This window comes from Ascaphus truei, chromosome 20, assembly GCF_040206685.1.
Source record: "Ascaphus truei isolate aAscTru1 chromosome 20, aAscTru1.hap1, whole genome shotgun sequence".
In the NCBI taxonomy this organism is placed as follows: domain Eukaryota; kingdom Metazoa; phylum Chordata; class Amphibia; order Anura; family Ascaphidae; genus Ascaphus; species Ascaphus truei.
The window spans coordinates 2752144-2824232 of NC_134502.1; the positions used below are offsets into that span (position 1 = coordinate 2752144).

Sequence of the window (72089 nt, forward strand, 5' to 3'; positions counted from 1 at the left end):
TTTTCATGACGTCACTTATTGGACGCTCAATCACATTGCATGTTTACATTGTAACCGTTGCATTACAAGCACTTCAACCTAACTTATACACACATGTACAGTAATTCATCATTGGGACACCTTGTAAACTCATTCTATACCAACTATCCTCCTTACACAAATGCATGCATATGCACACGACTATTCATTGTTGCCAACATGTCACAATAACATGGATAATTACACATGTTACACAAAACTTTTCCCACGTCAATCTCAGCCTTTTTGTCTCATTACATGACTGACTCTTGCGTTCACAAGTGTTACATGCATTGCACATGCAACTATTTATTTGCAAGCAATCTTTGTACAAAGCTTCACGTCACATCATTGCCAAATATCATCATTCCCTGCAGAATACACACAACAAATACTTAGAACAACAAGTGCACACAGCTTGCCACAGAAGTACTTTATTATGTTAATGTAACACCTTGCATTTTACTATGTCACCTGACATCATCACATACCTATTTAAAGGACGCACATTACCTGCTCATTCACAGCTACTCATTTCAAAATGTTGCGAATGTTTAGGAGACGCAGGAACATTCTTTTCTATGACATGCTTGCTGATCAAGAGAATGATATAGGGCAAGGTAGGGACACACCGAGGGACAGTGACAGTGACGCGGATACGACAGGGACAGGGAGAGGGACAGGTAGAGGGACAGGAGATCAGAGGAGAAGACAGAGGAGACAACTTGTGCCTCGTCCGCGTCTGTACAGGGAGAGAACCCTGTTAGATGGGATGAGTGAGGAGGAGATTGTAAGTCGCTATCGTTTGAGTTCAGCAGCAATCTTAGCTCTTTATGAGGAGATAAGGGGGGATTTAGATTTTTTCACAGCCAGAGGTCGTGCAGTCCCTGGGCTTGTTAAAATGCTGTGCTCATTACATTATCTTGCTTCCGCGTCATACCAGACAACTGTGGGCATAGTGGGCGGGGTCTCGCAATCTACATTCTCGCGGGCCTTGACCCAGTTTCTCTATGCACTCAATAGACGCGCTAGGAATTATATTCATTTTCCTACAGAGGCGACAGAGTGGCTGGAAGTCAGGACTGGCTTTTATAATATAGCAGGGATACCATGTGTGCTGGGTGCAATCGATTGCACACATGTTGCTTTGATTGCACCTAGTCAGAGTGAGCATGTGTACCGCAATCGGAAGCACTACCATTCACTCAATGTACAGGTGGTATGTGATGCCACGATGAGGATAATGCATGTGGTACCCAAGTTCCCTGGTTCCAGTCACGATTCCTCTATCCTGAGGAACTCTTCAGTCTTCCATGCGTTCGAAGAGGGACATTTTGAACCTGGTTGGCTGCTGGGTGAGTACATATTTACATGTTCTAACACAAAACACATGTTGATTTAGGAATGTTGGCATTGTACAATTTGATCACTAATGTCAGCTTATGTGTGCTCCATTCATTATAGGTGACTCAGGATACGGAATTAGGCCGTGGCTCTTGACTCCGGTGCTAAACCCTCAAACTGAAGCAGAGGACAGGTACAATGCAGCCCATATATCTACAAGATCTGTTATAGAGAGGACATTTGGCCTACTCAAGACCAGGTTTAGGTGTCTGGACAGAACTGGTGGGGCTCTTCTATACAAGCCTCAAAAAGTGTCTGATATTATCCTTGCCTGTTGCATTTTGCACAATGTTGCACTCAGGCACAATGTACAGTCAGACCTAGCTGAGGCTTTGGTAGACGAGCATCCCACCCATGTAGCTGCTGAAAATGAACAAACAGCCAGTGGTGGCCAGACACGACAGAATCTCATCAATTCATTTTTTTCTTGTAAGTACAAACTCATATGTTCCTAGTACTACTTTTATAGTTTAATTATGTTATATTAACAATAATGTTTCTTTATATAACCTTCTGTTAGGACACAGATGAATATGGGTTGCACACCTTTCTTTTCTCTGCTGTGTGCACAAAGGGATGTGGCACCGGTATGTTATTGTTGCACAGGTTATATAATCCCTCTTCAATTGTACTTTAGTTGTGTGTATGTGAATACAACTTGGGTAACAAAGCAATAATATTTTAGCATTGTGTTATTCCTTATGCTAAGACAAAACACATATTATGCCCATAATCATTCATGCTTCTAGTATGCTTACATACAATGTTATTGGTGCAGTGTAACATGTACATCCATATGATGTGTACACCAGGCTGATTTACATTTTGAATGTCATGAAATATACATGGTGTTGTACATTTAACACCAAATACACACTTTGCTGTGTTGTTTACGGTACTGAAGATGGCATGTCAATGTTTGCAATTTATATATTGTTCCTTTGCATTATAGGTATATCTCCAGTATGACTGATCATGGTATGTATATTTGCTGACATCTCTCATAAGATGTGGCTACCTCAATCTTCCTATAATTATTGGAACTAAAAACCCAACATATTGGTTTAAACACAAATGTTACATATATGTACTTTCTGTATCATGTATATGCATTTAGCTACTCTTGAGCTTTCATGTGCATTGTATTACAAAATGATTACTCACATTTCATCACATTTTATGTATGTTTCCTTATAATTTCCATTAATGTAATATAGAGGTGGTTGGAGAAAAGGGGATAACTGTACTTATTTGTTTACTTACGGGAGCACATTCATCACTAGCATAGACACACTTTTTAAGACAACTGTTTGTGTCTCTATCAATTGGTGTAGGATCCATGTATAACACCGACAAATGATAACACCAGCTTTATTATGGTAGCTTATATCATCATATTGACTATACTATGTATTTCTAAACGATTAATAAACACAGTAAACTATAGTTAGTTAGGTTAATGAAATATACACAGAAACGTACTTCATAACATGATGGTGATGTCATATTCAGAACATCATGCATTGGAGGGGACCATAACATCTGGCCACTAACATTATTTGCTACAGTCCCAAACCATTTTATCTACATACCCATGTAACAAGAGATTTTAAAAATAAATGGCTACTTGGTTGTAAGTGTCCTTTACATTGGGAGAAGGAGTGGCTCACTGAGTAAAGACACACACTGGCACTGATAGTTTGAAGCAGGGGAGTCTGGTTCAATTCCCGGTGTGGGCTCCTTGTGACCTTGGCCAAGTCACTTTATCTCCCTGTGCCTCATGCGGCAAAAAAACATTTGTACGTTCCACGGGCCAGGGACCTCAGGCTGAAACATGTGTCTGTAAATCGCTGCGTACAACTAGCAGCCCTATACATGAACATGCTCATATTATTATTATTATTGTTACATAGTTTCGACAGTCATACGTTCCATTACATATTAGAATACACAAATGTGTTAGCAGAGTGGGAATGGTTGTTATATATAAAACACACCATGTCATAAAATGTTAGTAGTCATTAAAGAACACTCAATAAAAATTCATGAGGCACTCTTTTGCATCATTATGTTAATTAAGTGCTTATGCAATATAGGCATAAGGGTATCACATTTTTAATTGTTTGTTAATAAGCGCTGCAAGCAATATAAAATTAGTTCCATATGTAGTATAGTAGTCGGTGGCTCCTCCTCACAATCATCTCATATAAAGGTAGACTCTTCTGAAATCATACATTGATCCGATTGTATCTTCCCCGACATCTCTGAAATACAGCAAACACATGATGGTCAAAGATGGCACCTTACTAGATATGCATCCGTGACAACGCGTTACGCAGCTCTATATGATTGTGTAGATACACACGTCACTCACTTATATGTTAGAAGTAAAACTGTTCATCAGTATGTAATGTTTCTTTAAATTTGTAGCAGGCATAACTATGTATAAGAAGTGAACGTTGCCTGTATACTGAAAGATGTGCGCGCACATCTTTGTGTGCGCACGCACTTCACGCTTGGCTCCACTAACTGTTAGCGCATGCGCAAAACAAAGCGTACGTTGTGCGTTCAATACATGTTGAAAATACCAGTAAACATAACATCTTTATTTCAAATACAATGAAGACGAAACTACATTCGTTCTAAACGAGTACATCTGTATTCTTTTTAAACAGACGTGTTTGAACAGAAAGCACGGCCGATAACACAATGCGCAAATGCAATACGTGTGACGTCATGTTAAGCCAGCGTGAAACGCACGCTAACACTCCTCCCACTCAATTAACATTCGGCTAACGCCCAGGGTACGCCTACAAACACTGAGCCGCACGCATCACACACTGCAGTTACCGTTACTATAACAAAACATGACAGCCAATAGGCTTTGAGGCGCGCACGTCGCTTGGGGGCGGGACTTACATCACTAATCCTTTTTAAGGACGCCTTGGCCCATGACAAGGGTCCCACGTCATACGTGGTGGACCCGGTTTTCAATGTTGTAGATGTTGCATGATAACAAAACAGGTATGTGTTAGAGTAATGGTAAAATGTTGCTAATATGTTTAAAGGGATAGGAAAGTACGTATATTTATTCCGTCAGCAATGTGTACTACTCTTTCAGGTCCTACTATATTGTATTAGGAAACAATTTGTTTGTGATCGCTACATGTTATGCAGTCTGCAATGTTACGCTGTATCCACGCATTGAAAGTGAAAATGGTGGTTACAAAAAAAAAAAAAATTTAAACGCAGAGTCAACGCATAACGATTGTTATATTTACCATTCTTCTAGAATTAACTCTTCGCCTGGCTGCAACTGGTCGCTCCAGAAATGCAAGCCATTTTCATCCACGCTTAACCCAACCGCTGAATCCAGTATGGCACATATCTCCTCCAGGATGCGCTCATAGGAATCGCCACTGCTTTCTTCAAATAATTGGTCGGGAGGTAGGTTCATTTCTTCCGGTTCCCATTCCAATGCAATTTCAGCTGAAAGGCTTGGTACATAATCATAGTACTTTTGTTCTTGTACAATGTGGGTTTCAGGAATGGAGGCTGCAGATATTGCAGCACGTATCGATTCAAACGGATCAGTAGTAGCGGATACATTGCTATTGCCATTAGGAATAAATATGCCTTTCACGACAATATAAGTGCCGTCTTTCAGGATAAATTGTTTTTCCGGGGCAATCTTCCAGAAACCATAGGTGTGTTGTAGCTTATCCTGGTCACGTTCAAAAAAGTCATTACTTGATAAAGTGAATCTTATTGAGGAATTAAAATTCCGTGCATGCTTACGGTCTTGGTAATAAGGATATTTTGCTCGAATGAAATCATCGATTTGGCGTGTGCTTGCTTTCTGTCCGCGACTGTTCAAGATGGCTTCACAGATCATGTACTTATACCCTAAAAGGGGATTAATATTGTTAACGAATTCATCAGCCATGTCTGAGTAGCACAAAAGCTGTGTGCAGGTCTGTGTTATTTGCTCATCAAAATGAATGTGCTGAATGGCTAACAAACTCCTGTTTTTCCTTGTCAAGGTCAACAAAAGTAACTACTTTGACTCCTTATTTCAAACGCCAATTGGATTTGTTTGTCTAATTGGGTTAACAGTTGTGGTTCGTGATATGGGACTGTGGGAGAAACATTTCTCCTTCTTTTATCTCGTTTGTGAAAAACATCCCTAGACTGTGAATGCGTTCACATAGTGTTTTTTTGAAAACTAACAAAGACCAGTGTGTGAAAATATTTCTTAGCCAGGCATATCAGTAAAAACACACCTGCAAAAAGAAATGTTTTTTCCCCGCTTACATTTCTGTGTGTATGTGAAAGTCTGGTTAACTCCCTGTCTGCATGAGTTTAAATACGTGTGTATATATATATATATATATATATATATATATATATATATATATATAAATATATCTCTTATAAAAATATATATATATTTATATATAATATTTTTTTTTTTTTTATATTGCAGGAGTACACACAACATTGATGGCATTAAGTATACCTTGTATGAAACCTATTTAAATGGTGAGAAACATGATTGAATTAAGTAATAAACATTTGTTTAAGCACAATACTGTTAGAGTCTCATACTTAGGATATTTCTCAAACATTAGGCCTGTATTATTAAAATAGTGTGCTTTCACAAGGAAGCATGAAGTGTATTAGTTTGTGTATACCAGTTTATATAGTACTATATATATATATATATATATATATATATATATATATATATATATATATATATATATATATATATATATATATATATACACACACACATATATACATATATATATATATATATATATATATATATACACACACATATATACATATATATATATATATATATATATATATATATATATACACATATATACATATATATATACACATATATACATATATATATACACATATATACATATATATATACACATATATACATATATATATACACATATATACATATATATATATATATACACACACTCACACTCACACTCACTCAGTGTGTGTGTGTGTGTGTGTGTATATATATTATTATACATTCTGAGATGTTATAGAAACGAACACACAACTGATTAAAGGACAAAATTACAATGGCCAAGCAAGGCAAAGGTAAGTAATAATTTACACATAATCCTGCTGTACACGTACAAGAAAGATGTTTGCACTTACTTAGGTGTTTTAATAATTGCATGTGACTAATATGCATATGCAATTCTTACATCAATTAACACACCCAAATGCAATGTTTTGCTGCAAAGTCAATGGCAGCTTCTCTAAACTTAGCAACTGGCTCCTGGTGGACCATTACTGAACAGACGATTACAACATAAATATTTATAACACAATTAATTATGAGTGTTAACATTTCCAAAACTTCACGTGTACAAGAACATAGTTGAAAGTTTGGAAACAACACAGTCTTCAGCATACATACAATAGTAATTAGATAATGTGAAGTCAACAAAACAAGGCCAAAGACATATTTTCTGAATTATAACATTTATTTTTTTTGTTCCTTTTGCGAGCGAGTAACAGGCCTGCTTGTTGTCTCTTGAATTTTCCTTTTTCTTTTGCCACCAACTTTAGGCACAACAGAGCCACTTTGAGTGGCCTCTGGCACTTCACGGGCAGGGCTTGTGGCCAGTGACTGTTCACCTACGGGGCTTGTGGCCAGTGACTCACCTACAGGGCTTGTGGCCAGTGACTCACCTACAGGGCTTTTGGGCAGTGATTCACCTACAGGGCTTTTGGGCAGTGATTCACCTACAGGGCTTTTGGGCAGCGATTCACCTACAGGGCTTTTGGGCAGCGACTCACCTACAGGGCTTTTGGGCAGCGATTCACCTACAGGGCTTTTGGGTAGTGACTGTTCACGGACAGGGCTTGTGCCCAGTGACACATGTGAGCAAGTTGGTAGACACTGCACAAGTGATGGTTGGTCTGTTTCATGTGTGTCTTGTTTTGTTTTTGTCGCCTCCTTTGTAGGTGTCTGCTGCTGAATTTGTACAGATGGCAGCGGTAGGATGTCATCAGGAACCTGCACAGCAATGTCTGCTACTTGACCGGTAACATTTGGGCCTGGTGAATGAATATCAGATGAATGTGGTGAAAACTGACCTGCATGAACAGATCCTGGCTGGGAGGTGTTGAATTGTGGTACATTAGTCATTCTCCAGTAATTAGCTTGTGTTTGCTGAACAACTAATGCTTCGAATGAGGTGTTGATTTTTTGCAACTGTTTAGGCACTTCAATGAAGACTCTGTGGAGATGTGCCAATTGTGATACTGTTTCTTCCTGCAGTCCAATCATCCTTTCCAGCACTGTCATCATGTCTGAATGGCGACGATTTTCTGCGTCCACTATTTTTCCCTCTGAAGCTACAATTGCATCGTATGTGGAAGTTGATGGACGATTTGGCGGTACAACAGTTTCTATTGGCACCTCTTCATGGTCACATGATTGTATTTCAGTCTCTTCTGTGGCGTCATCCTCATCATACTCATCATCCTCATCACCATGATGTTCTAAAAAGAAATGTACACATTATTAAATGGCATGTTAATGTATGCTGTGTTACTATGTAATTGTACTATGTCCTAAGTAACACCTAACATGTTAGCATACGTTTTATAACCTCATTAAAAACTACCTTGACTTACGAATAATGTTTGGACTCAGTATGAAATATGAATGAATGAAAAGTTGCTCTAAACTCAGAAGTCCTACATGATAATTAACATCACTAACACAATACATGTTGCCTTACACTTAATTTTCACTGACACTAAGTAATCCTATTTAAAGAAGATGTGCAAAACAAATAATGCACATGACAACATAACATATAGAAGAGCACATATTATATGGCCAGCAAATGATACACTCACCTTCTAGTAGTGTTGAGCTGGCTGACCCAGGTGAAGACACTTGTTCCATCTCAGGTGACACATGTCCTCCAGGGGCAACTATATATAACAATAACATAAGTTTTACATTTACATGTGTAAATATTGAACAAACACTTATTGTATGTTCTGTATTTATGATTAACTAACAACATCAGTTCCTTAACCGAAAATGTGTGTGAAAGTGAACATAAATAGTTGTAATAACACTGTACATGCCTGTGTACTTAGAATTTTTGAGTTCCCTAACATACAACATACTATGTTTCTGCAGTAATGCGTGAGGATAAATAGATTAAATGAGTACATAAAAATCATATGTTGTGTAGTGATATCAGTATCATAATGTACATAACTATCATGAGATGACCATTCACAATGGTTATCATGAAGGTGGTCATATTGCAAAAAGTGTTGTTTTTGGTAGAGGATATGTGTGGTACATTAATCGAAGATGTGGCACACCTGAATGTGGCTGTGACTCAACAAGACAACACATGCAGTGTGTGATAATGTGTCTTTCATAGTAGTTCAACTATAGATATGAGTGAACTAATGTGTGACGTACGCTTTGATAAGTAATGAGTTGTTGGGGCATTTAGTAGCTAGAGTTAAGCTTTCAAATGAGTGTGATTAACTTCAGTTGTGCTATTCAGGTTGTAAGAAAGGTATTCCCTTCCCCAAAAAGCCTAATCAGCCACACCTTTCAATGACTTGAAACAGGTGCAAATGGTGTGAACTAAGTTGACCGTGAAATGAGGCTGTAATTAGTGTGTGTGCTGAACCCCACCCCCTCTGTTGAAGTGTATGCTGTGATGAGATATTAATTGCAGCTGCTTTAACACAATGGTAGATGAGCTAAGTAGTCATCTGCAGTGTTTAAGTTATGAAAACAATGACATAACATATGCTACGTGTGCCTCATTATGCTGTCTGTATATGACATAAAGCAAAAATGGACCTTTTCATAAGCAACTATAGATGTGTTAGTGCCAGTGATGTTTGTAGGCCGTTACATGCAATTTCTTTGATGCATGCTTAAAATAGGCAGTAATGTCATGTTTGTCGGAGTAAAATCAATAAAATACACAATAACATGATACATATTTCTGTTCTGTACCTGTAGCTACTAATAATTTCTCATGAACATGTGTTACACGTGTACTACCCTGTTGTTCCCCATCTTCGCCCACCATCAATTGCTTCCACTGCAGCTATGCATTTTGGGAATTCACATGTAAATGAGCACGCAATGGCACGTGCTATATTAGTTACTGCTTTTAGTAGGACTACTACATATATGTCTATTTTGAGATATATATATACAGAATCAGACATATACATATATAGATGCAGGTATGCTTATATTGTGAAGACAGTATAAAAAGCAGTGTAACTATGCAAAATAACTGTAAGCAACGACACGCCTAGTACAGTAATATTTATCACCTGCTGGAAATTGTGACGGATAAATTCCAATGTCACGGTCACCAGCCAAGCCTTCCACGACGACGGTAAGTAATTTTGGCCGAAGCAGCTCCTCCAATGGAGTCAATATGAGACGTTGTGGTGTGGGCCCACCTCCAGTGCCAGTAGCATGCACGCGTTGGTCTTGTATTTTCTTTTTCAATTTGGACCTAATATCATCAAATCTTTTCCGACAATGATACTTGTCCCTGACACTATTCCCACAGGCATTGACACCAATGACTATTGTGTCCCACATTTCTTTTTTGCTTGCTGCACTTGTCCGCCCTTGAAAAACATATAAAAGATATGAGGTAAATGAATAATAATATAAGCACCAGTTTCCTACACTGCTAGCTGTTCCAAGTGATAGCAAACATGCTGTTTTATGTGTAATATGTGCAGCACATGAGCATTCACTACTAAACCTATACATGTAAGCAAGGTTGCATTCATATTGTATGCAGTTCTGGCAAATTGACCGCCTGTGTTTATTTGTCCTTGTAAGGCATGATAAAAAGCTGTGTTTCCACACTAATGAACATAGAAAGATATTGTGTACCCATATTTGCATATGAACAAAACTCAGATGACCTAGGATCACATGTATTTGAATAATAAATGTAAAGTTACACTTACCTACTAAATGTCCATATATACTGTCATAGTGCTCCAGAATGCCAGTGACAAGAGCCCTATTTTCCTGGTCATTGAAGCGAGGATTACGTGGCTTCTCCACACGTTTTTTCCGAGCAGGTTTAGGGTCAGAGCTTGGCTGGTGCTGACTGGACTCTCCTTCTTCCAATGGAAGAGCCTCCAAAAGCTGGCCACCAGCAAGCACGCCACCACCAGACACCCCATCAGCAACTGCGCCACCAGCAGCACTCCCAGCACCAGCACTCCCACTCCTAGCACCAGCACTCCCACTCCTAGCACCAGCACTCCCACTCCTAGCACCAGCACTCACACTCCTAGCACCAGCACTCCCAGCACCAGCACTCCCACTCACAGCAACAGCACTCCCACTCCCAGCACCAGCACTCCCACTCACAGCAACAGCACTCCCACTCCCAACAACAGCACTCCCACTCCCAACAACAGCACTCCCACTCCCAGCAACACCACTCGCAGCACCAGCACTCCCACTCCCAACAACAGCACTCCCACTCCCAGCAACACCACTCGGTGCACCAGCAACATCACTCCCCTGAACAGAACGTTCACTCCGACGCGTACTCGCACGAGTAGCACTCCCACTCCCACCAGCATCACTCTTCCCACGCTTTGCGGGCATACTTCCAGCACTCACAAAAAACAGACAAGAAATGTACAGGCAATCACACGACCCACTTCCACATATAAAACAAGACAAAGATGTAAACAAAACAACAAAGGACAAAGCTCACCCAATACACAACAAGTCTCTCAGTCAATATGCAAATCTTCAATCGTCCAGCTCTGTGCGTCTCTCTCTCTCTCACTCCCAACAACACAGAGAATGATTAGCAGTACACGTTGCCTTTAAATATGGCGCGCAATCAAAAACATGCTTGTTTCGCCTGATTCAGCAAGATTTGTGATTGTGCAACCTAACAGCACCCCGCCACGCACGCCGATACACCTGTGTGTGATCGGCTCATCATCGTGAGAGTGGGCGGATTTGTTTTCTGGTTGATTTTGAATGTATTCGGCACTTACTGCATACGGAGAGGGAAAAACGCCAATAACATGACTAATCGATAAGCTTGCCGATTTCACATAATCGTCGCTTACTGCATGAGGCCCTTAGTGAAAAACCGTGATTTAATTTACAGCTGAGTTTTTTGTATTAAAATAGGAAACGGTTTAAGGTGTATTTGTGTAACTCCGGTTCTGAAGGTCGTAGCAAGTCGCAAATTGGACCAGAGGGTGTCCCAGTTCCGGCATTGAGAACTGGGAAGTTTGGACCCGGAGGAAATTCCTTTGGCCTGTTCAAAGGAGTTTATCACCTCCACTGTTTACATGAGGGCAGAGATTACTCAAACCAGAGCAGTTTTTTAGTGTTCCATTTAACACCTTACAACAAAGAATATCCTGCCAGAACTCCAAATGGGTAGACTAGCTGGCATTCCTGATGCAGATGAAGGGCTAAAGAAATGAGACCCCAGAGTCCTACTGCGCATGTACCAGCTAGCAGGGGGGCATGTGTCAAAATTTGTTCCCACGTTAATGAGTGGCTAGAGGTAATTGAAGACCAATCACCTGTATTAATGTTAAGGATAGGGTCACAAAAGGTTTATAAACTGTTGTCCACCCTTTATCCTTTGTCTTCTACATCTAAATTGTTACCTGATTGCGAGAGAATTGCTATGCAGAATACTTCTCATCCCCCATCCCCAAAGTAAGTGTACTCCTTGTCTGTTACTGCACTATATCGTGTGTTCACCTATCCAAAGGAATAAATACAATTTATTATATCTAAGCCTCGTTCAGTTCAAACCCAGTTATTTTGTGTAATCTTAATACCTGTGACAGGCTATCGTCACTCCACCCCACTCCACACCCCTCCCCCCCCTCCAAACCCCTTCCCCCCCACTCCACACCCCTCCACCCCTTTCCCCTCATTTCCCCCCCTCCACACCCCTCCACCCCTTTCCCCCTTACACACCCCTCCACCCCTTTCCCCCCCTCCACACCCCTCCACCCCTTTCCCCCCCTCCACACACCTCCAGCCCTTTCCCCCTCCACATCAATCCACCTTTTTTCCCCCTACACTCCCCTTTCCCCTCCTCCACACCCCTCCACCCCTATCCCCCCCTCCACACCCCTCCACCCCCTCCACACCCCTCCACCCATTTCCCCCCTACACACCCCTCCACCCATTTCCCCCCTACACACCCCTCCACCCCTTTCCCCCCGCCAAACCCCTCCACCCCTTTCCCCCCCTCCACACCCCTCCAGTGACTGGATACTACACCATCTGCACTGTTTGCAGCAGACTTCCCAGGAAGCTTTCACGCCCTGCAACTGTTATCTTCGATCTTTGATGAACTATCAGGCCTGGAAGACGAACGAAATGAAACGTAACGCATGCCAGGTTTCAAATCCTTTGTCTCAATTTATTACTCATAGGGTAATGACTTTTATACAGAAAAAAGAAGATATTGGTGAGAGGCGTAACATAGGTGTAACATAGGCGTATCCTAGGTGTAACATAGGCGTATCTTAGGTGTGTCTTGGGCGTAGCTTTGATTAGAGGCGTGATCTAGGGGCAGGACATATTAGTGGCGTGACTTTTGTGACGTGTCTTTTACAATACAAGCAATTGTCTGAATACATAGCTTATTCATTGTCTGTTATCAAAAGAGACCTTGAGTCTTTAGCAACTATATTACACTATTTTGTTTCTTGCAGAGAACCATTCTATTATATTCTAACTAAAACATCAGGAAATTGACAACACAAAAGTATCTTAGCAATATCCTTAGCAGGAAGAAAATAAATATAATTTAGCAGAAACTGAGTGCGTTAGGAATTATATTTCAGCAAAAGGCTGACTACAGAATCTTAACTACTGTAATTATGACGAGACAAAATGGAAGCTTAACATGTGTGCAGATTCTGGCCTGACATACTGGTCCTAACACACCCCTCCACCCCTCCCCCCCTCCACACCCCTCCACCCCTTTTCCCCCCTCCACACCCCTCCACCCCAATCACCCCCACCACACCCCTCCACCCCTTTCCCCCCCACTTCCCTTTCCCCCCCTCCACCCCCCTCCACTCCCCTTTCCCCCTTCCACCCCCCTCCACTCCCCTTTCCCCCCTCCACACCCCTCCACTCCTTTCCCCTCCTCCACACCCCGCCACCCCTTCCCCCCTCCACATCAGTCCACAACCCTCCGCCCCTTTCCCCCCTCCACACCCCTCCACTCCCCTTTCCCCCCCTCCACTCCCCTTTCCCCCTCCACTCCCCTTCCCCCCCCTCCACTCCCCTTCCCCCCCCTCCACTCCCCTTTCCCCCCTCCACTCCCCTTCCCCCCTCCACTCCCCTTCCCCCCACTCCCCTTTCTCCCCTCCACTCCCCTTTCTCCCCCTCCACTCCCCCTCCACTCCCCTTCCCCCACCACTCCCCTTTCCCCCCTCCACTCCCCTTTCCTGCCCCCTTCACTCCCCTTTCCCCCCTCCACTCCTCTTCCCCCCCTCCACTCCCCTTTCCCTCCCCCCTCCACTCCCCTTTCCCGCCCCTCTCCACTCCCCTTTCACTCTCCACTCCCCTTTTCACTCCCTCTCCACTCCCCTTTCCCCCCTCCACTCCCCTTCCCCCCTCCACTCCCCTTCCCCCCTCCACTCCCCTTTCCCCCACTTACCACCTCTTCCACCCCTCCCCCCCTTGACTCCCCCCATCATTCCCCCATTATTCCCCCCTTCCCCCCCTCCACCCCTCCATCATTCAACCTCCCCCCCTCCACCCCCTGCATCATTCAACATTCCCCCCTCCACCCCTTCCCCCCCTCTCCCCCTCCACCCCTTCCCCCCCTCTCCCCCTCCACCCCTTCCCCCCTTTCCCCCCCTCCACTCCCCTTTCCCCCCCTCCACACCCCTCCATTCCACTTTCCCCCCCTCCACACCCCTCCACTCCACTTTCCCCCCTCCACTCCCCTCCACTCCCTTTCCCCCCTCCACACCCCTCCACCCCTTTACCCCCCTCCACACCCCGCCACCCCTTCCCCCCCTCCACTCCCCTTCCCCCCTCCACTCCCTCTCCACTTCTCTTTCCCCCCATCCACTCGCATTTCCTGCCCCCCTTCACTCCCCTTTCCCTCTTCACTCCCCTTTCCACTCCCCCTCCACTCCCCTTTCCCTGCCTCCACTCCCCTACCCCCCTCCACTCCCCTTCCCCCCCTTCACTCCCCTTTCCCCCGCCTACCCCCTCTTCCACCCCTCCCCCCCTTGACTCCCCCACATCATTCCCCCCATCATTCCCCCCTTCCCCCCCTCCACCCCCTCCATTATTCAACCTTCCCCCCCTCTACCCCCTGCATCATTCAACCTTCCCCCCTCTCCACCCCTTCCCCCCCTCTGCCCCTCCACCCCCCTCCACCCCCTCCACCCCTTCCCCCCTCCACCCCTTCCCATCCCTCCCCTTCCCGCCGCCTTTCGCCTTCCTGGCCGCCTTCCCGCCTCTTTGCGCCCACCCGCTTCTGCCTTTCACCTGCCCTTACTGCGGCCGCCTCTGCCATTCACCCACCGCCTCACAGCCGCTGCACTCACTCAACAGACACCCGCCACACTCAACACATACCTGCTGCCACATTCACATGCTGCCTCCCGCCCCTACGCACCGACATCACTGACCCACTGCCTCACACCCTAGCAGGACCCCCACTCACAGACAGCACTCACAACCCACATGCCACCCGCCGCCTCACACCCTAGCAGGACACACGCCTCACATTTTTACATCTGTTATGTCACCAAAATATACATTGTACTGTGGTGTGTTTACAATAAACCATTTTTAAACAACAACATCGTATTACATTTTATTCCATCTTTCTTTTCAACATTATTATCCAACCTTTACACCAAATAGTCACCTATTGTTCCATGATATATAAATAATACTACCTATTATGCATTTACATCCCGGGCAACGCCGCGTATATCAGCTAGTATATATATATATATATATATATATATATATATATATATATATATATATATATATATATATATATATATATATATATATATATATATATATATATATATATATATATATATATATATATATATTTATATATATATATATATATATATATATATATATATATATATATATGTGTGTGTGTGTGTGTGTATATATATATATAGTTGCATGATGAAGCCACTGTACAAATTAATGGGTGAAGAGTGGGTATCGGGCCAGGGTGGCTTAACCCCTTAATTACCTTTGCGGTTATTATACGATAATGTGATTAAGGGGTTAATTGATATCTGAATGTAATTGCAATGTATTGGCTATGTAGTTTGTTGGCAACGGAGGACAAGGATTTTGCTGGTGAGGGGGCTTCTTATTGATGAGGTGAGCAGAACTTTAGTTATTTTATTATGCTAGTTAATGTGTTTAATAATGGGCAAATAATCTATTATCCCTATATGGATAATAGTTATGTTGCACATTATTGTACTGTATGTGTTGGGGGGGGGGAGATTGATGTGTTTAATGTATAGGTCAGGTTTAATTTTTTTACATACAGGGTTGGTTCCTTTTGTTCTGCGAGAGACCTCTGGAGACCACCTGAGGTATCCTCGGGCTTCTCACGGGTACCAGGCTGCCAGGTCCACAGGGGAAGAACCGGTGGCCCCACATCTGTGGGGGCACCGCAGACCAGTAGGGACCACCCATGGGTCCCCAGACCCCTGTGGGAACCACCCGAGGCCCCTCATACACCTGTGGGTCATGCCCGGGGCCCCCCAGACATCTTCGGGCCTAATGTGGAGACCCCATTGTGGCCCACGGTGACCCTCCGAGACCACCTGGTGGACCATGGCGCCAGGCGGGAACCACCAACAGGCCTCCAGACATTGTGTGAAACATGGTGCTGGGCACCTGTAGGTCTGTGAGGTGACCCATCAGGCCCACCGGGGACTCACGTGGGCCTGGGGTATTAACCCTGTATGTAAAAGAATAAATCATGTATTTATGGGGGGGGGCACAGGGGGTGGGTTATGCATTTAATAAATATTATGATGTTTATTGTGGGGCAGTGTATTGTTTTTATTGTGGGTACTGTGGGTGGGGGAAGGGGGTATTGGCCCCAATGGTATGTGGGAAGGCCTCCCGGCTGGTTATTTGTATTGGGTGGTTAGGCCTTATGGGTGGGGGGGTAGTGGGGGAGGGTATGTAGGCCTCCTGAGTGGTGGGTGAGGGTGGGTTAACCCTTTAATGACTGTAGCGGTTAATAACTGCTATGGTGATTAAGGGGACATTATATTGGCTGTTTTTATTCATGTTCATGTTTTTGCAGTATTGGAGGGGGCATGGACGGTGATGAAGATGAGGATGGCCTTCATCGTGGCAGCCGGACAAGGGTGAGTGCAATATGTATTTATAGTATTTATTGTTCTATATGTATTTAATTTAGGAAAATTCACTATTACTGTATCCATATGTGGATAATAGTAATTTTGCCCATTGCTGTATTGTATGTTTTAGGGGGGGGTGTATTTATTGTAAAATATTTGTGTTGTTGTATTTTTTTGGGGGGCACAGAATCGGAGGACAATGTCACCGCCATCTTTATAGCATCCAAGATGCTATATGGGCTCTATAAAGATGGCGGCGACACTGGCACCTGATGCCCCAAACCGGGGCCTGTAACTCGGGAAGCCACAAATCAATGCGGTTCAGATCAGGGGACCCCCTGCTTCCGCACACTATTAATAAAAATACATTAACGCTGCTTCATTACCATAGCGGATAGCAGCAAAGCAAGGAATGATTCTTTTTTTATATGTGTGTTATTCATAGTTTAGATGTGCAGAGGGTCTCCGGAGCTAAACCGCACTGGTTTTAGGTCCGGGGACCCCCTGCTTCCTGAGATACAGGCCCCTTTAGGGGGTGCCGGTATCCCTCTGCTTTGTTTACATTCCGCGGTCACGTGATCAGGACATTTAAATGCAGAGGGATACCGGCACCTCATAACGGGGCCTGTATCTCGGGAAGCAGGGGGTCCCCGGACCTGAAACCAAAGCGGTTAAGCTCTGGAGACCCCCTGCACATGTACACTATGAATAAAAATGTTTATAAATATTTTTAATGTGCAGATGTTTGCGCAGAGAGAGTGGCGTATCTCTCTCTGCTGCAAACACATATCGACAGAAACGGCCTGTCGCCAGGTAATCGGTAGACATTCTGTTTCGCCACCGGCTCATCGGCGTTTTGCTTTCGCAGTGATTCGCCAGAGATTCGGCCCTTATTGAATACTGTGAAGGCAAATCGCCAAAATGATGCAGATAGTGAACACTTGGCGAGAACACTTTTTCGGCGCTTACTGCATAGAGCCCAAAGTCTCTTATTAGGAGTGACTCTCTCAATGTAAAGTTCTTCCCAGCACTGTCTCACTGTCTCAGAAATAGTTTACACCCCAAGGGGGAGGACGAGGAACAGAAAGTAACCACTCACCCCAGAGGCTCCTGGACAATGTAATTCTAAAGGGCATTGAAGTTCAATGGGTCACAGGTATACAGTACACCTCCAAAAGATGGTGCAATTCTATTACAGAGATGAGCTTACGATAGATCAGGGATCTGCAGCCTTATAAGGAAGAGGGGCCATGTCATACAAAATGTCTTTGTCCAAAATATTCCGAGCCACAATACCTATGCATCGGCCGTTATACGAACATGTCTCATGTTGAATCATGCACAATAACGCGAGATGGTCCGCTGCAGACATAATGGCCCATCAGAGTAACACAGCAGTAGGGGCCCCTGCTGTGTGAGTCCTACCGGGGTCTGCCTGTCTGCAATAGACACGCACTAAGAGATAGGCTGAATCAGTCACTCTAACTGCACGCCTCTCACAGGCGATCGCTGGGGGTTTTATTAAAATTCTAACACCACAGTATTGTAGCAGGGGGTCTCCGGAGCTGAACCGCATTGGTTTCAGGTCCGGGGACCCCCTACCTCCTGAGATACAGGCCCCTTCACGGGGTGCCGGTATCCCCGCCATGTTAAAATCCTGTGGGTCACGTGACCGTGGGATCTAAACAAAGCAGAGGGGATACCAGCACCCCATAACGGGGGCCTGTATCTCGAGAAGCAGGGGGTCCCCGAAGCTGAAATCAACTTTGTTCAGCTCAGGAGACGCCCTTATCCCGCACACTAGTATCAACCCCCCCCCCAAAAAAAAAAAAAAAGTCATTACCTTAGCAGATAGCTGCAAACGTAATGAAGGTGTTTACTGTACATTGTATTTTTATTTATAGTGTGCGTGAATACTACACTAGACTAGCTCACTGGGTTTTTTGGCCTTTTTATTTTTCAGGAAAAGCAATGTTGTTTTTATTTTTTGCAGTTTCCTCATTGCCTGGCATAGTAGCAGCTCATGCCCACAGGGCATGGGTGTGCAACCATGCCAGTCAATTTTTATTTTATTGCGCTGTTGATGCCCACAGAGGACCAGCACCGTTATGAGGGTGAGGACAGCATTCATCCTGGCAGGAGTAAGAAACAGTTTAATTTACTTTATGCTGCTGATTTATGATTATTTTAAATGGGCAAATTCACTATTCAAAAGGGATGTGTGTGGTGCTCTCAAGACAATACTTAAAGCCAAAAATGGGTATATGAAATGGAAAACAACCCTTGAATAAATATATGAAGTGTCTCTAGGATGCAGCCCGGTAATGATAATCCCACAAACCAGGTAGTAAGGAAAATATCAGTAACACCAGCTGGTGACCGGTAGATGAAACATCCTATAAATGACACAATGATATGGGCAAAAAAGGAACGAACTCACTTGGGAATCTTCATCCACTATAGACAGCAAGTCCAATCAATTCCAATGTCCCAGGGTTGAGTGTGCATCCGTAAAGGGTACTCTTGATGAAAAACAAATGGAGAAAAAACGAAGCACCGAATCCAGCTGTAAATTCAGCAATAACACCAAAAGGGATACGTACCAAAAAATAATGTGACTGACTGAAGATGCTAACATATAGATTAAGTAATATTGTCAGACTTAGGCATGTACATAAGGAATATCTATTATGGAGACATAAAAATTAGTTACATTACAAGTAGACAAAGGTCTTTTTTCATTATCTCTTTGGGCAGTGAAGCTATCAATTTATGTATGATTATACTTACTTGTTATATTAATATGCTTTCACTATACCCTTACAACATTATGCAACTAACTATGAGGATCTTGATAATCTGATATCTTAGGTTACCTTCAATTGTTTTTAAAATTATTTTTTAACTGGTTTTATCAGCTTTATGTTTTTCCTCATTACGAGTGTTTTTATTTTTTATTGTTCATGTTAATAAAGATGTATTTGTTTTGTAGTATGTACACCACGTTACGCATTAGGCCTGGTTGCCTAGTTACGCTTAGCATGTTGACCTTTTTGGTCACATGTCAGTCAACGGAGTGACGTCACGCGCTATTTCTTTATCGAGTGGGAGGCACTAGCTACGGGTGCGTTTTTGTATACGCGCGAGCAGTGTTTCTCCCACCCCTTTTGCGCATGACGCGACCCCAGGTTACTGACTATGCAGCGTGACTACGCGACTGTGCGTCACAGGTTAGGGGTCACCCACCCGACACACGTGACGTACGCGGACGTGCTCCGCTACTGGCCTACACGCTCATGTGGTGAGTATAAATTGCACTCCATGGGTTATTGTTGTATTCACCTTGATAAAGGACTGTAGAGGTCCGAAACGCGTAGGTGTGTTTGTTACCTTGTTCTGATCCAATTAAACAGCTTATTTTTTGGTACATATCCCTTTTGGTGTTATTGCTGTATTTACAGCTGGATTCGGTGCTTCGTTTTTTCTCCATTTGTTTTTCAGCAAATTCACTATTATCCATATATGGATAATAGTAATTTTGCCCATTACTGTACTGTATGGTTTGGGGGGCGGGGTGGCTGTATTTATTTGAATGTATTGCATTTTTTTATAGACAGGATTGATACCGCAGGCCAGCGGGGACCCCAGGACAACCACAGGGACCACCTGGTGTCCCCCGGCCACCCATGGGGACCACCCAAGGACACCCAGACATCCACGGGAACCACCCGAGGAACCCCAGACATCCGCGGGGACCACCCGCGGCAGGGTCTCCAGCAGATATCATGGGGCCTAGGACAAATGAAAGGAGAAGGCCCCACCTGAACGCATAGCGCACCTACCTCGGAAAAATATTTTTAAGCCCGCAACTTTTACTTAACTGTTTTTTTATTGTGATACAGAAAAAAAACATTACAATGCAACCTGTTTATTTTTATATTTTCAACAAAAGCGTTACTGCCTGCCTGGGTGGCTGGGTGGGTGGGTGGGTGTCAGTGACTGGGTGGGTGGATGACAGTGACTGGGGGGATGACTGGGTGGGTGACAGTGACTGGGTGGGTGAATGGGTGGGTTTGGTGGGTGAGTGACTGGGTGGGTGGGTGACTGAGTGGGTGACTGGGTGGGTGGGTTAGTGACTTGGTGGGTGAGTTAGTGACTGGGTGGGTGGGTTAGTGACTTTAGTGACTGGGTGGGTGGGTTTGTGACTGGGTGGGTGAGTGACTGGGTGGGTGAGTGACTGGGTGACTTGGGTGACTGACTGGGTGGGTGGGTAACTGGGTGGGTGACAGTCACTGAGTGACAGTGACTGAGTGACAGTGGCTGGGTGAGTGACTAGGTGGGTGGGTTAATGAGTGGGTGAGTTAGTGACTGAATTTAGTGACTGACATTTAGTGACTGGGTGGGTGATAGTGACTGGTTGTGTAACAGTGACTGGGTGACAGTGACTGGGTGGGTGACAGTGACTGGGTGGGGTGGGTGACTGGGTGGGTTGAGTGACTGGGTGGGGTGGGTGACTGGGTGGGTGAGTGACTGGATGGGGTGGGTGACTGGGTGGGTGAGTGACTGGATGGGGTGGGTGACTGGGTGGGTGAGTGACTGGATGGGGTGGGTGACTTACCTTGATTGCTTCCTGCTTCATTGCTGGCAGACGCTTCCCTCCTCCCACCCCCGATATCCCCGCAGCAGCTGCCCGGGGCGGGAGGTGGACTTTGTGGAGGGGGGCATGGGAGGTGGGCTCGGGGGGCGCACGGGAGGTGGGCATAGAGGGCGCACGGGCACACACACTACTACTCCCCCCCAAATACACACACACACTACTACCCCCTAAACACACACTATTACCCCCAAAAAACACACACAAACAAACTACCCTCCCCAAATACACACACTACCCTCCCCAAATACACACACTACCCTCCCCAAATACACACACACACACACACACACACTAATACCCCCCCCAAATTGACACATATACACTAATAGCAAAAGACAGGTAAACTTTCCGCGCTCAAGGCTGGGGTAGAACCTCGTATCTCCCGCTGTGAGGGGATCTCCGACGCTGCTGCAGTCCGGACCTTTGGCGTCAGTGAGCGGTACCAGCTTGTGCTGTTCTGGGTAAGTGCCCCCCCGCCCCCCCTCAGCTTGTGCTGTTCTGGGTAAGTGCCCCCCCGCCACCCCTCAGCTTGTGCTGTTCTGGGTAAGTGCCCTCCCGCCCCCCCTCAGATTGTGCTGTTCTGGGTAAGTGCCCCCCCGCCCCCCCTCAGCTTGTGCTGTTCTGGATAAGTGCCCCCCTCCCCCCCTCAGCTTGTGCTGTTCTGGGTAAGTGCCCGCCCTCCCCCCCTCAGCTTGTGCTGTTCTGGGTAAGTGCCCCCCCCGCCCCCCCTCAGCTTGTGCTGTTCTGGGTAAGTGCCCCCCCGCCCCCCCTCAGCTTGTGCTGTTCTGGATAAGTGCCCCCCTCAGCTTGTGCTGTTCTGGGTAAGTGCCCCCCCGCCCCCCCTCAGCTTGTGCTGTTCTGGATAAGTGCCCGCCCTCCCCCCCTCAGCTTGTGCTGTTCTGGGTAAGTGCCCCCCCGCCACCCCTCAGCTTGTGCTGTTCTGGGTAAGTGCCCCCCCGCCCCCCCTCAGCTTGTGCTGTTCTGGGTAAGTGCTCCCCCGCCCCCCCTCAGCTTGTGCTGTTCTGGGTAAGTGCCCGCCCTCCCCCCTCAGCTTGTGCTGTTCTGGGTAAGTGCCCCCCCACCACCCCTCAGCTTTTGCTGTTCTGGATAAGTGCCCCCCTTCCCCCCTCAGCTTGTGCTGTTCTGGGTAAGTGCCCCCCTGCCCCCCCTCAGATTGTGCTGTTCTGGGTAAGTGCCCGCCCTCCCCCCCTCAGCTTGTGCTGTTCTGGGTAAGTGCCCGCCCTCCCCCCCTCAGATTGTGCTGTTCTGGGTAAGTGCCCACCCTCCCCCCCTCAGATTGTGTTGTTCTGGGTAAGTGAAGCTTGTGCAGTTCTGGGTAAGTGCCCCCCCTCCCCCCCTCAGCTTCTGCTGTTCTGGGTAAGTGCCCGCCCACCCCCCCTCAGCTTGTGCTGTTCTGGGTAAGTGCCCCCCGTCCCCCTCAGCTTGTGCTGTTCTGGGTAAGTAAAGCTTGTGCTGTTCTGGGTAAGTGCCTGCCCTCCCCACTCAGTTTGTGCTGTTCTGGGTAAGTGCCCCCCGCCCCCCCTCAGCTTGTGCTGTTCTGGGTAAGTGCCCGCCCTCCACCCCTCAGCTTGTGCTGTTCTGGGTAAGTGCCCCCCTCCACTCCTCAGCTTGTGCTGTTCTGGGTAAGTGCCCCCCGCCCCCCCTCAGCTTGTACTGTTCTGGGTAAATGCCCTCCCTCCCCCCCCTCAGCTTGTGCTGTTCTGGGTAAGTGCCCGCCCTCCCCCCTCAGCTTGTGCTGTTCTGGGTAAGTGCCCCCTGCCCCCCCTCAGCTTGTGCTGTTCTGGGTAAGTGCCCGCCATCCCCCCCTCAGCTTGTGCTGTTCTGGGTAAGTGCCCGCCCTCCCCCCCTCAGCTTGTGCTGTTCTGGGTAAGTGCCCGCCCTCCCCCCTCAGCTTGTGCTGTTCTGGGTAAGTGCCCGAACTCCCCCCCTCAGCTTGTGCTGTTCTGGGTAAGTGCCCGCCCTCCCCCCTCAGCTTGTGCTGTTCTGGGTAAGTGCCCGCCCTCCCCCCTCAGCTTGTGCTGTTCTGGGTAAGTGCCCGCCCTCCCCCCCTCAGCTTGTGCTGTTCTGGGTAAGTGCCCGCCCTCCCCCCCTCAACTTGTGCTGTTCTGGGTAAGTGCCTTCCCTCCCCCCCTCAGCTTGTGCTGTTCTGGGTAAGTGCCCGCACTCCCCCCTCAGCTTGTGCTGTTCTGGGTAAGTGCCCCCTGCCCCCCCTCAGCTTGTGCTGTTCTGGGTAAGTGCCCGCCCTCCCCCCCTCAGCTTGTGCGGTTCTGGGTAAGTACCCCCCGCTCCCCCTCAGCTTGTGCTGTTCTGGGTAAGTGCCCCCCCGCCCCCCCTCAGCTTGTGCTGTTCTGGGTAAGTGCCCGCCCTCCCCCCCTCAGCTTGTGCTGTTCTGGGTAAGTGCCCCCCGCTCCCCCTCAGCTTGTGCTGTTCTGGGTAAGTGCCCCCCGCTCCCCCTCAGCTTGTGCCTGGTTGCAAGTCAAATTCAACTATTCTGTTGTACCATAGGGCTTACTGTTCGTGACCATAGGGTCTCTTTCTATGTGTGTCTTTTTTGGCACTGTTTTCCTGGCCTTTCAGTAGAGGTTCAGGTACCGCCTGCTTTGTGTGTGTTGCGGTTCCTTATGGACACAATTTTACATTTTTAATATTATGCTATAAACACTGTGTTTATTAAATGTGTATGTGTATACCTAGTAGATGCTGTGTGTTTGCTGGCACCTTTACATTCTTTTTAGCACTGTTTCGTTCTTGGTTCTTTGCACTTGCATATTAACACCTGTTTACCATTGCTATCCCAGTACAGCTTGGTATTTGGTTTTTAACCCCCCCGGCGCACTCTGTGTGCACTTTGTTCTCATGCACTAATTGCCCCTAAATACACACGCACACACCCCCCCCCAAATACACACACACTAATACGCCCAAAATACACACACACAGACTAATACCCTCCAAATACATACAAACACTACTACCCCCCAAATACATACACACACACATGCACACTACCCTCCCCAAATAAACACACACTACACTCCCCCCCAAATACGCACACTACTACTGCCCCCCAAATACACCCCCTGTCCTCAGATACAGAACCATACATACATACACACACCCTTACATTAGGCCTGCCTCTCTCCTCATTGTCCTGGGTTGCCACTTCCCAGAGCTGCCTCTCGCCCTCACTGGGCTGCTCTTGGCTACAGGGGGGGGGGGATGCATTATAAGGAACCCCAACCCTCTCTAATAGCGCGTCCGAGACCAGATTCATTGTAAGGAACCTTAACACTCTCTAATAGCGTTTCTGAGATCATATGCATTATAAGGAACCCCAACCCTCTCTAATAGCGCGTCTGTGATCAGATGCATTGTAAGGAACCTCAACCCTCTCTAATAGCGTTTCTGAAATCAGATGCATTGTAAGGAACCCCAACCCTCTCTAATAGCGCATCTGAGATCAGATGCATTGTAAGGAACCCCAACCCTCTCTAATAGTGCGTCTGAGATCAGATGCATTGTAAGGAACCCCAACCCTCTCTAATAGCGCGTCTGAGATCAGATGCATTGTAAGGAACCCCAACCCTCTCTAATAGCACGTCTGGGATCGGAACCTCAACCCTCTCTAATAGCGCGTCTGAGATCAGATGCATTGTAAATTTTCTATGTATGGTACAATTTTCAAATGACCTACAAATTGCAGGGAACCATTTAGGGATGCCCGGGGGAACCCAAGAGTTCCTATGAACCCTTATTGAAAAACACTGTGAAAGAGCGATGATAGATACAGTAGGATTGTTTTTATTTCTATCATATTACTGTGCCATTCTGACAGATTTTCTTTATTGATCTAGAGCCTGGTACCTCTAGGGCAGGCACAGTGCTGGGGATCCTGACACCTCTAGGACTGCCACAGGCGAAACAGAGCCTGGCTCCTCTGGGACTTGTGTAAACATGCCCAACTAATGACCAAATAACAACGTTCAGGCAATATATACTGTATATATTATATATATATAAAAGCATACCCCGCTTTAAGGACACTCACTTTAAGTACACTCGCGAGTAAGTACATGTCGCCCAATAGGCAAACGGCAGTTCACGCATGCGCCTGTCAGCACGTCCTGAACAGCAATACCGGCTCCCTACCTGTACCGAAGCTGTGCGCAAGCGGGGAGACTATAGAGCCTGTTACAAATGCCTTATTTACATCAGTTATGCACGTATATGACGATTGCAGTACAGTACATGCATCGATAAGTGGGGAAAAGTAGTGCTTCACTTTAAGTACATTTTCGCTTTACATACATGCTCCGGTCCCATTGCGTACGTTAATGCGGGTATGCCTGTAATATATATATATATATTTTTTAAGGAGTTTTATTAAGAGCAACAATTTCCAATGGAAATAAATACGATTCAGGTTTAAAAGCAAAGGACTCTGGGTAATGGGATAGCATCAATGTTTCATGGCTCAAAGATACAGGACCTGGCACCTCTAGGGCTTCACACTGATTCCCAAGTATGTCAACATATACAGTGTACATTTATGAAATACTGTAGAAACATGGTGGTATATAGGACCAGTTATAGATGTGGAGGTATATAGGGGACGGGGGGAGGGATTCTTCATCAGCGGGCAATAAACCCAATACCCGCTCTTCCTTCCTCTTTATCGTCTACGGCAAAACTGGATAAAAAAAAAATAGAAAACAAGTACAATTAATTGAACTGAATTCTGAAAAGGAAACATGAATTTGCCATAGTATACAAATAATAGTGTGTGTCACCTTAATGGTCATTTCATCTTTTTTTTTTAAATACCTGTATGTCAGTCACCCTTGAAATTAAACTAAGTGGCCCAGATAGATCAGTTATGCATGCAAGTTGACCAAATACATTTCAACCCCGCTATAACGTGATCCGTTACAACGCAGATCCGCTTATAACGTGGTGTACGCGTGGCTCCCAATTTTCGTATTGACGAACACTTTACAACACGATTATTGGTGCCTTAAATACTTTAGTATACAATGCATACAATTGTACATTATTTCTAACGCTCTCCGCTTATAGCGCAATGTGATTCTTTGGACCCTAAGCACAGCTTTAAGCTGTATGTACTAATTTTTGGGAGATAACACCTCCAGTTTCTCTTACCACTGCTTGGTGTATCTGATTTATTAATTATGTATTATTATTTATTAATAATTGATTAATATTTTTTTTTTATTAATTACAGTATTTACAGGAGGTTTTGTTTTTGTCCTTACGGTTGGAACGACCGATTTCAATAGTCTGAAATGCTGCAGTAGAGTGTTCACACAGCACCCTCTGCCGTTTATACTCTCTTACTCCACTTCATCGGGAAGCACAGAGCTGTTTCCCATGCAAACTTCATCCAGGCCGTCTTCATTGTAATAATTATGTCCATGATTAAAAATGGACCCAATTCATTTAGGTTTTTCATTGTGGGTTCACTTTTTTTTTTAGTAATAATAAAAACATTGAAATGAAAAACCCAATGAGATGGGAACACAGTATATGTATTAAACCATTTACCTCATGGTATAGTGTGGGAAGAGAATATTTAAGAAATGCAGAATAAAAATGCGAGGAACTGCACCATCGTGGGGTAACAAAGGGATCAAATAAGTGCCATGTGGTGTAGGTTAATTGGAAGTAAAAGGCTCACTGCGGTGTGTGAGAAACCAAGTGCATAAGGTCTGATGGTGGTATACTTTACATCCATAAAGGTACCAAGGATTTAGTAAGAATTACTATCCCCAATCTTCAAAGCTCACTAACAGAGTGTTAATAAGTCCTCTCTTTGCCACCCTCTCTCTCTCTCTCTCCAGCATAAACCCCTATATTTCAGGGTCGAGATGGTGCTAACGGCACCTTTAGGTAAGACAGGGGTACCTCTAATGCAAGTCACTGCTAACTTAACATGACATTGAGCCTATGTGCATGAGATAACTAATGCCCTTTGTTTTTACATATAATTGGCTAAGTGTAATGGTGTTAACCTCATAACGTCTGTTACTGATTTTGATAACATGACGTTCAGAGCATCGACAACTGAGCTTTGTGTATCTGGACCCCAGATGTTCATTCAGTACAAGGTCCTCAACAGCAGCCACCACGATGCGTAAGAAGTAAGGTGTGTAACTGTGCAAGAGTGAGCTTCAATACTGATAGAGGCATTCTGTACCGTTGAGTGAGTTATACTGGCTGTTTACTTACAAAAAAGCAAGTTATGCACATCAGCAAGCATAAAATCAGAACTACAATGACAAGAAGGGCGATTCCATATCCGGGGACTCCAGTGGGTACCTCTGCAGTAAGGATCACAAAAAGATTTTGAAAATGAGCAAATACATAACAGTTGGATACAGATGTAGCAAACGTAATTGCGCCTGTAAACGTGATGTGCTCACGCTAGCGCAATATTTAACACAGATTATTTTAGTCGCATGTGTTATCTCCTTAAGGCAAGCATTATCTTTGGTGTTGTTTGTCCTTAACATACACAGTAATGAGTGCAATAATGTCTGCTACATCGACAGACAGACTAAAAGACAGACAGACCAAAAGACAGACAGACCAAAAGACAGACAGACCAAAAGACAGACAGGCAGATAGACAGACAGACAGATAGACAGACAGATACACAGATAGATACACAGATAGATACACAGATAGATAGATAGATAGATAGATAGATAGACAGACAGACAGACAGACAGACAGACAGACAGACAGACAGACAGACAGACAGACAGACAGACAGACAGACAGACAGACAGACAGACAGACAGACAGACAGACAGACAGACAGACAGACAGACAGACAGACAGACAGACAGACAGACAGACAGATAGATAGATAGATAGATAGATAGATAGATAGATAGATAGATAGATAGATAGATAGATAGATAGATAGATAGATAGATAGACTGGTAGATGTATAAGGGATTTGCTACATAATCCCAAGTAATCTTGTTCTCTAATACTGTATATTTAATTCTGAACTCATAGTATAAGATATTTAAGATAGTGACTACATTATCAAGTCCAGACCTCAAATCCTAACAAACACAGGTGACGTTTGCAGCAGCGGATTTGAAACGCTCCGGGCACTTAGCGGTTGCAGCCGCCTCTTTCCTGCTGCCCTCTTCCTCCTTCTGAACCACAGCGTCACATAAAGTAGTGGACGTCACCAACGTGACGTTGCACGCCGTCGCGTTGCCACGGTGACGCTGCGGTTCAGAAGGAGAAGGTGGGTGGTAGGTAAGGAGGCGGCCCCAACAACTAAGTGAGCGCGGCAAAGTATATGCCGCCCCCAAATTTTTCTGCCCTAAACCCGGGCCTAGTGGGAAATTCGCCACTGGACGTTTGGGATTAGGGCAGAAAAAGTAAAGGGGCAGTAACAGGGATTTCTAGCGATGGCGAATAAAGGGGAATTGTAATGTGGAACAATAAAGGGGATTTCTAATAGGAGAAAGTAAAAGGGGATTTGAATTGTAGAATATTACAGGGGACAGTAAAGGACATTTATAATATTTTGGTACATACTTGCGGCTGTAGTTTTGGGTGCTGCTGTAGTTGTGGTCGTAGTTGTGGGCGTTGCTGTAGTTGTGGGCGCAGCTGTAGTTGTGGTTGTGGGCGCAGCTGTAGTAGTCGTAGTTGTGGGCGCAGCTGTAGTTGTGGTTGTGGGCGCAGCTGTAGTTGTGGTTGTGGGCGCAGCTGTAGTGGTCGTAGTTGTGGGGGCTGCTGTAGTGGTCGTAGTTGTGGGCACAGCTGTAGTTGTGGTTGTGGGCGCAGCTGTAGTGGTCGTAGTTGTGGGCGCAGCTGTAGTTGTGGTTGTGGGCGCAGCTGTAGTTGTCGTAGTTGTGGGCGCAGCTGTAGTTGTGGTTGTGGGCGCAGCTGTAGTTGTGGTTGTGGGCGCAGCTGTAGTTGTCGTAGTTGTGGGCGCAGCTGTAGTTGTGGTTGTGGGCGCAGCTGTAGTTGTCGTAGTTGTGGGCGCAGCTGTAGTTGTGGTTGTGGGCGCAGCTGTAGTAGTCGTAGTTGTGGGCGCAGCTGTAGTTGTGGTTGTGGGCGCAGCTGTAGTTGTGGTTGTGGGCGCAGCTGTAGTGGTCGTAGTTGTGGGCGCAGCTGTAGTTGTGGTTGTGGGCGCAGCTGTAGTTGTGGTTGTGGGCGCAGCTGTAGTTGTGGTTGTGGGCGCAGCAGTAGTGGTCGTAGTTGTGGGGGCTGCTGTAGTTGTGGGCACAATTGTGGTCGAATCTATAAGGATAAAACATGGAGACATGTAAAGAATTTGTACCAAATAACTTAGGTTGGGATTTGCTAAGTGAGCTGCCCTAGTGTCAGACCCTAATCCTACTTAAATTTAATGACCCTTAGTAAATCTCCCTATTAGATTTATAGGACCGTATTTACCAAGCAGTCATCTACCACAAGACACCACCCAGTGCTAGAAGACGATTTATAGCCCATTGACTGGAATGGTCCATATCGACGGTGTCTTCTTCCACCACCGGAAGGTCTCTTATGGCAGAAGACGCCTTAGCAAACCTGGCAGCTAATATATTGCCCCATGATTAAGCCCCCCTATCCCACTAACAGTAACATAATATGGGGTGTCTAATAATGAAATAATGTAACACCTGTTATTGTATAACGGTGTCTCTCTCTTCCCCCTCACTACAGTATTTCACCCCCCTCTCTCTTTTATTTAATTTCTTCTCTTTATCTCTTTTCTTGATTTACTCTCTCTCTCACTGTCTTTATTCTGTATATATGCTTCCTAACCTCTTTCTCTCTTTTCATCTCTCTCCCTACCTCTCTAACTCTCTCTCTCTTTCTCACTCTAACTCTCTCTTTCTATCTCTCTATTTTTATCTCTCTCTTTCTATCTCTCTCTTTCTATCTCTCTCTTTCTATCTCTCTCTTTCTATCTCTCTATTTTTATCTCTCTTTTTATCTATCTCACTCTAACTCTTGCATTCTATCGCTCTCACTCTAACTCTCGCATTCTATCTCTCTCACTCTAACTCTCGCTTTCTCTCTCTCTCTCTCACTCTAACTCTCTCTTTCTATCTCTCTCACTCTAACTCTCTCTAATTCTCTCTCTAACTCTCTCTCTAACTCTCTTTCTAACTCTCTCTCTAACTCTCTCTCTAACTCTCTCTCACTCTCTCTTTAATTCTCTCTCTAACTCTCTCTAACTCTCTCTCTTTCAATCTCTCTCTAACTCTCTCTCTATCAATCTCTCTCAATCTCTCTCAATCTCTTTCACTCTCTCTATCACTCTCTAAATCTCTGACTCTATGATTTATCTATGTTTCTCACCCGTACTCTCTTTTTTCACATCTCTCTATTATTTTTCTATATTTCTCCCCCTCTCTTGATCTCTTTCTCTCTACCCCCTTTTCTCTGTCTCTCTGTGTTTCTCTATCTACCCCTTATTCTTTGGGAGTAGAAAAACTTACTTTGACAGTTGACAAACACTGTAAGAAATAAAAAAGATAAGAGAAAGTTAGTATTTGCACGTTCCAATAGGTAATAATAATGGAATCAAATGGGACATTTCTATCATCCAATACACATTATAAAGGTTTTAGCTTTGGAGTTTATTTTGAAGGCCTGTGAATCCAAAGCTAAATTCAAAATGGCTGCCCTCAGGCTGCACAAACCACTATTGCTGTCTTCTTATATTTACACCGGCGTATTAGAGAATTCTTGTACTCAACTACTGTGTATTTAACCAGAATTAAAATAATCCTCTCTCCCAACCCAAACTCTTTCAGCCAACAAACTCCCTCTAGCTCAAGATGAATGCAAAATGGCCGCCACGTAGGCCATGGCTCCCCTTGTGAGTGGAAGAAAATATAAGGCGTGAGATAATTTAATGACCCGAAAATCCCTTGTCTTTATTACACATCAGCCTACAAATGGACCAAGACATCAAAATGTTACATTAAGAAAGGGGTTCAGTTTCCCAAATATATTCTACTACTCTCACGCTATAAAACTTAAGAGACATTAATTGACCCTATAGACTTCGATAGAGATCAATTATCCAATATATTCTTATAGGGTTTCACTATAAAATGTAGGACTGCCCACTTACTCACAGCATCGGCCCCTATAGAATTTGAAAGGATTAACCTCTTATGCATGGCAGTTAAACCCCCAAAATATAATAGGGTCACCCACTTACAAACATCTGTTGCCCACAAGACATCCAATCACCCTGTTCAATCAGACGCCTTATAGACTTTAATAGCATTGCCATATAAAAGTCACAACCCCCCTGTTACACACATCAGTTGTCCCGTTGAATGTAATAGGGTCTAACATTCAGAATCAGCCTCTAACATACCAGCTATACTCTTACATTTTAATATTATCGTTCTCTTAGACACACCAGTTGCCCCTATTGATTATAATACAGTAGGATCACCCTATAAAACTCAGGGTCACCCCCTTACACACATATTTCTCACGCTGTGCATACCACAAACAAGGCGGGACCCTGAATCATGAGGGTGCGTCTGGAGTGTAGGTTGGTCGAGGAAGCCGGGTCTCGTTGTCATTGTCCGAGTGCCGAGGTCAAGGTAGGAGAGAAGTGGATGGTCAGGAGTAGCCGAGATCAGGAGTATGGAGGTGCAAAGTCCAAAGAACAGGCCGGGTCAGTACACAAATAAGGTTCAGGAAGATAAGGCAAGACTGTGGTGGCAGAGTAGTGGTAAACAGCAACGTACTGCACCGACACACTTTATTCGAGCAAATACCCGGTATGTACCTGGCAGATACCTGGAATGCGCCGCTCCTCACCTCTGACAAGCCCCGTTGCATTTGCCTTCCCAGCCTGGGTTCATGCCTGGCTGATGGGCGGCTGATCTGTTAAATGAGGATGATTAGGATTTAATAGGCTGCAATGCTTCGCGTGTCTACCAGATGGCATAAATTCATGAATTGTAATGCAGTGTATATATATATACTGTGCAGTATTGCAGCCAGCGGGAATAAAATGCTTCAATCCCTGCCTGAAAAATAACTCAATGTACTCGGGCAGAAAACAGTCACAAACCTCAATACACCCGGGTATACCCGAATTCGTGGGACTAGCCAAGCTCGAATAAAGTGTGTCGCCAGTGTAACAAGAACTATGCTCAGCGGATGTGCCAGTGGCACAGCTGAGCATATAAGGAAATGCGTCCTCAGCGGGAGCAGGGATAGGTAGAGATGCAGGAGACAGGTGTAGGCTATGGGAAGATGATCATACCAGTTGACAGAGAGCTTGTGTACATTGCGCATGCGTCACATGCGTGTGCTGCTGGCGCGTGAGCCCAAACTGGAGGCAGGGCCTTCCGCCAGTGTCCCTGGCAGGCATCCGGGTGTGCGCCCGCGTCTAGCTCTGCGGAGAGGAAGCGCGGGACCCAAGGATGTGCCGTCAGGAGCAGGGAGCGCGGAAGACGGAGGAGGTAAGGCGACAGCGAGCCGAGGGTGGCGTGACTCCTGGTTCCTTACACTAATCTGTCCCCATAGATTTAATAGGATAACCCCTAACACACCTCATCTGTCCCCATAGACTTAATAGGATCACTCCTTACACAACTCATCTTTCCCATACACTTCATAGGAAAAACCCTTACACTCCTCTTATCTCTCCATAGACTTACTGTAATAGGATAACCCCTTAGACACCTCATCTTCCCCATAGACTTAATAACACCTCACTGTCAACTTTAAACTTCAGAGGATTTATCCTTTTAAAAGTTAAAATCACTTTTTACATAGATCAAAATCCCCACAGACTTTGTAGTAAGGATCACCCTTTAACACACATCCGTTCCCACCAAACAATTGAATAAGCTCACCACCTTACATACATCAATTGCTCCTACGAACTTTGATAGAATGAACCTATTCAATGTCAAGTCCATCCTTTTGCCCACTAGACTTTCATAGCATTCATCTTTAAAAAGTCAGAACAATCCCATGAAGAGTAAGTGGAAGCCTCACCCATATGGAAACCCTAAATCCACTGGCTGTACAAATCTACATTTTAGTCTCTAATAGCAAGACCCCAAGAGGCTCCCAAACTCACCTTTTGAGTGTAAGGAGAGGAACATCAGGAGCACCAGCCCTCGAGACACAATTTTACCAACCATCTTGATCCTTCAACTGATTTTAAGCCACAATACTTGACATTGAGTTGGAATAAGGAGAGTGGAAAATGTAGGGTTCTTATACTCGATGATAGGAGGAGGATCCCATTAACCAAACACACAGTACGTTTTTGTTCACCTCCGCCACCCATTTTTTCAAATGTTTAGATGTTTATTCATTCCGTCCACTCCTGTGCTATAAATAATTTGTAATTATGAATTATTGGCAGGGACATCACGGGGACGATGATAATCCTATAAACAATGCCCTGTATTTCACGTGGGTTTCTGTGTACAAGAGGAATGGGATAGCTTATATATATATATATATATATATATATATATATAAATATATATATATATATATATATTTATATATATCATATATAATATATATTACAATATATGCAAAAATAGTTTGAGGTAAGTGCACTCAGAAATGAAACTCCTAAGTAAATAGCAGAATGCTTAATTTATGGGAGGGTTTAGGTTCATTTTACCAGACCAAAAATATACAAACAGGTGCAAGATCTCTCTCTCTCTCTCTCTCTCTCTCTCTCTCTCTCTCTCTCTCTCTCTCTCTCTCTCTCTCTCTCTCTCTCTCTCAAACTCTAACTCTCTCTTTCTATCTCCCTCACTCTAACTCTCTCTTTCTATCTCTCTCACTCTAAATCTCGCTCTAACTCTCTCTCTCTAACTCTCTCTCTCTAACTCTCTCTCTCTAACTCTCTCTCTCTAACTCTCTTTCTCTAACTCTTTCTCTTACTCTCTCTTTAATTCTCTCTCTAACTCTCTCTCTTTCAATCTCTCTCAATCTCTTTCACTCTTTCTCTCATTCTCTCTCACTCTCTCTATCACTCTCTCCATCTCTGTCTCTATTATTTATCTATGTTTCTCACCCGTACTCTCTTTTCACATCTCTCTAGTATTTTTCTATATTTCTCACCCTTTTTTGATCTCTTTCTATCTATCTATCTATCTATCTATCTATCTATCTATCTATCTATCTATCTATCTATCTATCTATCTATCTATCTATCTATCTATCTATCTATCTATCTATCTATCTATCTATCTATCTATCTATCTATCTATCTATCCACACAAACACATATTATATATATTACGTATACACACATTACACATAAACACACACATATTTATATCTATATGCATATAGATAGATATAATTACACTGCATGATGTAATCCAAAAAGAATTGTATTGAAATAAAAAGGGCACTGCAAAAAAAAATATTTTTGGATTACATCAATCATTGTGCTGTCTCTCATTACAGGACGCCCATCTGGTAATTATATCTACCTTATGCATATGGGATAAGCATCTGTTTCTGCCTGCATACTTGTGTGCCAACTGCTCCTCTCTGTATTATATATTCTATATATATAGCACATTCACACTTTTTAGACAGGCCTGCCCTTCAACCATTATCCCCCAGCATACAGTGTTCCCACTGCAGCAAGGGATTCTGGGAAATGACATGCAAATGAGCACACAATGTGTCACCTTTTGCTTGGACTATCCATTCACATGGAGCCCATTTAAGCTAATGCATCGCTGTTCATACAGCTTTTTAACACAGCATGGGACTAGCAAAGCAAGTCAAACCACTCACAGACATGTTTCAACCTTGATGGGTATATATATATATGTATATATATACAGCTGTAGCGGCCAATATTGGTCCTCTCGGCGCGATGTATCGGGCGGGATACCCAATTCATGCCGCGCACGGTTTCCTTCGACAGGTCAGCGTTAGAGACAAGTTTTATTCTGGTTTGTATCGGTTTCAGAAAATTGGATTTTATCGTTGTCTGCAATACCGTCGGAAACTCAAGCGGGCGATCGCGAGTTGGCGCTGAGCATTCCAAGCATTTTTATTTTTTTGCCATACAGTACTTCAAGTGTGTGTAATTGTAATTTGAATTTAAAGATTAGCGTTACGAGCTCATACTGTATGTAACGGGTATTCCCCCACCCAATCGCAAATAGGGTCTCCTAGGGGAAATGCTACTCTGGTTACAAGGCATAATAGTGTGGTGCACCTGCTGGCTTACAGGACTCCTGAGTCTCCCGCTTAATGGTATTATGGGGAAGGTCAGGACAGGCTTCTGGGGACATACCCAGTACGTACTCACGATGACAGTGCCTCCATCTATTGCAGGCCCCAGGATATGGGGTGGAATCTCTGGAATAGAACGTCACACTCAGGGATGAGAGATTCCAGTCTCACAACCGCTTCTTTATAATCAGGAACACTTTATTTCCTCTGCAGCACACTGTACAGAATACACAGAAACAGCAGTACTTCGCAGGAGTTCTCCTTCAGGATAACCCTGGCCTTTCACTCCCAGTCAGGGCCATGGAAGCAGGCCTAGCTCTTCCACTACCCCCTATCAGAGTAGTGGGAGCAGTCTACCAGCCTCTCCCAGGGGGAGGGCCTCAAGTCTGACAGGTCCCTTACAGCTCGGTTAGGTAAGACACAGCTCCTCTCAGGGTAGGAGCAACTACTGAAAACAGGACACGCAGCTCATTTAGTACAGATCCAGTAGCCACACGCCTGTGCCCTTGACTGACACAAGGCCTGAGCACTACCTTCTCTGACCAACTGAACTACAGTAAGTAGGGAAAACCCATCTCAACTCCTGGCAAACCTGCCCTTACCAGGGATTATTGCACAGAAGGAGGACAGAATAATAGCCCAAACCAACCAGGGCTTTACTCTCCCTCTGGTGGAATCCAATGGTCCTCACTTGGACATAAATTTGCGGGTCCATCCTGCAGGTGAACAACCTGTACAAAACAAAATAACATGACATATTATTCACCATAATACAGTGTTATTACATTTGCAGATTTTACACCCTCCTTAGATGGTGACACAAAAGAACTAAGATTACTCCCAACGTGGACAATCCGCTACTAACAGTAAGGTCAGGTTCCTTTACTACTCTACCCTCAGGATAACCCTCAGGATATGTATTCACTTGTACTAGCTATACCCTTTTAGGGTGGCCTGCGCACAGCATGGTCCACTGGGTTTAGAGCAGAAATACCATAACGCTCTGGGTGGCATACTGGACACCTACAATCATCCCATAATTTAGACATGGGTGCTAATGGTCGGAGAGGATCATGCCCATACACTTTCTTAAGGCATCTCCTGGAGATGTAAGGCTCCCTTTCTTCATTATACCAATTCTCATCTGATACTTCAGGATCCCAGTCCTCAAGGGAGCTGTTAGTATCCCAATTTTTCTCGTCTGATCTTTCCTCATCATCAGAACTATATTCCCTGTCCTCATCAGTGGAACCCATTTCAAACTCAATCCCCCCCTCTACTGAGTGGTGAAAAAAAAGTAATGACTTTTGGTGATTTCTGACAACTCTGTCAGACACTGGAGGCACATAGGGTTTTACCCGAGCAACGGGCACAATATGAACAACATCACCCAAAACCCCAGAGTCCTGAACCAAACCCACCCAGTCCCGGTAATCAGTGAATGGCTTGGGGACCCCCTGTTCACCCAGTGACCCATGGTGACTGTATCTGGAATCCGGACCAGATGGGACAGGGGCAGGGGCAATGGCAGGGGTATTGGGGCCAGAGACTGGGGAGTAGGAAGCAACAGTGTCCGGGGCAAAGTCCTTGGCTTCAGCTAGGCCACGGCCTACCGTAGGGGACATTGGCTGCTTGGACGCAGCCCCGACAGGCCAGCGTTTCCCTCGGTCTACCACCGTGTAAATGTAGTGGTCCATATCTTGCCTGGAGAGGGCGCTACTCACCAGAGCGGTCGCAGCACAGTCCCAGTCCGCTCCGGAGGTCGCCTTGTAAGTGACGTCAGCCTCTCGCGAGGTCGCGTCATCTTGTGTCAGGTTTCACACAGGAAATACGCCATCCGCAGGACGGGGTACCGGGAGCTCGACGCTGTCCTTCATGTGGAAGTAGGCGCTGAGATGGGCCTCCTCTCCGGACTCCTCCGCCGCAGCCTTGGTTGGGGCCTCTTCTAAGGCCTCCTCCATCGGAGCCCGCTCCACATCACAGGTAAGTGGCTCACTTCTTGCAGCACGGCGTAGGGGTCCGCCGGTAGGTGCATCATCCCCGCTGAACTGCTATCACGCTCGTCGTCCGACGAGGCAGGTAGGGACATCTCCGCAGGGGAATGACATTGGGGCCCCTCGCAGTCACTGACGGCAATCGGCATGAAGCGGTCCCGCTTCTGCGCCACCAGCGATAGCGATCCCCATCTTCCCTGGGCAGTCACTGTCTCTTCCTTGGGTTCCACCATCGTGAGTTCCGCTTCTGGAACCGGAGTGCACAGACTCCCTGGAACGTTTGTTGGGGTGCACGGGCCCTCCGCATGGGTAGCATCGACATGGCCCACATCGCATAGCATAACCGCTGGGTTATCAGGCTTTGCTGACACCAGAGGACCGACTCTGGCTTCGTCAGGTTCGATCACCTCACCCGGTAGCATTTGGGTTGCGGTCTCTGGAACCGGCTCGGGCCTTGTCTCAGTCGCCGGGGCTTGGTATACCCCAATGGTAGGCATTAGCGGGCTAGACACAAGGTGGCTTGCCCCATTAGCAAAGAGAATAGCCCCCCAAACAAGGTCTTGTCCCAGGCATACACAGTCAGGACCCAAACACCGCAAGCTGGTGATCCCATCAGTGAGTACATCCAGGAAACTTTCTGGCAGCGAGTAATAGGAAGTTTAAAAGGAAGGAAGACTATTGAATCACTCATCTCTTCTCTTTCCTCAGGTAAAAACATATTCCAATTGTCTGTCTATCCTGATATCCTCCCCTGCTGTGTATTTAGTTCTATCTAGGTAAAAACATATTCCAATTGTCTGTCTATCCTGATATCCTCCCCTGCTGTGTATTTAGTTCTATCTAGGTAAAAACATATTCCAATTGTCTGTCTATCCTGATATCCTCCCCTGCTGTGTATTTAGTTCTATCTAGGTAAAAACATATTCCAATTGTCTGTCTATCCTGATATCCTCCCCTGCTGTGTATTTAGTTCTATCTAGGTAAAAACATATTCCAATTGTCTGTCTGTAAATCATCCCCCTAGTATCTTAATTTAATTCAGCTTTCACACTTGTGCAGGGCAAGGCAAGGCAACACCCACCTTAGAAAAACCATTTGCTTTAACTACCCTCACACGTGCTAATTAAGTTTGTTGTGCCAACCAGATGACTTTCTAAAAGTATATAAGTAAACTCCTAACAGCCATTGCTGCTAGCAGCCATGCTTGTAAGCAGATATGCTTTTAAGTACAAATGTTTCAAGTAGAATATGAAGTTTAAAAAGGAAGTTCAAAAAGAAGTGGAAAAGTGGACATCACCTACTGCTTCTGATTCCTGCTTATGATCTACGTTGGAAAAGAGGATATCATCTATCTAAGACTGCACATCTCAACACTTAACTATTGCTGTGATGCTGCCTTTATTTTTTATATTTGCTGCAACCTCACTTATTTTCAATTTATGCACTTCCTTCCACCAGTCTCCTTATGTCTCTAACTGTATTCATATATCTCCATCTCTCCTTTCTGCCCCACTTCTCAGTTCACATGAACTCCTTTCTTACCTGCGTCCTCTGTCACCACACAACTATACACCCTGCACTAAAACACACCCCTATAAATCATCCTCACACATCCTCTTTCTATCCATGCTTCTCCTCCTTGCTTCTGGGGATATCTCTCCCAATCCTGGTCCCTGCCTTATTTTTACTTGCTCTCGTCCTCGCCTCCCACATACAACTTCTACTCCTTCTGGTGTTAACCCCTACAACCTCATACCCATCCCCTGCCACCCTCCCTCCTCTCTCCCTTTCTCCTGTGCCCTTTGGAATGCTCGATCCCTCTCCAACAAGTTCCTCTCTGTGCATGACTTCTTTCTCTCTCACTCCCTGCTTCTCTTTGCTATAACTGAGACCTGGCTCACTCAGTCTGACTGCTCTGGAAGCTGCCCACTCTTATGGTGGCCTTTCCTTCTCCCACACTCCGCGCCCTGATGGCAGGGGTGGAGGTGTGGGACTCCTGCTCTCCTCTCTCTGCCGTTACTGAACTCTTCCTATTCCCCCCTCTCTTGCCTTTCCCTCCTTTGAGGTTCACACTGTCCAGATCTTCTCTCCTCTCCCTGTTCATGTGGCGGTCATCTATCGCCCACCTACCTCTACTCACCCCCCTTCTGCCTTTCTCTCTCACTTTGAATCCTGGCTCTCTTTCTTCCTCTCCTCAGACTCCCCTGTTCTTCTTCTTGGGGACTTCAATTGCCACATTGATGACCCCTCTCTCCCTTGGGCTTCCCGCTTTCTTTCTCTAACCTCTTCTTTTGGCCTTCAACAGTGGACTGCAGCCAGCACCCACAAGGATGGCCACTACTTAGACCTGGTTTTCACTTAAAACTTCTCTCTCTCTGATTTCTCCATTTCCCCTTTTCCGCTCTCTGACCATCACCTCATCTCATTCTCTCTATCTCGCTTCTCCCCTTCTCCACCTCCATCTACCCCCCGGTTCTGCAGAAACCTGCGCTCTATTCACTTACCTGACTTTGAGTCCATGTTACACTCCTCCCTCTCCTCTCTAAGCTCTGCTACAGACCCTGACAAACTGGTCAGGAACTACAACTCTGCCTTGTCCTCCTCTCTTGATCTACATGCCCCGCTTTCTCTCTGCCGCACTCGCCCTTTTAACCCTAGACCCTGGTTAAATTCCCATACGCGCATGCTGCGTTCTTCCACTCGTTCCTCTGAACGCCTCTGGAGGAAATCTCATACTCTCGCAGACTTCCTTCACTACAAATTTATGCTATCCTGTTTCAACTCTGCCCTCTCGCAAGCTAAACAAGCCTACTTTTCTTCACTAATCAACATGCACAAGTCTAACCCACGCCGACTGTTCTCTGTCTTTGATACTCTACTCAAACCACCCTCAGCTGCCTCTCCTTCCTCCATCTCCGCTCAGGACTTTGCTGACTATTTTAAGGAAAAGGTGGGATCCATACGTCAGAACATCCCCTCTTTTTCTTCCTCCCATCCTACACCTCTTCCTAACTCTCCTCCTGCCTTCCTTGACTCTTTTTCCACTGTCTCAGAGGAGGATGTGTCACTGTTGATCGCCTCTTCTCCCTCTACCACTTGCCCTCTTGACCCCATTCCCTCCCATCTCCTAAAACGTCTTGCTCCTACTATAATCCCTACGCTCACGCACATTTTTAACTCCTCCCTCTGCTCTGGAACATTTCCATCCTCCTTCAAACATGCAACAGTCATACCATTACTCAAAAACAGCAAGCTTGACCCTACTTGTCTTTCTAACTATCGGCCTGTCTCCCTCCTGCCTTTTGCCTCTAAACTCCTTGAACGTCTTGTATTCGCGCGCTTGCTCCATTTTCTCAACACCTATTCTCTCCTAGACCCTCTACAATCTGGCTTCCGCACTGCTCACTCCACGGAAACAGCCCTCACTAAAATAACTGACGACCTCCATGTTGCCAAAGACAGAGGTCATTACACTCTGCTCATATTACTCTACCTCTCTGCAGCATTTGACACCGTGGACCACCCTCTTCTCCTTCACATTCTCCATACTCTTGGCATTCGGAACAAAGCTCTATCCTGGATCTCATCCTATTTCTCCCATCGTACTTTCAGTGTCTCTTCTGCTAATACCTCCTCCTCCTCTATTGATCTCTCTGTGGGGGTACCTCAGGGCTCTGTCCTGGGACCTATTCTCTTTTCTCTGTATACACTCTCTCTAGGTGACCTAATATCATTTTTGGGTTTAATTATCACCTCTATGCTGACGACACACAAATATATTTCTCAACACCCGACCTTACACCTGCTGTACAAACCAAAGTTTCTGAATGTCTCTTTGCTATATCATCCTGGATGGCCCTCCGCCGCCTTAAACTCAACATTGCTAAAACAGAGCTCCTCATACTTCCTCCCAAACCTGGCCCTACTACCACCTTCCACATTACTGTTGGAACTACGATCATTCACCCAGTAGCCCAAGCACGCTGCCTTGGGGTCACACTCGACTCCTCTCTCACATTTGCCCCTCACATTCAAAACATTTCTAAAACCTGTCGCTTTTTCCTCAGCAATATAACAAAGATACGCCCTTTTCTCTGTTGCTCGACTGCTAAAACTCTGACTCAGGCCCTCATTCTCTCCCATCTTGATTACTGTAACCTCCTGCTGTCCGGCCTTCCTGCCTCTCACCTGTCTCCCCTACAATCTATCCTAAACGCTGCTGCCAGAATCACTCTACTCTTTCCTAGATCTGTCTCAGCATTTCCCCTCATGAAATCCCTCTCCTGGCTTCCGATCAAATCCCGCATCTCACACTCCATTCTTCTCCTCACTTTTAAAGCTTTACACTCTTCTGCCCCTCCTTACATCTCAGCCCTAATTTCTCGTTATGCACCATCCAGACTCTTGCGTTCTTCTCAAGGATGTCTTCTTCCTACCCCCTTTGTATCTAAAGCCCTCTCCCGCCTTAAACCTTTTTCATTGACTGCCCCTCACCTCTGGAATGCCCTTCCCCTCAGTACCCGACTAGCACCCTCTCTATCCACCTTTAAGACCCACCTTAAGACACACTTGCTTAAAGAAGCATACGAATAGCACTGTGAACATTCTGAACACATGATACATAAAGCTTGGCCCCCTGCAGACGCACTTACCAGATCTCCCTCCTACTGTCTCTGTACGTTCTCCCTACCTACCAATTAGACTGTAAGCTCCTCGGAGCAGGGACTCCTCTTCCTTAATGTCTAAAGCACTTATTCCCATGATCTGTTATTTATATTATCTGTTATTTATTGGATTACCACATGTATTACTGCTGTGAAGCGCTATGTACATTAATGGCGCTACATAAATAAAGACACACAATACAATACAATATCACCTGCTCTTACTTTATGTATACACGGGCACAAAAGAAAGGGGTAACTCACTCCTTTGCCCCGCCATGTTCCATCAGTCTGAGGTTGCGGCAGCTCGCATCCAGCTCCTCTTTCAGTTTGGGTAAAGCTCTGGGATTGTCTCTCATTGTGCCCCCTCCCTGTGGTGGAGATTAGAGGAGAGGCACTCGGTAGTAAGGCGTGACTCCGGCTTTCACTGTGACCCCTCCCTCTGGTGGAGATTAGAGGAGGGTCACTGGGTGTTACCTCATGATGTGGACTCTTCACTGAGCCAGTCACAGGGCAGAGGGCCGTGGCTCCTGCTTTCGCGCCACTTCCTACACATAGGCGGGGCTCTAGCTTTCGCGCCAGACACGGCAATAACCTCTGCAAATACTCTGCTCACAGTCTTTTTGCACGCAGTACGTGCGCCATCCAGACTCGACGGGAACCGCCATTTTAGCTTCTTCGCACCGTGCGGTGCACTATCGCTTAAAGCAGCCGCCATCTTAGGTGAACCCACAATTTTCACTGTAGCGCAACCCTCACTGTTTGGCAGGGAACTCGCTCTCTTGTGAACACTGCAATACATGTAGCCTCTAGCAAGTGGTAAACTCGGCATACCCCAGGCTAGGCAAAACTCTTTCTTTGTATACTGCACACGATAACAGTCCATATACGTGCTCTGCGGTTCATAGTCTGGCTACTGGCTAGTAGTACTCTGGGCTCTTCCCTGTGTAGTACTCTTGTGTCTCCCCCTCTTGGCTGCCAGTATCGTGGATCCTTTCCAGGGGTCCCTCTTAACTGCGTTAACCAGGCCACACCCTAGGCATCCTGACTACCCGCCTCAGGTTTGACTAGAACAGCAATAGCCTTGTCTCTAGACCTATTCACCCTTTAGGGAAGTCTAGGGCGTGCTTTGCGAGGTTTTTTTTCGTTCTCCTCACTACCCCTAGACTTCCCCCTTTCAGCAGCACTTGTTCTGGAAGCATAATTTCAATCTTTCTGTTTTGCGTCGCTGAAAGCCTGTCATGATTATCTCAGCAGTGCCTCCAATTGTAACGGGTATTCCCCCACCCAATCGCAAATAGGGTCTCCTAGGGGAAAAGCTACTCTGGTTACAAGGCATAATAGTGTGGCGCACCTGCTGGCTTACAGGACCCCTGAGTCTCCCGCTTAATGGTATTATGGGAAGGTCAGGACAGGCTTCTGGGGACATACCCAGTATGTACTCACGATGACAGTGCCTCCATCTATTGCAGGCCCCAGGATATGGGGTGGAATCCCTGGAATAGAATGTCCCACTCAGGGATGAGAGATTCCAGTCTCACAACCGCTTCTTTATAATCAGGAACACTTTATTTCCTCTGCAGCACACTGTACAGCATACACAGTCACAGCAGTACTTCTCAGGAGTTCTCCCTCAGGATAACCCTGGCCTTTCACTCCCAGTCAGGGCCCTGGAAGCAGGCCTAGCTCTTCCACTACCCCCTATCAGAGTAGTGGGAACAGTCTACCAGCCTCTCCCAGGGGGAGGGCCTCAAGTCTGCCAGGTCCCTGACAGCTCGGTTATGTAAGACTCAGCTCCTCTCAGGGTAGGAGCAACTACTGAAAACAGGAAGTGCAGCTCATTTAGTACAGATACGGTGTGCCCACCCCTGTGCCCTTGACTGACACCAGGCCTGAGCACTACCTTCTCTGACCAACTGAACTACAGTGAGTAGGGAAAACCTGGGAAAATCTTAACTCCTGGCAAACCTGCCCTTACCAGGGATTATTGCACAGAAGGAGTACAGAATAATAGCCCAAACCTACCAGGGCTATAAGTATAATGTACAGTACATGGGAAAGAATTCCCTTCTGAGGCTCCTTAGCCATACACAGATTATAAATATGTGGTCACATACTATACAGTATATAGGATAATAAAGGGAAAAGAAGTACTGTACAGTAAAACTAAAATACAAGTCGCTTCTTCTTCCGAATGTAAACAATTTTTGCCGCCCATGCCTGTACAGTACAGTATGTCTAATTGGAACCTTGTTGAAGAGCATACGTATGCGTGTTATCACATTTCATATCACATCACATATGTATTATTTATTATTTAATACTTTTGCTGCTGTAGTGATGCTCTTTTTTCCATTCTGTTTTTATTTGATGCGCATGGTGTCATTGGAACCTTGGTGAAACGCATACTGTATGCGTGTCATCACATTTAGGCGCATGCGTGAATGTGAACAAGAGATAACACCCCCCCCCCCCCCCCCGAGACATTCATGAAAAACCTTGTAGGCTGATAAACCCTTACTGAGGAACGAATCCTCCCCCCTCCCCACACATTCAGTGTGAATTTCAAGTCTGCAATAGGGTGGGGGGGGAAATACTACATATTTTTTTCTTTTCTCGACATGGCATTCTTGAAGGACTGACTGTTTTGAAACAACCATTATGCGAATTTTAATGTTTTTGATACTTAATCTGTATACTGTACTGAATGAGGTGGTATAAACTGGGATAAGCTGTGGAAATAGAGGCTTTGTGTGTGTGTGTGTGTTTGTTTGTTTGTTTATTTGTTTGTTTGTTTGTTTGTTTGTTTGTTTGTTTGTTTGGGTGTGATTATTAGTTAAAAGAAATCAAAAGAGACATGACTCATCCCCTCCCGAGAAATTCATGAAAATAATCAATTGGCCGGGGTGAGGTGTTGATAAGCTGTAATTAGCAGTTGAAATCTCATCAGTTCTTACACTAGTACATTAATGCAATGGACTGATTTGAAACAACCATTAAGTGTACTGTATGTTTTGGAAACACTGTCATTTTTCTTTGGGGGGTGGGGGGGGTTCAAATGAATCTCACAAATTTAAAGAAGGAACAATTTTATTGTATAGTGAACAATACAAAAATACAGTACTGTAGGTCTGAAAAGAACATTAGGATATTTACTGTAAGGCATAAAACTATGCAAAACATGCAAAAAAGTTATTTTTTTTAGGTGTAAGAACATTATTTTATAACTTTTGAACAACAGAAGAATCCTGCCCAAATGGATTGTTGTCATTGAGAGAGGTGGGGGGATTTGTGTAAAATATTGCCTGTTGCTCTATACACACACAGAACTAAACGTTACACATTAAACACCCCCTCCCCCTTCCTTCTGTGCTGTAGGTCTGAAAAGACAAGAAAACATTAGGGCATTTAAGGCATTAAACTATGCAAACCACTGCCCTACAACTGCGGGGGACAGGTCCGGAGTGCAGAGTAGGGACATGTAGCTGGGTCAGGGTAGGAGAGTGTAGGTAGGTTGTTATACTTGCCAAGGTCCGGGATTGGAGAGCGAAGAGTGGTCGTGGTCCTTAGCTGAGGAGAGGGAAGAATGGCAGTGGTCTGTAGCCGAGGTCGAGAAAGAGAGCCGAAGTCAGAAGCAAGTCGGTGTCCAGGGATACAGAAGAGAGAAGTCCACGTACAGGCAGGGGTCACAACAAGAACAACGTCACATAACTTCGATTTTAATGAGATGCAGAATTAATTAACGATTACAAGATGACGTTACTATCTGCATTTCAGCTATTCACTGTCAGTATGCTGATTGTATACATGCCAATCGTGTAATTAAAAAATACCTATACGCAAACTAACTTTTAATAAGTATGTTTTAATGTAATCTTAACAAACATTTTTGAGGTATCATTATATATGTTAGCCTTAAACGTGTGTGTGAGTATTTTAAAACATGCATTCCAAATTCTATGCAGATGATGCTATGGCATTTCAACAATGTATAGAAAGTGGTATACAATCATATATACCTGTGTTAGACGAGTCAATAATGTCCTTGCTGATATCCATTGTTCATGGCTGGCATCTCCTGTACGTAGATGGTGTACTGAAGCATTGTGTTCTGCTGCATAGAAATATAGTTGACAGCATTGCTTTGTCCATACTCCACGTTTTGTGCCAGGTACTGTGGTTGAGCCATGTACGTACTCTATTTGGGATACAGGTTTCACCTACATACTGGTATTCTTCTATAAAGTTTGGAACGTTACCATACTAATTTGCTTCAGCTTTGTCCTCAGACTGTGTGAGGTACTGTTCGTTTGGCTCATACGAGACCACGGTCTGTGAAGCAATATTATTCCGGGCTTTTCTCCTGAAGAATAGATTTGGCCTACGATAGGTGCCGTGATCGAACATACTCTTACAGTGTCCGTCTACTTCCTACAACCCGAAACTCTGTCCATGACGTGAGACAGTTCGATTGAAACAATTATTCATGGTCAAGGTGTGTCATAGCATTTTTCCATTTTTTGTGATTTGTGGCTTCTCTGTAGAATTGGTAGTTTTTCAATGATATAATCATATATTTGACGGACACTTGCTCTTTCTTCCGTCTGGAATTTGATAGCTTTGTATATTATAAAGGCATAGGTTTCATTAGGCCGTACCGGGAGATTTTTTTCAAGCGTCATGTCTCATTCCAAGTAGAAATATTGTGACGGGGATTCACGCAAAGCATGTTTGATATAAAACTTTGTCCCTTTTCATGTATGTCTGCTTTCCACTTCAAGGTCAAAAGACAATACCTAATGTGTGCTACTAATCTGCGCCCCCCAACCAGCTGCAGACTATGGATGACACCATTGAGAGGAGCATTTCAAAGTTTAATAGCGGCACCGTCAGTAGCAGGATAACTTTTGTCATTATGAACTGACTCACTAATTTTTAATTGGACTGTGCACATTCATGTACATATAGATACGTGTGTGTATAATCATATTAAAATCTAATTTTCTTTTACATTCACATGTGTAAAAGCCTGCTTTTGGACATTATCACGTAGCATGCAATGCAGCATAATGTTTGTTTAAAGTACATGCAAATTACCAACCTCACACTGATAGCCACAAGGTCAAAACAGTTTGTCTGTGAGTGAGTTAATTGGCATCTCAACCCAGGCTATGTTTCAAAGCAAAATTGTAAGGGAACCCCTGCTACTGCCACGGGTAGTATTTGTGAGCGGTGCTTTTGGGTAGTAATGTAGATAGTGTGAGAAGAAAAGTGACCCAAGTGTAGCAATCAAGTTCACCCTCTGGTGGTGAATGTAGTATTTAAAATAATTCTTTATTATGTAACAATGGATAAAATGATCCTGTAAATCAAAGTGTATCAATAGACCATTGCTAGATTACACTAAATGACAGTCCTTGTGAGGGATCTGTCAACCAATAGGACGTCCAGGGAATTATCTGGCTTATAAGCAAGATAAGATGAATAGTAAATCAGTCAGCAGTCGTGGTGGCCGTGAGTCAAGTCCCTATGGCCTTACCTTTAGAGACATTGTAAACTGCACTAAGGCAACTACCAGGATTCTCAAAAGCCCGCATGGTGTATGTCCTCATTGACAAAGACGCCAAGTTGAATACCCTGCTCGTTTACTGTCACAGAGACTTAGTTGTCCTGGAGCCATCCGCTCCCCAGTATCTACAGCTCCCCAATTCCCCACCAGGCGGAAGTCCCTTCATCTACCCGTTAAGGGACATACCCACCGATGTGCTCGGAGGAGCTTGTCATACACACGTATCAGCCAACTACCCGGACAGTGACGCGGGTAGTTGCCGGTCGTAATTCAGTTGTCCTGGTTCCAGTGCTTCCAAAGAAGCAGGACTGTGTAGGGATATGTTGCAAAAACTTACCGAAAAGATAGGCCAGCTGGCTTCCCCACCAAGCTTAACACCCTTAGTCGAAGCGCTAACCCTGGCCTCGCACTCTCAAAATTACAGGAAACTGAAGGCCTTCACTGGAACTCTGCCCGTCCCGACAGGAGAGGATGGGATAGAACCTTTGAAAGAACACACCCGGGGTGTAATGGAGGTATGGTCATGGACCGACGCTCTCAAACGCAAACGCAACATGGAATGTTTGAGACCCCCAGCTTCTACTCTGGTCAGTATCCATCTGGAGCAACATCCTGCATTAACCTCCTGGATGATAGTAGAATTTTTGACGGAGGCCTATGGCGTGGAAGAAGACGATGGGGCCCTTTTGGCCAAGTAATATGCAATCAACCAAAACGAAGGGGAGGACTTGTCGGCCTTTATCCATCGTGTGCAGATAACGTTGGGACCTCTGCTTCACCACAAATTCATTATGGCCCCTCAGATGGATGAGTATCTCCGTAAACAATACCTGCGGGGGTCCAGCCCCACTCACCCCATTGCCAACATTCGTGATAACCTCACCCGAGGAAGCCCCCCTACGTTCACAGGGTTATTACAGCAAGTTAAGGAACACGAGGCTCATCTATTGCTTCATTCTCATCAGAAATCAAAAGGGTCCTCCACCCCCAAGAATAAGGGAGCTAGTGAAAAGAAAAAGGACATCCCGGACAAAACAGTGTCGGAGCAGCCGAAGTACTCCGGGAGGGCCTCTCCCCCTACAACCGTCGTATGCCGTCCCATGACCTGGCGTGCTATAAATATGGAAGAAAAGGGCATCTATCCTATGACTGCCGAGTGGGAGAACACCGTGACCGGAGCCCCTCCCCCAAGAAGTTCCCGCCTAGTGCAATGGTCTGTGGAGTATACACCGCCGACGGGGAGGTCTCGGAGTCCCCGGCACCACCAGAGCTCCTGGCCACCAATGACCCAGTCCAAACCCCTGCCGGTGAGGATGACTCTCCCCTAAACTGGAACAATCGAGTGGGACCAGTAGCCCACATACGCGTGTTAGTGGATGGTATCTATTCCTCGGCCTTGCTGGACACAGGATCGGGAGAGCGAGCCCCGAGCCATCGGGGAACCAAGAAGGGGGGGGGCGGCAAGACGCCGAGCCAGTGGGGGAATGGACGCCCGGATGGGGGGGGCAAGCGGATACATACATTATGACAATACATATGCCCCCTGCTCCCCCTATCGACCACTTTCCCCCCCTCACATCACCACTTTCCCCCCCTCCACCCCTTTCCCCCCCCTCCACACCCCTCCTCCCCTGTCCCCCCCTCAACACCCCTCCACCCCTATCCCCCCTCCATACCCCTCCACCCCTTTCCCCCCTACACACACCTCCACCCCTTTCCCCCCCTCCACACCCCTCAACCACTTTCCCCCCCCTCCACACCCCTCCACCCCTTTCCCCCCTCCAGACACCTCCACCACTTCCCCCCCCAAACCCCTCCACCCCTTTCCCCCCTCCACACACCTCCATCCCTTTCCACCCCTCCACATCCCTCCACCCCTTCCCCCCTCCACACCCCTATACCCCTTCCCCCCTCCACACCCTTCCACCTCTTCCCCCTCCTCCACACCCCTCCACCCCTTCCCCCCTCCACACCACTCCATCCCTTCCACCACCTCCACACCCCTCCACCCCTTCTCCCCCTCCACACCCCTCCACCCCTTCCCCCCTCAACACCCCTCAACCCCCTACCCCCCCCCCCCACACCCCCTCCACCCCTCCCCCCTCCACACCCCTCCACCCCTTTCCCCCCTCCACACACCTCCATCCCTTTCCACCCCTCCACATCCCTCCACCCCTTTCCCCCCCTCCACACCCCTATACCCCTTCCCCCCTCCACACACTTCCACCCCTTTCCCCTCCTCCACACCCCTCCACCCCTTTCCCCCTCCACACCACTCCATCCCTTTCCACCACCTCCACACCCCTCCACCCCTTCTCCCCCTCCACACCCCTCCACCCCTTTCCCCCCTCCACACCCCTCCACACCTTTCCCCCCTCCACACCCCTCCACACCCCTCCACACCCCTCCACCTCATTCCCCCCCTCCACTCCCCTTTCCCCCTTCCACACCCCTCCACCCCTTTCCCCCCCTCCAAACCCCTCCACCCCTTTCCCCCCTCCACACCCCTATACCCCTTTTTACCCCTCCACACCACTCCACCCATTTCCCCCCTCCACACCCCTCCACATCCATCTACCCCTTTCCCCCCTCCACACCCCTTGACCCTCCCCCCTCCACACCCCATCCACCCCTTTCCCCCTCTCCACACCCCTCCACCCCTTCTCCCCTTCACACCCCTCCACCCATTTCCCCCCTCCACATCCCTCCATCCCACACCCCTCCCCCCTCCCCCCATTCCACACCCCATCCACCCCTTTACCCCCCTCCACACCCCTCCACCCCTTTCCCCAATCCACACCCCTCCACCCCTTTCCACCCCCTTCACCCCCCTCCACTCCCCTTTTCTCGCCATCCACACCCCTCCACCCCTATCCCACCTCCACACCCCTCCACCCCTTCCCCCCTCCACACCCCTCCACACCCCTCCACCCCTTTCCCCCCTCCACTCCCCTTTCCCCCCTCCACACCTCACAACCCCTTTTCCCCCTCTACCCCCCTCCACCACCCTCCACTCCCCTTTCCCCCCCCTCCACACCCCTCCACCCCTTTCCCCCTCAACACCCCTCCACCCCTTAACCCCCTCCACACCCCTCCACACCCCTCCACCCCTTTCCCCCCCTCCACACCCCTCCATCCCTTTCCACCCCCTCCACACCCCTCCACCCCTTTCCCCCCTACACACCCCTCCACCCCTTCCCTCCTCCACACCCCTCCACACCCCTCCACCCCTTTCCCCCCTCCACACCCATCCATCGCTTTCCACCCCCTCCACACCCCCCACCCCTATCCCCCCACCACACCCCTCCACCCCTTTCCCCCCTCCACACACCTCCACTCCCCTTTCCCCCCTCAACTCCCCTTCCCCCCATCCACTCCCCTTTCCCCCCCTCCACTCCCCTTTCCCCCCCTCCACTCCCCCTCCACTCCCCTTTCCTGCCCCCCTCCACTCCCCTTTCCCGCCCCCTCAACTACCCTTTCCCGCCCCGCTCCACTACCCATTCCCCTCCACTCCCCTTTCCCCTCCCCCTCCACTCCCCTTTCCCGCCACCCTCCACTGCCCTTTCCAACCACTCCACTTCCCTTTCCCCCCCTCCACTCCCCTTTCCCCCCTCCACTCCCCTTTCCCCCCCTCCACTCCCCTTTCCCCCCTCCACTCTCCTTTCCCCCCCTTCACTCCCCTTCCCCCCCCTCCACTCCCCTTCCCTCCCTCCACTCCCCTTTCCCCCCCCTCCTCTCCCCTTTCCCCCCTCCTCTCCCATTTCCCCCCCTTCCACTCCCCTTTCCCCCTCCACCACCCTTCCCCCCACTCCCCTTTCACCCCCTCCACTCCCCTTTCCCCCACTCCACTCCCCTTTCCCCTCCTCCACTCCCCTTTCCCCCCTCCACTCCCATTTCCCCCCTTCCACTCCCCTTCCCCCCCACTCCCCTTTACCCCCCTCCACTCCCCTTTACCCCCTCCACTCCCCTTTCCCCTCCTCCACTCCCCCTCCACTCCCCTTTCCCCCCTCCACTCCCCTTTCCCACCCCCCTCCACTCAACTTTCCCTCCCCCCTCCACTCCCCTTTCCACCCCCCTCCACTCCCCTTTTCCGCCCCCCTCCACTCCCCTTCCCCCCACTTCACTCCCTCCACTCCCCTTCCCCCCATCCACTCCCTCCACTCCCCTTTCCCCCCCCTCCACTCCACTTCCCCCCCCTCCACTCCCCTTCCCCCCCTCCACTCCCCTTTCCCCCCCTCCACTCCCCTTCCCCCCCTCTACTCCCCTTTCCCCCCTCCACTCCCCTTTCCCCCCCTCCATTCCCCTTCCCCCCCTCCATTCCCCTTCCCCCCTCCACTGCCCTTTCCCCCCTCCTCTCCCCTTTCACCCCCTCCACTCCCCTTTCCCCCCTCCACTCCCCTTTCCCCCCCTCCACTCCCCTTTCCCCCCCTAACCCCTCTTCCACCCCTCCCCCCCTCCACTCCCCCCCATCGCCTTTCCCCATTATCACCCAGCACACAGCACTTCCACTGCAGCAAGGGATTCTGGGAAATGACATGCAAATGAGCACACAGTGCCACTTTTTGCTTCAAAAACCATTTTTAACATGGTTTCCTATAGGCTTAAGCTTGCTGCATGGACACAGCTTTGAGCACAGTCAGGGTTAAGGTGCATACCCAGAAAACCACCCACAGACAGCTGTTTCGACCTTAATGGGTCTCATCAGTGTGGGGTTGATTAACTGGGTATGCAAAGAAGCTAAAGGATGGTATATATATATATATATATATATATATATATATATATATATATATATATATATATATATATATATATATATATATATATATATATATGTATATATATATATATATATATACAGTGTTCGACAAACCTATACATTTGCTCGCCCCGGGCGAGTGGATTTAACCCCCGGGCGAGTAAATATTGGCCCAAGCTGCACACGTTTGGTACTAGGTAGCGAGTAGATTTTTTGTGTGGCGAGTAGATTTTTTGGTGATTTGTCAAACACTGTATATATATATGTACGGGTATTTCCCCCCCTAATCTCACATTGGCCCGGGTGGTCTACTTAATCCCCATTACGTGTTCGTGTCTGGTGGTGCACCTGCAGGCAACAGGGCTCCTGAGTCTCCCGCTTGATGGTATTAGGGGATGTCTTCCAGACAGGCAGCTGAGGTAGTTGGTGCGAGTTCAACTTACATTATGTGCAGCGCCTCCACCTCATCAGGATTTGTGCTTCCGCAGGGAGATAGTCCTGGTGAGGAACTCCTTCTTGGTGGTGACTGCCACTGTTGAGTAATTTCACACTCACACAGTGGGGGTTTCGTTAACAAGGTCATCTTTATTGTAGATTGGGATGTAGCAGACTGCCCCATGCAGCTGCCGGCTCTAGCCGCACATTTCTTGGTGCTGTCCCTTTGCCAGGTACGCCCTCCCGTATTGAAGTGGGATTCCCTCTCCTCCTAGGGAGATCTCCTCTGTGCCAGGTCCCTGACACAGAGCGGCTTGTGGACAGGCTGATTGGTCAACCTGGACTGCTAGTTACGGCACTAGGGTCACAAAGTGACAATCCCTTATGCAGGAAAATACAACTTCCCAACAACTTCCCACAGCTGCTGGAACAACACACTAACTAACTGTGTTGTGCCTTATATACTTCAGGAGGCAGGCGCATCCCTGATGTCACTATCCAGGGACTCAGAGCATACAGCCACTCCCCTCCATACATAGGGCACCTCACCAGGGTGTGAGGGAAAACCTCCATAACTACTGCTGGCATACCTGTACTTATCAGGACTTACTGCCAACAGAGAGGAAAGTAGTATACCATTATTATGCATGGCTATATACTCCCCCTGGTGAATCCCCACCATCCCGGCTGGGGCCTAAATTTGGTGTACCTTGCTCCAGGAAGCACTGTAAAAGAACACACAAATTAAGCGTCAAACATTATCACCTTTACATAATAATGCAAGAACCTTTCACTCACTGACCAGCAGGGGCGCTAAAGAAAAGGGCAGACCACTCTTTGACGTACCTAATAATAGTGTCGAGGGTCTGGTTTCTTCACCTCCCGTCCCGCTGCATCGGTGACTGTCACGCTATACTCTCGGGGCAGGCCTCGCTCATTACAATACACCACTTTGTGCATGTAAATACTGCGCCTGATTTTCCAAACCCTCATCAGTTGGGAAACCCTCTGCTCAGCCTGAACTCCCTTAATGGCCCCTTCCTTATTGACAATTTAATATTCTATGTCATTATGAAGCCACCTCTCTCGATTGTCCTCTATCTCCCTCATCAGAGGTTCGGGGACATATGGGTACTCAAGCCCATGAGACCGTTTATATTTGGCTGTAATGGCCCGTTCAGCTCGGCAGGCCCGGGTTAATTTAGTTTGCCCAGCCTTTCCCGGTAAAACCCATGACAGGGGCTAATCTGACTCCACCGGATCATCTAACCCTTCAGATCCCTTTGGGGTAATAAAACCCCCTTTAATTCGGTTCCACCTCACTCGCAGCTCTTTGAGGTATGCCTCATCACTGAAATCCCCGGGAGCCCACCAATGATCAACTACCCCATCCCTTTCTAAAATGAAACGGGTGCGGTCTATCCAGGCGACATAACCCTCATATAGTGGTGCCCACAATCTAGTTTCCCGTACCTCCTCCGAGTTGGATTCTAGTGGCTCTTCCTCTTCAGGCCCGCCCGATGATACCCCTGAAGTACCCTCAGATTGCGTAACCTTTCCCCGACGCTGTGACCAGTGTCCACCCGTGATACCCAACATACTAGTACAATCACTGGGTACCGACCCTCGTCGGGAAATCCTCCCTCCACCCTCCGACCCATCATCCGAAGTTCCCCAGTCCAGACTCTCAGTCCGATCCTTGGTAGGCCCACGGGAATCCCCTGACATCCCCAGGCTAGATGTAGACCCGAATGAACACGTGACAGGGACAGGGGATTTAACTAGGGTCTTGGGACTAACTCTGGGAGTGGACGGGGTTGGGCGATGGGGCCTGACGGTAGGTATCGGCAGGGTTACGACCTGCTCCTCAGCAATACCTGACTCGCTTCCGCCACAAAGTCCGTTCTTTTCTTTGGCAGCTGGGCTCCTCTCTCTCCGGCTCGAGCGCCCATTCCGTCTGTCCGTAGGGGATCGACTTCCGCTGCTCGACCGCAGAGGCGCGATCATCTCCCACTCGATGCCGCTCTGGTCATCCGGAACTGCCTCTGGACACGCACGTGCTGCGACGCCATCTTGGGTTGGGTCCCCAATCGAGACATCTTCCTCCACAAGGACATCCGGAAACGCCTGTCTGCTACGCGGTCCAGCCTGGCCCTGGATCCGATCTTCTTTGACTTCCACCCCCTGGGTCTGCGACAAGCACTGGGCTGGCCTACTGCTTCGCAGCGTCGGGGTGGATCGACCTCCTTCTGACCTGCTAGTCACCACGGCAGTGGGACTCCGGCGATCGGGTTGTCGCGGTACTGGAGACACTCGACTCCGTGTCTCCACACCACGAGGGATAGCATCCTGCCACGGGGTACCACTGGTATGGTACTCCGTCAACAAGTCCTGTGCATCTGCCAGCCTGGCACACTCTTCGTCCGAGGACTCTAACTTACAGTTCGGGCGGGGCATTCCAGTAGGGGACCGTCGATGGGCTCCTTTTCGGTCACCTCTCCGATGGCTAGTTTTCTCTGACTTGAGAACCCGGCCTGATTCCTGCTCCGCGGGGCCTGCACTCTCACGCCACAGTGCACCCGGAAGCACCGCCGCCGCCGACATCGGGGTAGAATCTTTCACTCCCACAGCTTGTAATGGCACAAACGTCGTCATGGGCCACATATACTGCAGTCCACAATGAGGACATCGAGCCTCGCTGCCCACAGCTCCGCCCGGCAGTCTGCACTGCAGGCAGAGACAGACCACTGTCTCCACACCCTCTACGCGGATAATCAGGAAGCCTCCTGGAACCGAATAGGGGTGGGTAGAGATCAAGGGACTCTGTTCCACTTTCTCAGAATGTTCAGCCATAGTCACCAACGGGGGCACTCGTCTTAGAGGTCTTTATTGATCAATGGCTCTTCGCAACTGAAAGGCAGGGGATGGTTGAGCAATCCCTCCCCCTACTTCCTCCATCGGCATCCGGTGGAATTGCAGACCACTCCCCCTGGTTGAAACTAGGGGGATGTCTCGCAGCTTTGTAGGCTGACCCAGCACAGGGGCGGAGTGAGTCATACTCCACGAGGGCGCGGCTCCAGCTTTCGCGCCAAACTCCCCAACAGGGTGGAGTTTTCTCGTTGCCGCCAATCCTGGCCAACACTTAGCAAACTGCAAAGTTGCAAGACTTTCTGCAGCTGGCCCACGCGGTAGCCCGGGAACGCGGGAACCGTCATTTTGGTAAGTATCGTCTTTTTCCATATTTGAGGTAGCGTCTGGCTGTTTGTGTATTGGTGTATAACAAAGTCCTTTTCATTCCTCCCATCTCGCAAGGCTGTCGTCCTCACTAGTCTCGAGGGTACTTTCCCGAGAACATAGGCAGGACAAACACGGCGCAGCCACGGCTTTCACGCCATTCCATAACAAGCTCACAAAAGTCTCTTCTGTAGCTAGTTCTTCTTCCTTAGTCCGACATCCTGGACCTTCTGCTCTTTGCAGATCCTCCATTCTGACGGGTGGGATCTCGATCACTGTATACTGGATTATTGTACATGGAGCTCCGCTCTGCGGGGCAGCTACCACATCAGTACAATAAACATGCCTTGTGCACCACCTTGTGTACCTAACGTAGATCTGACTCGTGTTTGCACTACCTCAGGCTAGGCTCACTCTTTCGTGTCTACTGTATCTCCTTCCTCCCAGTCTGTGCTCCCTTCGGTAATTGATCTGAAATGGGCTAGAGTACTCTATTTCTTCCATGCAGTACTTGGGCGTCTACCTCTCTTGGTCAGCCTAGTGCAGACCCTCTCCAGGAGTCCTGACCTAGTTAACAGGCTATCCCTTCAGGCATCCTACCCCTAGCGCTATCTCAAGGTGACTCGGACAGCTATAGCCCCTCTCCAGACCCACTAACTCCTCTCAGGTTCCCAGGTTATACCTGCGGTTCCATCCCAACACAGCACAAAGTGGCAGCATACACTTTCCCTGTTTCCTAGCATGTGCCTAGCAAAAGCCTGTCCTGTTAATAGATATATATATATATCTCAGCAGCGCCTCCAATTGTAACGGGTATTTCCCCCCCCAATCTCACATTGGCCCGGGTGGTCTACTTAATCCCCATTACGTGTTCGTGTCTGGTGGTGCACCTGCAGGCAACAGGGCTCCTGAATCTCCCACTTGATGGTATTAGGGGATGTCTTCCAGACAGGCAGCTGAGGTAGTGGGTGCGAGTTCAACTTACATCATGTGCAGCGCCTCCACCTCATCAGGATCTGTGCTTCCACAGGGAGATGGTCCTGGTGAGGAACTCCTTCTTGGTGGTGACTGCCACTGTTGAGTAATTTCACACTCACACAGTGGGGGTTTCGTTAACAAGGTCATCTTTATTGTAGATTGGGATGTAGCAGACTGCCCCATGCAGCTGCCGGCTCTAGCCGCACATTTCTTGGTGCTGTCCCTTTGCCAGGTACGCCCTCCCGTATTGAAGTGGGATTCCCTCTCCTCCTAGGGAGATCTCCTCTGTGCCAGGTCCCTGGACACAGAGCGGCTTGGACAGGCTGATTGGTCAACCTGGACCGCAAGTTACTTCACTAGGGTCACAAAGTGTTCCTACAATCTCTTATGCAGGAAAATACAACTTCCCAACAACTTCCCACAGCTGCTGGAACAACACACTAACTAACTGTGTTGTGCCTTATATACTTCAGGAGGCAGGCGCATCCCTGATGTCACTATCCAGGGACTCAGAGCATACAGCCACTCCCCTCCATACATAGGGCACCTCACCAGGGTGTGATTGAAAACCTCCATAACTACTGCTGGCATACCTGTACTTATCAGGACTTACTGCCAACAGAGAGGAAAGTAGTATACCATTATTATGCATGGCTATATATATATATATATATATATATATATATATATGTGTGTGTTTGTATATATATAGTTGCATGATGAAGCCACTGTACAAATTAATGGGTGAAGAGTGGGTATCGGGCCAGGGTGGCTTAACCCCTTAATTACTTTTGCGGTTATTATCCGATAATGTGATTAAGGGGTTAATTGATATCTGAATGTAATTGCAATGTATTGGCTATGTAGTTTGTTGGCAACGGAGGACAAGGATTTTGCTGGCGAGGGGGCTTCTTATTGATGAGGTGAGTAGAACTTTAGTTCTTTTATTATGCTAGTTAATGTGTTTAATAATGGGCAAATAATCTATTATCCCTATATGGATAATAGTTATGTTGCACATTATTGTACTGTATGTGTTGAGGGGGGGGATTGATGTGTTTAATGTATAGGTCAGGTTTAATTTTTTTACATACGGGGTTGGTTCCTTTTGTTCTGCGAGAGACCTCTTGAGTCCACCTGAGGTATCCTCGGGCTCCTCACGGGTACCAGGCTGCCGGGTCCACAGGGGAAAACTGCAGGGAAGAACCGGTGGCCCCACATCTGTGGGGCACCGCAGACCCGTAGGGACCACCCGTGGGTCCCCAGACCCCTGTGGGAACCACCCGAAGCCCCTCATACACCTGTGGGTCTGACCCGGGGCCCCCAGACATCCGCGGGCCTATTGTGGAGACCCCATTGTGGCCCACGGTGACCCGCAGAGACCACCTGGTGGACCATGGCGCCTGGTGGGAACCACCAACAGGCCTCCAGACCCTGTGTGAAACATGGTGCTGGGCACCTGTAGGTCTGTGAGGTGACCCATCAGGCCCACCGGGGACTCACGTGGGCCTGGGGTATTAACCCTGTATGTAAAAGAATAAATCATGTATTTATGGGGGGGGGGCACAGGGGGTGGGTTATGCATTTAATAAATATAATGATGTTTATTGTGGGCTGTGTATTGTTTTTATTGTGGGTACTGTGGATGGGGGAAGGGGGTATTGGCCCCAAGGGTATGTGGGTAGGCCTCCCGGCTGGTTATTGGGATTCGGTGGTTAGGCCTCACGGGTGGGGGGGGTAGTGGGGGGGGGGTATGTAGGCCTCCCGAGTGGTGGGTGATGGTGGGTTAACCCCTTAATGACTGTAGCGGTTAATAACCGCTATGGTGATTAAGGGGTTAGGGGACATTATATTGGCTGTTTTTATTCTTGTTCATGTTTTGCAGTATTGGAGGGGGCATGGACGGTGATGAAGATGAGGATGGCCTTCATCATGGGGTGAGTGCAATATGTATTTATTGTATTTATTATTCTATATGTTTTTAATATAGGCAAATTCACTATTACTGTTTCCATATGTGGATAATAGTAATTTTGCCCATTGCTGTATTGTATGTTTTAGGGGGGGGGTGTATTTATTGTAAAATATTTGTGTTGTTGTATTTTTTTGCGGGGGAACAAAATCAGAGGCCAATGTCGCCACCATCTTCATAGCGTCCAAGACGCGAAGTGGGCTCTATAAAGATGGCGGCAACACTGGCACCTGATGCCCCAAACCGGGGTCTGTAACTCGGGAAGCAGGGGGTCCCTGAGCCACAAATCAATGCGGTTCAGATCAGGGGATCCCCTGCTCCCGCACACTATTAATAAAAATACATTAAATACACACACAGAGTAAAAAGTCCCAGGCGCTAATAAGTCCAAGATACCGTTATCTGGAAGGCAGTCTCTGAACTAAGGCTCCTTTTGGACGGATTTATGGGCTTTGTTGAAAATGTTCCTTGTTGTGGAATTCCACTGCTTCTGAAATAACAGATAACAAGGCACACCGATTGCGTAGCGTATTTCAACAATCAATCCCTATCTTGAGCTACGAAGAATCCTACTCACATAATGAATGCCTGCACATTCAGTGGAGAGAATTTGTGATCACTTCCCTTCTCCTTAGCTCTTCTCACGGACCCCACGTGGAATGGCTTGCTGGAGTGCTCCTCGATCAGCGATGGCGTTGGTAGTAATACACCAATGTGGCACCCCCACGGATAGGGAAATAGGGAATGACACAGATATGGTGCAATACGAAACAGCTATTTATTATAACATTAAGACATATAAAATACCCACACTCACATAGTCAGGGGGTAGATGCGACACTCACGAATGCCGTCCGCAACTTGAAAGCTCCTTACTGTGCGACGGAGAGGATCACTGCACGCCACACCCGCTATCGGCAGAGCGTGTGACGTCAGTGATGCAGGGAACTCTCCTCGCGTCTGGGACTACGGATGCCGGATCGGCTCACAGAACTAAGCTCCTCCTCCCTATGCGTTTCGTGACTCGTGGTCACTTCGTCAGGGGTGTAAAAATACATTAATGCTGCTTCATTACCATAGTGGATAGCCGCAAAGGTAAGGAATGATTCTTTTTTTATATGTGTGTTTTATTCATAGTGTAGATGTGCAGAGGGTCTTCGGAGCTGAACCGCACTGGTTTTAGGTCCGGGGACCCCCTGCTTCCCGAGATACAGGCCCCTTTAGGGGGTTCATGTATCCCTCTGCTTTGTTTACATTCCGCGGTCAAGTGATCAGGACATTTAAATGCAGAGGGATACCGGCACCTCATAACGGGAAGCAGGGGGTCCCTGGACCTGAAACCAAAGCGGTTCAGCTCCGGAGACCCCCTGCACATGTACAATATGAATAAAAATTATTTATAAATATTTTTAATGTGCCGATGTTTGCGCCGAGAGAGCAGCGGATCTCTCTCTGTGCAAGCACATATCGACAGAAACGGCCTATCGCCAGGTTATCGGGAGACAATCTGTTTCGCCACCGGCTCTTCGGCGTTTTGCTTTCGCAGTGATTCGCCAGAGATTCGGCTCTTATTGAATACTGTGAGGGCAAATCGCCAAAATTATGCCGATAGTGAACACTTGGCGAGAGCACTTTTTCAGCGCTTACTGCATAGAGCCCGAAGTCTCTTATTAGGAGTGATTCTCTCAATGTAAAGTTCTTCCCAGCACTGTCTCACTGTCTCAGAAATTGTTTACACCCCAAGGGGGAGGGCGAGGAACATCAAGTAACCGCTCAAACCCCAGAGACTCCTGGTCAATGTAGTTCTAAAGGGCATTGAAGATCAATAGGTCACAGGTATACACCTCCAAAATATGGTGATATTCTATTACAGAGATGAGTTTACGATAGATCAAGGGTCTGCAACCTTATAAGGAAGAAGGGCCATGTCATACAAAATGTCTCTGTCCAAAATATTCCGAGCCACAATACCGATGCATCGGCCGTAATTCGCACATTTCTCGCGTTGAATCAAGCACTGTAACGCGTGGTGTTTGCGAGATGGTCCGCTGCAGACATAATGGCCCATCGGAGTAACACAGCAGTAGTGGCCCCTGCTGTGTGAGTCCTGTCAGGGTCTGCCTTTCTGTAATAGACACGCAGTAAGAGAGAGCCTGAATCAGTCACTCTCACAGGCGATCGCGGGGGTTTTATTAAAACTCTAACACCACAGTATTGTAGCAGGGTGTCTCCGGAGCTGAACCGCATTGGTTTCAGGTCCGGGGACCCCCTACCTCTTGAGATACAGGCCCCTTTACGAGGCGCCGGTATCCCCGCCATGTTAAAATCCTGTCGGTCACGTGACTGTGTGATCTAAACAAAGCAGAGGGATACCGGCACCCCATAACAGGGCCTGTATCTCGGAAAGTAGGATGTCCCCGAGGCTGAAATCAACTTTGTTTAGCTCAGGAGACCCCCTCCCCCCAAATAAAAATTCATTACGTTAGCGGATAGCTGCAAAGGTAATGACGGTGCTTACTAGCTCATGCCCACATGGCATGGGTGTGCCACCATGCCATTCAATTTTTCGGTGTGGCATTTTAAGATTAAAATTGAATGTGTTTTTGGTTACTGGCTTGTGTTGAAGATTGGCAGGATGCATGTTGCCTTGAATAGTGGCAGCTCATACCCACTGGGCATGGGTGTGCCACCATGCCAGGCAATTTTTTGGTGTGGCATTTTAAGATTAAAATTGAACTTTTTTTTAGTGGCTCATTTTTAAGATTGGCAGGTAGCATGTTGCCTGGCATAGTGGCAGCTCAATTTTTTTGTGTGGCATTTTTAAGATTAAAATTGAATGTGTTTTTGGTTAGTGGCTTGTTTGGAACATTGGCAGGATGTTGGTTGCCTGGCATAGTGGCAGCTCATGCCAACTGGGCATGGGAGTGGCACCATGCCAGTCAATTTTTATTTTATTGTGCTGTTGCTGTTGATGCCCACGGAGGACAAGCACCGTCATGAGGATGAGGACAGCATTCATCCTGGCAGGGGTAAGTGCCAGTTTAATTTACTTTATGCTGCTGATTTTTTATTATTTGAAATGGGCAAATTCACTATTATCCGTATATGGATAATAGTAACTGTGCCCATTACTGTACTGTATGGTTTGGGGGGCGGGGTGGCTGTATTTATTTGAATGTATTGCATTTTTTTTATGCACAGGATTGATACCGCAGGCCAGCGGGACCTCAGGACACCCGCGGGGACCACCTGGTGTCCCCCGGCCACCCGTGGGTACCACCCAAGGACACCCAGACACCCACGGGTACCACCCGAGGAACCCCAGACATCCGCTGGGACAACCCGCGGCAGGGTCGCCAGCAGATATCATGGGGCCCAGGACAAATGAAAGGAGAAGGCCCCACCCATAGCGCACCTACCATGAAAAAATATTTTTAAGCGTGCAACTTTTACTTAACTGTTTTCTTATTGTTATACAGAAAAAACATTACAATGCAACCTGTTTATTTTTATATTTTCAACAAAAGACAGGTAACTGCGTGCCTGGGTGACTGGGTGTGTGGGTGACAGTGAATGGGTGGCTTGACAGTGACTGGGTGGGTGGATGACAGTGACTGGGGGATGACAGTGTGGGTGACAGTGACTTGGTGGGTTTGGTGGGTAGTTTTGTGTGGGTGGGTTAGTGACTGGGTGGGTGGGTTAGTGACTGAGTGGGTGGTTTAATGACTGGGTGGGTGGGTTAGTGACTTTGGTGGGTGGGTTAGTTACTTTAGTGACTGGGTGAGTGGGTTTGTGACTGGGTGACTTGGGTGACTGGGTGGGTAACTGGGTAACTGGGTGGATGACAGTGACTGGGCAGGTGCCAGTGACTGAGTGACAGTGACTGGGTGGGTGACTTGATATAATGAGTGGGTGGGTTAGTGACTAACTTTAGTGACTGACATTTAGTGACTGGGTTAGTGACTGGGTGGGTGAGGGTGGGTTAGTGACTGGATGGATGGGTTAGTGACTGGATGGGTAGGTTCCTGACTGGATGGGTGGGTTCTTGACTGGGTGACAGTGACTGGGCGGGTGGGAGACAGTGACTGGGTGACAGTGGGTGGGTGGGTTGAGTGGGTGGGTGACAGTGACTGGGTGGGTGACAGTGACTGGGTGGGTGACAGTGACTGGGTAACAGTGGGTGGGTGGGTTGAGTGGGTGGGTGGGTTGAGTGGGTGGGAGACAGTGACTGGGTGACAGTGACTGGGTTAGTGACTTGACAGTGACTGGGTGGGTGAGTCGAATGACTGGGTGAGTGGGGGTGGGTTCGTGACTGGGTGGGTGGGTTCATGACTGAGTGGGTGACAGTGACTGGGTGGGTGACAGTGACTGGGTGGCTGGGAGACAGTGACTCAGAGACAGTGACTGTGGGTCGGTTGTGTGACTTTGACAGTGACTGGGTAAAAGTGACTGGGTGACAGTGACTGGGTGGGTGGGTTGAGTGGCTGGGTGGGTGACAGTGACTGAGTGGGTGAGTGACTGGATGGGGTGGGTCACTGGGTGGGTTAGTGACTTTAGTGGGTTGTTGGGGATGGGATAGTGACAGTGTGGGTGACAGTGACTGGGTGACAGTGACTGGGTGGGTGGCAGACAGTGACTGGGTGACAGTGACTGGGTGGGTGGGTTGAGTGACTGGGTGACTGGGTGGGTGACAGTGACTGGGTGGGTGACAGTGACTTGATGGGTGACAGTTACTGGGTGGGTGGGTTGAGTAACTGGGTGGGTGACAGAGACTGGGTGGGTGGGTTACATTGACTGGGTGACAATGACTGGATGGGTGAGTGACAGTTACTGGGTGACAGTGACTGGGTGGGTGAGTGACAGTGACTGCGTGACAGTGACTGGGTGGGTGGGTTGAGTGACTGGGTGACTGGGTGGGTGACAGTGACTTGGTGGGTGATAGTTACTGGGTGGGTGGGTGGGTTATAGTGACTGGGCGGGTCACAGTGACTTGGTGGGTGACAGTTACTGGGTGGGTGGGGTGAGTGACTGGGTGGGTGACAGTGAATGGGTGGGTGGGTTACATTGACTGGGTGACAGTGACTGGGTGACAGTAACTGGGTGGGTGGCAGACAGTGACTGGGTGACAGTGACTGGGTGGGTGGGTTGAGTGACTGGGTGACTGGGTGAGTGACAGTGACTTGGTGGGTGACAGTTACTAGGTGGGTGGTTTGAGTGACTGGGTGGGTGACAGTGACTTGGTGGGTGAGTGACAGTTACTGGGTGGGTGGTTTGAGTGACTGGGTGGGTGACAGTGACTTGGTGGGTGACAGTTACTGGGTGGGTGGATTGAGTGACTGGGTGGGTGACAGTGACTGGGTTGGTGGGTTGAGTGAATGGTTGACTAGGTGGGTGACAGTTACTGGGTGGGTGGTTGAGTGACTGGGTGGGTGAGTGACAGTGACTGGGTGGGTGAGTGACAGTGACTGGGTGACAGTGACTGGGTGGGTGAGTGACAGTGACTGGGTGACAGTGACTGGGTGGGTGGGTTGAGTGACTGGGTGACTGGGTGGGTGACAGTGACGGGTGGGTGGGTTACATTGACTGGGTGACAGTGACTTGGTGGGTGGCAGACAGTGACTGGGTGACTGACTGGGTGGGTGGGTTTAGTGACTGGGTGACTGGGTGGGTGACAGTGACTGGGTGGGTGACAATGACTTGGTGGGTGACAGTTACTGGGTGGGTGGGTTGAGTGACTGGGTGGGTGACAGTGACTGGGTGGGTGGGTTACATTGACTGGGTGACAGTGACTGGGTGGGTGGCAGACAGTGACTGGGTGACTGACTGGGTGGGTGGGTTTAGTGACTGGGTGACTGGGTGGGTGACAGTGACTGGGTGGGTGACAATGACTTGGTGGGTGACAGTTACTGGGTGGGTGGGTTGAGTGACTGGGTGGGTGGGTTACATTGACTGGGTGACAGTGACTGGATGGGTGAGTGACAGTTACTGGGTGACAGTGACTGGGTGGGTGAGTGACAGTGACTGGGTGACAGTAACTGGGTGGGTGGGTTGAGTGACTGGGTGACTGGGTGGGTGACAGTGACTTGGTGGGTGATAGTTACTGGGTGGGTGGGTTACAGTGACTGGGTGGGTCACAGTGACTGGGTGGGTGACAGTGACTGGGTGGGTGGGTTGAGTGACTGGGTGGGTGACAGTAACTTGGTGGGTGACAGTTACTGGGTGGGTGGGTTACAGTGACTGGGTGGGTCACAGTGACTGGGTGGGTGACAGTGACTGGGTGGGTGGGTTGAGTGACTGGGTGGGTGACAGTAACTTGGTGGGTGACAATTACTGGGTGGGTGGGTTACAGTGACTGGGTGGGTCACAGTGACTGGGTGGGTGACAGTGAATGGGTGGGTGGGTTACATTGACTGGGTGACAGTGACTGGGTGACAGTGACTGGGTGGGTGGCAGACAGTGACTGGGTGACAGTGACTGGGTGGGTGGGTTGAGTGACTGGGTGACTGGGTGTGTGACAGTGACTAGGTGGGTGACAGTGACTTGGTGGGTGACTGTTACTGGGTGGGTGGGTTGAGTGACTGGGTGGGTGGGTTGAGTGACTGGGTGGGTGACAGTGACTTGGTGGGTGACAGTTACTGGGTGGGTGGGTTGAGTGACTGGGTGGGTGACAGTAACTTGGTGGGTGACAGTTACTGGGTGGGTGGGTTGAGTGACTGGGTGGGTGACAGTGACTGGGTTGGTGGGTTGAGTGAATGGGTGACTGGGTGGGTGACAGTGACTTGGTGGGTGACAGTTACTGGGTGGGTGGGTTGAGTGACTGGGTGGGTGACAGTGACTTGGTGGGTGACAGTTACTGGGTGGGTGGGTTGAGTGACTGGGTGGGTGACAGTGACTTGGTGGGTGACAGTTACTGGGTGGGTGGGTTGAGTGACTGGGTGGGTGACAGTGACTGGGTGACTGACTGGGTGGGTGGGTTTAGTGACTGGGTGACTGGGTGGGTGACAGTGACTGGGTGGGTGACAATGACTTGGTGGGTGACAGTTACTGGGTGGGTGGATTGAGTGACTGGGTGGGTGGGTTACATTGACTGGGTGACAGTGACTGGATGGGTGAGTGACAGTTACTGGGTGACAGTGACTGGGTGGGTGAGTGACAGTGACTGGGTGACAGTAACTGGGTGGGTGGGTTGAGTGACTGGGTGACTGGGTGGGTGACAGTGACTTGGTGGGTGATAGTTACTGGGTGGGTGGGTTACAGTGACTGGGTGGGTCACAGTGACTGGGTGGGTGACAGTGACTGGGTGGGTGGGTTGAGTGACTGGGTGGGTGACAGTAACTTGGTGGGTGACAGTTACTGGGTGGGTGGGTTACAGTGACTGGGTGGGTCACAGTGACTGGGTGGGTGACAGTTACTGGGTGGGTGGGTTGAGTGACTGGGTGGGTGACAGTAACTTGGTGGGTGACAGTTACTGGGTGGGTGGGTTACAGTGACTGGGTGGGTCACAGTGACTGGGTGGGTGACAGTGAATGGGTGGGTGGGTTACATTGACTGGGTGACAGTGACTGGGTGACAGTGACTGGGTGGGTGGCAGACAGTGACTGGGTGACAGTGACTGGGTGGGTGGGTTGAGTGACTGGGTGACTGGGTGTGTGACAGTGACTAGGTGGGTGACAGTGACTTGGTGGGTGACAGTTACTGGGTGGGTTGAGTGACTGGGTGGGTGACAGTGACTTGGTGGGTGACAGTTACTGGGTGGGTGGGTTGAGTGACTGGGTGGGTGACAGTAACTTGGTAGGTGACAGTTACTGGGTGGGTGGGTTGAGTGACTGGGTGGGTGACAGTGACTGGGTTGGTGGGTTGAGTGAATGGGTGACTGGGTGGGTGACAGTGACTTGGTGGGTGACAGTTACAGGGTGGGTGGGTTGAGTGACTGGGTGGGTGACAGTGACTTGGTGGGTGACAGTTACTGGGTGGGTGGGTTGAGTGACTGGGTGGGTGACAGTGACTGGGTTGGTGTGTTGAGTGAATGGGTGACTGGGTGGGTGACAGTGACTTGGTGGGTGACAGTTACTGGGTGGGTGGTTGAGTGACTGGGTGGGTGACAGTGACTGGGTGGGTGAGTGACAGTGACTGGGTGACAGTGACTGGGTGGGTGAGTGACAGTGACTGGGTGACAGTGACTGGGTGGGTGGGTTGAGTGACTGGGTGAATGGGTGGGTGACAGTGACTGGGTGGGTGACAGTGACTTGGTGGGTGACAGTTACTGGGTGGGTGGTTGAGTGACTGGGTGGGTGACAGTTACTGGGTGGGTGGGTTACATTGACTGGGTGACAGTGACTGGGTGACAGTGACTGGGTGGGTGAGTGACAGTGACTGGGTGACAGTGACTGGGTGGGTGGCAGACAGTGACTGGGTGACAGTGACTGGGTGGGTGGGTTGAGTGACAGTTACTGGGTGGGTGGGTTACAGTGACTGGGTGACAGTGACTGGGTGACAGTGACTGGGTGGGTGAGTGACAGTGACTGGGTGGGTGAGAGACTGGGTGGGTGAGAGACTAGGTGGGGTGAGTGACTGGGTGGGGTGAGTGACTGTGTGGGGTGAGTGACATGGGTGGGGTGAGTGACTGGGTGGGGTGAGTGACTGGGTGGGTGAGAGACTGGGTGGGGTGGGTGACTGGGTGGGTTGAGTGACTGGGTGGGTGAGTGACAGTGACTGGGTGAGTGAGTGACTGGGTGGGGTGGGTGACTGGGTGGGTTGAGTGACTGGATGGGGTGTGTGACTTACCTTGATTGCTTCCTGCTTCGTTGCCACCAGACGCTTCCCTCCTCCCGCCCCCGATATCCCCGCAGCAGCTACCTGGGGCGGGATGTGGGCTCGGTTGAGGAGGACATGGGAGGTGGGCTCGGTTGAGGTGGACATGGGAGGTGGGCTCAGAGGGCGCGCGGGCAGACACACTCCTACTACCCCCCAAATACACACATTACTACCCCCCAAACACACACTACTACCCCCCAAATACACACACTACTACCCCCCAAACACACACTACTACCCCCCAAATACACACGCAAACACACTCGCCTCCCCCAAATACACACACACACACTACTACCCCCCAAACACACACTACTACTCCCCAAATACACACGCAAACACACTACCCTCCCCCAAATACACACACACATACACACACACACACACACACACACACACACACACACACACACACACACACACACACACACACACTAATACCCCCCCAAATTCACATACATACACTAATAGCCCCTAAATACACACACACACACACACACCAAATACACACACACTAATGCCCCCCAAATAAACACACACAGACTAATACCCTCCAAATACATATACAAGCACAACTACCCCCCAAATACACACACACACACATAGATGCACACTACCCTCCCCAAATAAACACACACATTACTCCTCCCAATACACACACACACTACTCTCCCCCCCAAATACGCACACTACTACTGCCCCCCAAATTGACCCCCTGCCCCCAGATTCAAAAACATACATAGATACACACACCCTTACATTGGGCCTGACTCTCTCCTCATTGTCCTCGGTTGCCACTCCCCAGAGATGCCTCTCACCCTCACAGGGCTGATCTTGGCTGCAAGGGGTTGGGGGTGGGGGGGAGGCAGGCCCACGCTGGCGGGCCTCGTTGCCGCCCAGCATCTCCCCATCTATTCCACTCCGGACCTCATTGTGACGTTAGCATGCGGCCCTTTCTGGTGCATCAGAGAGGCCCGGCATGGAACAGTGCAGAAGGCAAACCAGCAGCTGGGGAGATGAGGGACAGCGACAAGAGGCCCGACCAGCGCGGGCCAGAACACCCTCAGTCGAGAGCAGCACAGTGAGGGAATGGGACAGCAGCTGGGGAACTGCAACCTGCTGACAGAGGAGAGCTGCATTTAGGTATGGAAACAGACAGATCGGGAGTCGCAGGTTGCCGTCCCCTGAGCAGTGATTAATTAAACTTTTTTTTTGTTTAAGGAACCCTCTAATTATATTGTGAATTTCTATGGAACCCCAACCCTCTAATAGCGCGTCTGTGATCAGATGCATTGTAAGGAACCCCAACCCTCTAATAGCGCGCCTGAGATCAGATGCATTGTAAGGAACCCCAACCCTCTCTAATAGCGTGTCTGAGATCAGATGCATTGTAAGGGACCCCGACCCTCTCTAATAGCGCGTCTGAGATCAGATACATTGTAAGGAACCTCAACCCTCTTTAATAGTGCGTCTGAGATCAGATGCATTGTAAGGAACCCCAACCCTCTCTAATAGCGCGTCTGAGATCAGATACATTGTAAGGAACCTCAACCCTCTCTAATAGCGTTTCTGAGATCAGATGCATTGTAAGGAACCCCAACCCTCTCTAATAGCGTGTCTGAGATCAGATGCATTGTAAAGAACCTCAACCCTCTCTATTAGCGCGTCTGAGATCAGATGCATTGTAAGGAACCCCAACCCTCTCTAATAGCGTTTCTGAGATCAGATGCATTGTAAGGAACCCCAACCCTCTCTAATAGCGTGTCTGAGATCAGATGCATTGTAAGGAACCCCAACCCTCTTTAATAGCGCGTCTGAGATCAGATGCATTGTAAGGAACCCCAACCGTCTCTAATAGCGCGTCTGAGATCAGATGCATTGTAAGGAACCCCAACCCTCTTTAATAGCGCGTCTGAGATCAGATGCATTGTAAGGAACCCCAACCGTCTCTAATAGCGCGTCTGAGATCAGATGCATTGTAAGGAACCCCAACCGTCTCTAATAGCGCGTCTGAAATCAGATGCATTGTAAGGACCCCCAACCCTCTCTAAAAGTGTGTCTGAGATCAGATGCATTGTAAGGAACCCCAACACGTTCTAATAGTGTGTCTGAGATCAGATGCATTGTAAGGAACCCCAACCGTCTCTAATAGCGCGTCTGAGATCAGATGCATTGTAAGGAACCCCAACCCTCTTTAATAGCGCGTCTGAGATCAGATGCATTGTAAGGAACCCCAACCGTCTCTAATAGCGCGTCTGAGATCAGATGCATTGTAAGGAACCCCAACCGTCTCTAATAGCGCGTCTGAAATCAGATGCATTGTAAGGACCCCCAACCCTCTCTAAAAGTGTGTCTGAGATCAGATGCATTGTAAGGAACCCCAACACGTTCTAATAGTGTGTCTGAGATCAGATGCATTGTAAGGAACCCCAACCCTCTCTAATAGCACGTCTTAGATCAGATACATTGTAAGGAACCCCAACCCTCTCTAACAGCGTGTCTGAGATCAGATGCATTGTAAGGAACCCCAACCCTCTCTAATAGCGCATCTGAGATCAGATGCATTGTAAGGATCCCCAACCCTCTCTAATAGCGCGTCGGAGATCAGATGCATTGTAAGGAGCCCCAAACCTCTCTAATAGCGCGTCTGAGATCAGATGCACTGCAAATTCTTCTATATATGGTACCATTTTCAAATGACCTACAAATTGCAGGGAACCATTTTGGGATGCCCGGGGAACCCAAGGGTTCCTATGAACCCTTATTGAAAAACACTATGATAGAGCGATGATAGATACAGTAGGATTATTTTTATTACTATCATATTACTGTGCCATTCTGACAGATTTTCTTTATTGATCTAGAGCCTGGTACCTCTAGGGCAGGCACAGTGATGGGGATCCTGACACCTCTTGGACTGCCACAGGCGAAACAGAGCCTGGCCCCTCTGGGACTTCTGTAAACATGCCCAACTAATGACCAAATAACAAAGTTCAGGCAATATATACTGTATATATGTATATTTTTTTTAAGGAGTTTTATTAAGAGCAACAATTTCCAGTGGAAATAAATACAATTCAGGCTTTAAAGCAAAGGACTCTGGGTAATGGGATAGCATCAATGTTTCATGGCTCAAAGATACAGGACCTGGCACCTCTAGGGCTTCACACTGATTCCCAAGTATGTCAACATATCCAGTGTACATTTATGAAATACTGCAGATACATGGTGGTATATAGGACCAGTTATAGATGTGGAGGTATATAGGGGACGGGGGGAGGGATTCTTCATCAGCGGACAATAAACCCAATACCCGCTCTTCCTTCCTCTTTATCGTCTACGGCAAAACTGGATAAAAAAAGAAATAGAAAACAAGTAGAATTAATTGAACTGAATTCTGAAAAGGAAACATGAATTTGCCATAGTATACAAATAATAGTGTGTGTCACCTTAATGGTCATTTCATCTTTTTTTTAAAATATGTCAGTCACCCTTGAAATTAAACTAAGTGGCCCAGATACATCAGTTATGCATGCAAGTTGACAAAAATACATTTCAACCCCGCTATAACGCGATCCTTTACAACGCGGATCGCTTATAACGCGGTGTACGCGTGGCTCCCAATTTTCGTATTTATGAATACTTTACAACACGATTATTGGTGCCTTAAATACTTTATTGTACAACGCATACAATTGTACATTATTTCTAACGCGATCCGCTTATAACGCGATGTGATTCTTTGGACCCTGAGCACAGCGTTGAGCTGTATGTACTAATTTTTGGGAGATAACACCTCCAGTTTCTCTTACCACTGCTTGGTGTATCTGA

At 47.8% G+C, this 72089-nt stretch overlaps 1 protein-coding gene across 1 annotated transcript; it reads right to left on the minus strand.

Annotated features, from left to right (window-relative positions):
- Positions 1-25352: 25352 nt before the first annotated feature.
- Positions 25353-38255, minus strand: LOC142471448 (uncharacterized). The gene is made up of 6 exons (XM_075578250.1): positions 37836-38255; positions 36500-36570; positions 31072-31089; positions 29156-29863; positions 27821-27912; positions 25353-26264 (listed from the first exon to the last, which is right to left on the minus strand). Exons 1-6 carry the CDS (start codon positions 38253-38255, stop codon positions 26254-26256), a joined length of 1320 nt encoding a protein of 439 aa, XP_075434365.1. The 3' UTR covers positions 25353-26253.
- Between the last annotated feature and the right edge of the window lie 33834 nt (positions 38256-72089).

What these genes read in the sequence shown, in the direction of transcription:
- LOC142471448 (XM_075578250.1), bottom strand. Translation starts at nt 38,255, where the DNA reads ATGCTACCGGGTGAGGTGATCGAACCTGACGAAGCCAGAGTCGGTCCT. An exon ending in CCTACGCCGTGCTGCAAGAA is followed by an intron (nt 36,571 to 37,835) that starts GTGAGCCACTTA and finishes TGTTTTGTACAG; the next exon opens with GTTGTTCACCTGCAGGATGG. An exon ending in ACCCAAAACTACAGCCGCAA is followed by an intron (nt 27,913 to 29,155) that starts GTATGTACCAAA and finishes TCCTTACTGCAG; the next exon opens with AGGTACCCACTGGAGTCCCC.